Source organism: Erythrolamprus reginae, chromosome 2, assembly GCF_031021105.1.
Source record: "Erythrolamprus reginae isolate rEryReg1 chromosome 2, rEryReg1.hap1, whole genome shotgun sequence".
In the NCBI taxonomy this organism is placed as follows: domain Eukaryota; kingdom Metazoa; phylum Chordata; class Lepidosauria; order Squamata; family Dipsadidae; genus Erythrolamprus; species Erythrolamprus reginae.
In genome coordinates this window covers 144,640,657-144,701,604 of record NC_091951.1, presented here as the reverse complement: position 1 = coordinate 144,701,604, position 60,948 = coordinate 144,640,657, and the positions used below count along the sequence as shown (strand labels likewise).

The following is a 60,948-nucleotide window of genomic DNA, read 5'->3' as shown; positions in this document are numbered from 1 at the left end:
CCCCTGGCTCCAGGGAAGCCTTTGGAGCCTGGGGAGGGCAAAACATGAGCCTATTGGGCCCACCAAAAGTTGGGAAACAAGCCATTTCTGGCCTCCAGGGGGTGGGGGAAGCTGTTTTTGCCCTCCCCAGGCATTGAATTATGGGTGTGGCACCAATGCATGATGAGATAGCGTGCATGCATGCTGTTTCAGCACCCGAAGGAAAAAAGGGTCACCATCACTGATCTAAGGCCTCCCAGGAATTCAATATTCACAACAAACTTTGCAGCATCACAGAACTGTGGAAGCAACCCTCCACTGGGATTTGATCACAGTGTTTGCAAGAGGGATCAGTTTAATTAATACAGGTAGTCCTCAACTTAAGACCACAACTGAGCCCAACATTTCTGTTGCTAAGCAAGATAGCTGCTAAGTGAATTTTGTCTCATTTTAAAACTTTTTTTTGCCATAGTTCTCAAGTGAATCGCTGCAGTTAATTAAGTGAATCTGGCTTCATTTCAGTTATACCTGTGGTAACTTTTCTGACAACACTTGCTCAACACCCAAAAAGTCAGAAGGATTGTGAGGCCCTGCTTTCACGGTCTGTATTCATACTGAAAATCAAGATCAAGTGAGCTTTTGCCCTTCTGCTCTGCAGGAGGTTTCTATCTTCCCCGAGCTTGCCTTAGGACACCTATGTTACAGTTGACAGTTGTCCCGCCCCAGTCAAACTCCCTACCTTGTTAAGGAATGAGTTATCAAGGGCATGCACAGAAGAAACATGAGATTTCAGCAGGCATCCAAGAGATATGAGTAATTATTCAGTCATAGAAGACAGATACATCGAAGTGTATAAAATAGTGTTTACTTTAGAAATAGCACAGTCAAGTTAAATAGTCTGGTCATACACATTCAAATCAGTCAATATGTCAATACAATAATAATATTACAAGCCTGTCTTTGTCTTACATATAAGACATACATTACAGCTTACAAATACATTAAACTATCATTGAACACACAGAGCTTACTATCACAGTCACAGTGAATCAGCAGAAAGAATAGAGAGAGAAGAGAGAATCAGGCTTTCTGGCTCCCTCTTATGGCAATTTGCAATACTACCTCTTAAAGCTATAGTACTTCAATACATGCAGACATTCATTGTTAGCTTGTTTATATATTACAAACCCAACTGTCTTGTACATCGTACTAACAAACCTGGTATTGTCCCTGGAGCCAGGAGCGAGAGCCCCTCGGGGCTTGCCCTCCTGCCTTACCCGGTAAGTGAAAAAATGATCAGAAGAAAAGATGATCACATGATCCCAGGACACTAAATCTGAGTCAGTTGCCAAACATCTCAATTTTTAACACATGCTCAGGGATGCTGCAATACCAATTGCACTTATATTTATATACTACTCCATAGTGCTTTTCGGCATTCTCTGAGGTTTATAGAGTCATCATTAATACTGCCAACAATCTGGGTCCTCATTTTACCAAACTGGGAAGAATGGGAGGCTGAATCAACCTTCAGCCTCTTAGTTCGTAATGGTCGTAAGGGTAAAAAACAGGCATAAGTCACTTTTTTCAGTGCCGTTGTAACTTCAAATAGCTACTAAATGAACTGCAGTAAGTCAAGGGTTACCTGTAATTGGATCTGGACCCCTGACTGGGAGTTTCCTCAGCATTTCAACTGCTTCTATATATGGTATTTTTCAGTGTATAAAATGCACTTCCCTCCCCTAAAAGTGGGTGGAAATGTCTGTCCATTTTATACAGGGAATGTGGCCGAAGCCCTGCCCAACTGCTGGCCCCTACCCTTAGGGCTCTGCCTCCCAGCAATTTGCCTCCTTGCAGCAAACAACCTGGTCAGCTTCAGCACACCTGATTTAGCAGGAGCAGTTGATTGGCAGTTGGATTTGTTTTCAGGAATACCACCTATCAGGTGTTCCAGGCTGCAGGGATCATCACCGCACATCTCCACCATAGCCACAAATCGCTGCTGCTGCCTATTGCTACCTCTGCATACCCTCTTTTTGGCCTCCATGCATCCTGTTTTTGACCTCTGCGTGCTCCATTTTTAGCCCCAGGTGTCCCATTTTTGGCCCATTCCAGCTGATGGAAATAGGCAGTGGCCTGGAATGAGCTGAAAATGGGGCAAGTGGAGGCCAAAATGGGATGCGCGGAGGCCAAAACTGGGGCACCAGGAGGTGGAGATAGGTAGCAGCAGTGATCAATGGCGATGGGCAGCTACGGCCAAATATATTTCTTGTTTTCCTCCCAAAAAACTAGATGTGTCTTATAATCTGCAGAATCTTACAGTCTGAAAAATATGGTACCTTTTAAAAAAATTGAAAGGCATTGAGCAGGTGCAATTTCTTATTTTATACTTATTTAACTTGGTGCCATCAGGTCTTCAGGGATATAAGGGAATTTACTCTGCAGTGGTCTTGATGCTTAAAACATTTGCCTGGGTACAATAAATCATTTTTTTTTCTAAAAATGGAGGATATAAGGGATATATCAAATCATCTGTCCCCATATGCTAATCGTATATTTATTAACTGTATCACTGTACTTAAAAATATTCAAAGGCCTCATGGTAGCAAGTAAGGAAATGTTTGGAAGAAAGTAGCAACACATTCAAATACTTAATGTCAGTTTTATAACAAGCAGTCTATGGGGCCTAACTTTTGGTACACTCTATATCCATGATGACGAACCTATGGCATCATACCACAGGTGGTAGGTGGACCCTCTCTGTGGGCACTCCAGCCATTGCCTTATCTCAACTCCACTGCGCATGCGTGCATGCCTCCCACCAGCAAGCTGGTTTTCATGTGTCTGCTACGCATGCGTAGGGGGTGATCGCATTGGATTTTGGGGGGTTCGCGTGCATGTGTACCTCTTGTACCCTGTTTTGGGCCTTTAAGGCCTCCTGCATTAACCTGGTAGCCAGAACAGGCCGAGGGGGTGATGCACATGCAAGGGGGCGGGGCTTATGCACAGGGGGCACTGACATTGCATTTTGGAGTTTTGGGTACGCACACTTTGGACACTCAGCATCAGGGTGGGCTGCTGCCAGGATGGGGGAGGGGGAACCCAGTGGGGTAGCAAAAATGGAGCTCCACCCCAGAGCACCCAATTTACAATGAAAGATGTTGAAAGAAAATGCAGGGTGTCCTGCGTAAGCCACGCTCACAGTGTGGTAGTAAAAATTTTGGTAGCCCTTCACTGCTCAGCATCAAAAAAGGTTAACCATCATAGCCCTATCCTGCATAGTTAATGTAGAAGTACTAAAAGTGAGGAATATCTTTGAAGCTTTGATCACTAGTGTCACCTTACTAGGCTTGTGTACCTCTGGGATGGATTTATTTACTCCTGATCTTTATCTGCTGTCTGCAGTGAACATTTGTGATGTGCAGGCCTGGAGTTTGGCCTCAGCCTTGCCCTACTTGTACCAAGGGAAGGTAGTACAGGGTCCGACTCACGAGGGAGGGCACGCACCTGACATGGTATTCCTTTCCGAGCAACTGAGTAATGGTCTGAGACTAAGGGGTTTAGAAGCATTGCCTTTGTCATGGTCAGACCATTTCCTACTATGGCTTGACTTCCTGGCTAAAATCCTTCCCCGCAGGGAGGCGGAACCAATTAAGATGTTCCGCCCCAGATGTCTGATGGACCCAGAGGGCTTTCAGACGGCGCTTGGGGTTATTCCAGAGGCACTCATCCACAGTTCGGCGGAGTCTCTTGCAGAGGCCCGGAACAAGGCTGCAGCGAAGGCTCTTGACCGGATTGCGTCTTTGCGACCTCTCCGTGGCGCTAGACCCCGTAGAGCTCCATGGTTCAACGAGGAGCTCCGGGAGTTGAAACGCCAGAAGAGACGTCTAGAGAAGCGATGGAGGAAGAGTTGGTCTGAATCTGATCGAACACTTGTAAGAGCTTTTATTAAGACTTACAAAGTGGCGCTCAAGGCGGCAAGATGCGCGTACCATGCCGCCTTGATTGCATCAGCAGAATCCCGCCCGGCCGCTCTGTTTAGGGTGACCCGCTCCCTTCTCAACCAGGGGGGAGTTGGGGAGCCCTTGCAGAGCAGTGCCGAGGATTTTAACACGTTTTTTGCTGATACAATCGCCCAGATCCGGGCCGACCTCGACTCCCATTGGAAAACAGAGTTGACTGACAACGAGTCAGTCGAGGTGACTGGGGCACGTACTTGTCCACCTGTCTGGGAAGAGTTTGATCTGGTGACACCTGATGAAGTGGACAAGGCCATTGGAGCTGTGAGTTCCGCCACCTGTTTACTGGATCCGTGTCCCTCCTGGCTGGTCTTGGCCAGCAGGGAGGTGACACGGAGCTGGGTCCAGGAGATTACCAACGCTTCCTTGGGGAGGGGAGTTTTTCCAACACTCTATAAAGAAGCGCTCGTGCGCCCCCTCCTCAAGAAGCCTTCCCTGGACCCAGCCGTACTTAACAACTATCGTCCAGTCTCCAACCTTCCCTTTATGGGGAAGGTTGTTGAGAAGGTGGTGGCACTCCAGCTCCAACGGTCCTTGGAAGAAGCCGATTATCTAGGTCCCCAGCAGTCGCGTTTCAGGCCCGGTTACAGCACGGAAACTGCTTTGGTCGCGTTGATGGATAATCTCTGGCGGGCCCGGGACAGGGGTTTATCCTCTGTCCTGGTGCTTCTTGACCGCTCAGCAGCTTTCGATACCATCGACCATGGTATCCTTCTGCACCGGCTGGAGGGGTTGGGGGTGGGAGGCACTGTTCTCCAGTGGTTCTCCTCCTACCTCTCCGGTCGGTTGCAGTCGGTGTTAGTGGGGGGTCAGAGGTCGACTCCGAGGTCTCTCCCTTGTGGGGTGCCTCAGGGGTCGGTCCTCTCCCCCCTGCTATTCAATATCTACATGAAACCGCTGGGTGAGATCATCCAAGGGCATGGGGTGAGGTATCATCAGTACGCTGATGATACCCAGCTTTACATCTCCACCCCATGTCCAGTCAACGAAGCAGTGGAAGTGATGTGCCGGTGTCTGGAGGCTGTTGGGGCCTGGATGGGTGTCAACAGACTCAAACTCAACCCGGATAAGACGGAGTGGCTGTGGGTTTTGCCTCCCAAGGACAATCCCATCTGTCCGTCCATTACCCTGGGGGGGGAATCATTGCCCCCCTCGGAGAGGGTCCGCAACTTGGGCGTCCTCCTCGATCCACAGCTCACATTAGAGAACCATCTTTCAGCTGTGGCGAGGGGGGCGTTTGCCCAGGTTCGCCTGGTGCACCAGTTGCGGCCCTATCTGGACCGGGACTCATTGCTCACAGTCACTCATGCCCTCATCACCTCGAGGTTCAACTACTGTAATGCTCTCTACATGGGGCTACCTTTGAAAAGTGTTCGGAAACTTCAGATCATGCAGAATGCAGCTGCGAGAGCGGTCATGGGCTTACCTAGGTATGCCCATGTTTCACCATCACTCCGCAGCTTGCATTGGCTGCCGATCAATTTCCGGTGACAATTCAAAGTGTTGGTTATGACCTTTAAAGCCCTTCATGGCACTGGACCAGAATATCTCCGAGACCGCCTTCTGCCGCACGAATCCCAGCGACCGATTAGGTCCCACAGAGTGGGCCTTCTCCGGCTCCCGTCAACTAAACAATGTCGGTTGGCGGGCCCCAGGGGAAGAGCCTTCTCTGTGGTGGCCCCGACCCTCTGGAACCAACTCCCCCCCAGAGATTAGAACTGCCCCTACTCTCCCTGCCTTCCGTAAACTCCTTAAAACCCACCTTTGTCATCAGGCATGGGGGAACTGAAACACCTCCCCCGGGCATGTACAATTTATGCATGGTATGTTTGAGTGTGTGTTTGTTAGAAAAATGGGGTTCTTTTAAATGTTTTAAAGTATATTTGGATTTGTTACAAATTGTTGTGTTGTGCTGTGAGCCGCCCCGAGTCTGCGGAGAGGGGCGGCATAAAAATCTAAATAATAAATAAATAAATAAATAAATTGGCATGCATTTCCCCCTCTTTACAGTTGCTCCTTGATTTTTTTTAAATGTCAAAGCTTTTCCCTTCTGTATCACCGCCTCGAATTTTATTATAGTGTTCCCTCGATTTTCGCAGGGGATGCGTTCCGAGATCACCCGTGAAAGTCGAATTTCCACGAAGTAGAGATGCGGAAGTAAATACACCATTTTAAGCCATCCCTAAACACTTTAAACCCTTAAATTACCATTTCCCATTCCCTTAACAACCATTTACTCACCATTATTACTGGTACTCACCATTGAAGAAGACACTTAGTGATCCTGATATTTATAAACATAATTATTTATTAACAATAATTATTTTTTTGTTATTTATTTGCAAAAATTATTAGTTTGGCGATGACATATGACATCATCGGGTGGGAAAAACCGTGGTATAGGGGAAAAAACCGCTAAGTATTTTTTAATTAATATTTTTTTAAAACCGTGGTATAGGCTATTCGTGAAGTTCGAACCCGCGAAAATAGAGGGAACACTGTACTGCTCAAAATAAATAAATAAATGGAACACTCAAATAACACATCCTAGATCTGAATGAATGAAATATTCTCATTGAATACTTTGTTCTGTACAAAGTTGAATGTGCACAACAGCAGGTGAAATTGATTGTCAATCAGTGTTGTTTGATTTACTTGGAGTTATATAGTGTTGTTAACTGTTCCCTTTATTTTTTTTTGAGCAGTGTATTTTAAACAACGTGCAATTTTAAAAAACGCGACAACCCCCCCTAGCAGAAGTTCTAATGTTCTTAGCTTCCTCTTTCTTAAAACTACCCCAAACAGGATGTGAACTTTTAAAATCCGCTACAGAGACCCGCTAGGTTCCCCCATAAGGAAAGCCGTCTATGGTAGTATTCAAGCCTCACTCTGAAAACGGAGAGAACTTTTTCGGCTTTTGGTTAGAAAAAGCAAAGCGAACAAGGCCAGGAGGGCATGGGATCCGCTCCGTACAATGAAAAACTCCACTGCCGGGTTTTAGCCGCGGTCTCTGGAGTGGGTGGTTTCCGAGGCGCGAGCGGCTCCCCGCCCTCCACTAAGCTTGGGACGCTCAGCGAGCGCCGGCGAAGAGAGCGAGGGCACTGTTGAGCCGAGCGGCCGGACGGCGGGGATGGGCTCTTGCTAAGCGCTTGGCTCCGGTTTAGCTCCTCGCCATGTAAAGCGCTCTCCCTCTCTCTTTTCCCCCCCTCCTCTGCTGGATCCGTTCTAGGGCAGCCCCGGCGGGGATCATGCGGAGAGCCCCGGCGCCCGGGCTGCTGCTCCCGCCGCCGTCGTCTTCACCGCTTTTGCTGCTGCTGGGCTTTTTGGTCCTGGACAGGGGCTGCACGGCGCAATACTCGAGCGACTTGTGCAGTTGGAGAGGAAGGTAAGAAGGAGCTCGCCGGGGCGAGAGTGGTGGTGCCGCGTGAGGTACCGCCGCTGTGTAAAAGGTGTGTTTGCAAAGGTTGGGTCTTTGTCCGGGCATATCCCCGTACCTGGGATCTAGTTTCCCCAAAGGTGCGATCCTATGGAAACTTGACTTTCGGGACACCCCTCCTCCCACCCATCTCCAGTTCTTGCTCGATCCCCATTTTCTCTGAGTTGGCGTTTGCTAAGTGGGGGGTGGTCGTGATAAAGGCTGCATTTTAAATATATTTAAAATAAATATAAATGTATTCATTTATTTTGGGGAGCTTTCCATCCTCTTATGGAGGGGGGGGCTGGAGGGAGAGAGGATCGCCTTCTTTGTAGACGATCGCTTATCTTTTTTTTCTTAAAGGCTTTAAGGAAAAGCGTGTCGTGTTCCCCCCCCCCCCCATCACCTCAGTTGCGATTGGCGAGTTTGAGTGGGGTTCGCAGCGAAACCAATGCCAGGCTTGGAAAGCTGGGATCCAGGGAGGACTGGTTTTCTTCCTCCCTCTTCCCGCTCCCCCCACTTCATCCCAAAGCTGTCGGGTGTGCGTGTTTGGGAGTAACGTGTGTATGTGTGTGCGCGTGCGTGTGCGTGTGCCTCTAAACTCAGCCGTCCTGGAAACCGCGCTCTTCGGAGAAGTTGAGTTCGGAAAGGGAAAGGAGGAAGGGGGCGCATAGTTCCTTGTGGGTTTTGCTAGCTCCAGGACACATGGATTTGATTGTTTGCGAGGGGGATAAAAGAAATGTTTCCCCCCACCCACCCCACCCCCCTTCTTCACCCCCACGGCTGTTTGCTCTGATTTATTGGAAGGAAGAAAGAGAGGGACAGTTCGATTAACATTCCGGGAGTGTTCAGGGATGAGTATATTGCCAAAGCAACGAGAGAAGGAGAGGCGGGTGAGTTGGGGAGGGAAACGCTCAAGCAGACAAAGGTAGAGTTTTCCCTTCTCCTGACCACTGCAGCAACCCCCCACATCTGTCCAACACAATGCCAGAAAAACATACTTTATAAACTTGGTGGCCTCCTACCTTTTTGTGTGTGTGTGCTAACTTCAAGCGTAACTTGGGTAGGCTTTCTCAAGAGAGGGGAGGAAAAATGGATAAGGGTTTTTATAATGGCCTGCTTACGAAGGTGTAAAGATTGTTTCTCGTGTAAAGATTGTTTCTCGCCCTTATCAAACTTGTGAAGCTGGGCTCGGTGCCTGTTGGCAGCCTATAGCTTTTTTCTTTTTCTTATTTTCTTTTTTTATTTTTGGGTGGAAGGAAATGAACCCCAATAGACCTGCCTTTTCATTAATACATGAATTAGTGCCGAGGTTTGTTTATTTCCTCAAAACGCCTTGGATTATTGAAGCTGGGGTTTGGGGTTTTTGTGTGTGTGGGTTTTGTTGTTGTTTTACTGGGGGTGGGGAGATTGTTTATTAAGATTTGAAGCTGTTCTCTGAAAACTCTAAAAACTGGCATGCCTACGTGGTGGGCAAGGAGGTTTCCAGAGAAAAGAAGGTGGTTAACGTTCTCCTGAGTTCCTTTGGAGTTCACCTGTTATATTGTATAACACCATCTCATAAAATGGTCTGAGCTGAGCCTCTGTCTCCCTTTACACCTGTGGCATAACGTCACCCGCTGCTACTTTAGATTTTAATCAGGATTGCTAAGAGAAAGCTCTTGGCCACAATTCCTTAGTTGCCACAGCTATGTTAATCATCATGCTTGTGAAATCTTTAAAACTCCTTGGCCTCTAAACTTTTCTCTCTTGCGTCTGACTCCCCACCTCACCGTTTCAGTAGTATGTATAGGTAGTCCTCAACTTACAACAAACAGTTCATGTAGTGAATGTGCAATGTTACAACACGACTTATGGACGTTTTTCACACTTAAACTGTTGCAGCATCCCTACAGACAGGTGATCAAAATCCAGATGCTTGCAACTGACTCACATTTATGACAGTTGAAGTATCCTGCACAATGTGACCTTCCGACAAGCAAAGTCAATGGAGAAGCCAGATTCACACAACAACTCTAACAACTGCAATGATTCAATTAACAAATGCGGCAAGAAAAATCGTAAAATGGGGCAAACTCAAATGTCTCGCTTGGCAACGTACAGGTTGGGCTCAATTGCAGTCATAACTTAAGGTCTACCTGTACTTTAAATCTGTCCTATGGTTTTCAGAAATCTTTAAAATGCTTTAAAAAGGCTTTCATTTAGTTATTAATCCATGGCTAAGTGATGTGCATCTGCAGCCCTGTATTTGAAGTTTACAAAGCAATTTATTTTTAAACAAGTAGAATGGCCGTGAATGATTTCTTTGGATTTATGCAAACTGGGAAGTATAAATGAATGGAAACTAGAGGCAATATCAAGGCAGTAGCCCCAGGCTTAAATGGTAGGGAACATATTTTTCAGAGTTGTGTGTGTGTGTGTTTTGCTTTGTTTCATGAAAGACAGAACCCTTTTTGGAAATCCTTTGGAGAAAGGTTGAACTCTAGCTATCACAGATTATCTCACCTGTTAAGAATTGTCACATGCCCTGTAGCAATGATTCCATTATCTAGAAAGATAAGTTCCTGAAAATAGTGGAATAGAAAACTTTGTTGAATGCCATCAGATAATTTTGCAAGACCTGTACTTAAAACAAAGTTCAGCTGATATAGGGAACTATCTAAAGTTTTGCTGCCACATTCCTGTTGGTATGATTTGCTACAAATGCTTTGTGTCACAAAGAAAACAATTCTTAGTCAACAATTGTAATCATCATAGAAACAGCTTCTCTCAACATCAGTATGATTTATTGCTCAAAATTAGTTGTGGACTCCTAACAGAAATTGCTGTGGCCAGTGAATCAAGAATCTGAACTTCATATGATTCACAATTTTACTTGAAATTATTTTGTATATCTATAATTATAGATGTTGAAAGAATGTTAAAGACATTGTGTTTCAGTGTCCTTATTAGACCAAAGATATTCCAGACTAAAAATTCTTGGAACCATCTTCTGTTAATTCATGCATTAAATGAACAATGTCTTTCATGCCTGATTTTCCTTTTAACTGAAGTTCATATATGTGTATGCATGAATTTGATCACATATATGTCCCCCCTTTTTTGAAAATGGGCATTGGCGTGTAGATTTCTCCCAATATTTCTTTTTTAAAAAATATTACATTTGATTCAAGTGTTAAAGAGACTGTGTGGGGGTAAGGTCATATCCTTGTCTGGATTATCTCTTCCTAAAATCAATGGCAGCAATAACATAATATGGAAATATGGCAGCAATAACATAATATGGAATAATAACATAAAATGGAAATATTTGAGGGAGGAGCAACCTAAAAGGCAGGGCTTGCTTTAACTTACTTCATATAATAAAAGACAGAGGCAGTATTCCCGATTTATATCTGTCTCTCAGCTGCAACACTAAACCATTAATATATTACTCTACTGATGAATGAAGTCTCTCTTCTGGGCTTGTCAGTGTTCTGAATGCCAGCCACAAGGGATGTGTGTGAGCAGCATGACTCACTTCCCTGTTACGGGGCTTACCCAACACTCCTCCCCCCTCCCCAATCCGTCATTAAATATTTTAGTTTCGGGGATTGACGCATGCTTGCTGACACTTGCAATTGCACAAGAAAACATCAGATGTCTGAAAAAATAGATGGAATTGGTCAAACAGGTGGCTTGTTGTATAAGTCAGACTGCTCTGGCCAGCAGAGTATATTATAAGAGAAAGCCAAAGCTTCATGGTTTTAAGTCTCATTTCAGGTAGGACTAGGACAGTCCTATCTGGAACTTTGCTTGGAATTCCTGCCTATCAATACATTTGGCTGTATGGAAGTTTTTCCTTAGGGTTACCTCCATCTTCCTAAATGGATTAAGTTGCATAAGGTCCAGCAACAGGCATATGAGTCTGTATCCTAGTCAGTAAGGAGTGATAGTAGGAGATGACTGTTGCCTTCATATCTTACTCATGGGCTTTGAGCAAGCTTTTTCTTGGCCACCAGTGGGAGGGAGAATAGGATATTGGATAAATAATAGTGCCTTGTGATAATTTAGTATTGAAGACTCAAAGGGGCTTCAGTGTTCATGGAGGGGTTCATCCAGTACCTCTCAGCAGTTCCTTAAAGCAGTGATTTTCAACCTTTTTAAAGCCGCCGCACATTTTTTACATTTACAAAATGCTGGGGCACACCACCAGCCAAAATGACACAAAATGACACTCCAACACAATACATATTATACATATAGTTAATAATATACACCATCAGGATAGACATAACCAGCTGAGGCTGAGGCTTCATCTAGTGGTGGCAACATTTACCTCTAGTCCTGACCAGGATTAGAAATCAGGACCATGGGAAGGAGTAGCAGGTTCAACTACTCGCCGCGGCCACACAATAACAAGTGCACAGCAGCCCCAGCTGGGACCTTCCTGGGTGTGGATGAGAGGAGGCCTGCTATTGGTTCCTCGCTAGTGGTCGGGATGAATCCCAGAAGGTGATTGGTCAGTGAGTGTTCCTTGTGCCTCCACTCTTCCTGTCGCTGATAGCTGGAGGGATTGCGAGGGGAATGTTTATGTTTGGATGGAGGCGGGCTGGATAAATGGTCTCTGCGGACCGTATCCAACACGCAGGCCGTAGTTTGGGGACCCATGTTTAATTTCCCCATGACACACCTGACCATGTCTCATGGCACACTAGTGTGCCCCCGCACACTGGTTGAAAAACACTGCCTTAAAGTAATGTGGTTTTTTTTCTTAATATCACACAACTTCCTTTTGCAGCAGCTCTATGATCCTGGGGAATGGGGGATGTTTAGTTTTGTTCCAGCAAGTGCTGCGTGTGTACTCTCCCCTTTCTTTAAACCCCCCCCCCCAGTACTGCTGATACGTCCTTAATCCAGTGTTACTTGGTGTCTTGAAGATGCCTGGCCTTCAAATCCACACAACTTCAGATTATCAAGATTGCCTTCATTAAAATCCAGTAGGCTGCTATTATAAATTAAATACAAAGAATGAACTAATGAATGTGAAGGTATATGTAGGTCACAGATTCAGCTTGGCCTTCTGGAAAGGCAAGTTCAGCAGGGCCAGTGGGGAGAGAAGGACTCGCCATTTTACTTCAAGAGGAGCATAAGTTTCTGACAATGTTACTGATGCTGCAAAATTTATTATTTGTTTATTTATTGGATTTGTATGCCGCCCCTTTCCGCAGACTTGCAAAAATAGATTTTCTAACATGGTCTAAGATAATCTCTGCTTAGAATCCATTGACACTGGTGATGAATAAATAGGTAGTAATGTGTACATGAAAATTAAAAAGTTTGGCACAGTTGAGCTTCTCATATCCTAGGATAGCTGTGTGCCCTGAAGATGCATTGGGCTACAGCAGTGTTTCCCAACCTTGGCCACTTGAAGGTATCTGGACTTCAACTCCCATTCGCTGGCTGGGGAATTCTGGGAGTTGAAGTCCAGATATCTTCAAATGGCCAAGGTTGGGAAACACTGGGCTACAGTTCTCAGTATCCCCTGGCTAGCATAAACAACTCTGAATTCTAAAGCCTTTTTGTCCAGCCTAATTGCCCATCTTCAAAACTCTGGCACTTTTTTTCTCAAGGTTTTTATACAATGATTATCCCATTGTTGTATGAAGGATTACAGCCTATTCTTTTTGGCTGTGTAACCTTAGAAGTTATATTTGTTACTGTGGCAGCAGATGAGGTCTAAAGTACAAGCTGCCACTGATCTGTGGTATCCTGCCTTCGGAAGTTAAAGATTTCAATGATAACAGAGGTGTAAAATGCCAGGCCTTCCACTTAAAGTAAATTCTTCTTTAAACCCCCCGCCCCCCAAACCTTGTTTTTTCTATGTTGTCAAGCCGTTCCCGTAGCAGGTTGGGCTTAGAAATGCCTGAAGTTCCCATTAAGTAGTTATAAATAACATTGTTCTGAACAAAAAGGAGAACCACAGTTTTATATATATATATATTCATAACTACTCTAGCTGTCAATGCATGTTTCACTTTGTAAAAATGAATACAGTACAGTATACTGTTGGGTTGGGTTGGATTGGAAGTAAACAAGGCAATTTCTTGTCTGTGGGTGGGATTAGGTAATTCTGAAGTTTTTCCATTAAGGCTAACTGCCTTGAATTGAATTATATGGCCTTATGGTCATGCATAGATAAAACTAAAATACTGCATGGATGTAATAGTCTTCTACCAGCAAATGGGAGGGAAGTAAGTTATGAATTTTAGTTGTCTTGTTTGTGCAAAAACTTTGGGCTTTTATCCTTGCCTCCACATCAACCCAGCATCATTTTATATTTATAATGAAAGTGAATTCGCTTGGTTTAATACATTGAATAATCATTTATATACAGTAGGTAACAGGAACATAAGATGATTTGGCAATTGGTCCTGGAACTGGCTATATATAAATGTGGATTAGAGAAGTGGCTTTGTTCTTAGCATAGACATTTGATATCATCATATTTATCCAGAAAGGAAAGATTTGTTAGTCCATCAGACCTCTTAACACCTTCTGATAATGAATCATCTAACCTCTTTCTAGGCAGATGTTTTCTGTCTCCACCAAATCTTTCAAGTCACAGAGAGCTCTCCATCTCCACCAACTCTTGACAGCTTTAACTAGGTCATGAGCTTTTAGCCAAGTCAACTCAAGTTGTTTTCAAATGCATTCAGTATTGTGAATCATCTATTCAGTAGGAACTTGGTGGATTTGTATCCTGACTTGCTTGTCTTTTTTTAAATGCTGCTTTATTCCTTCATGGTTTCTTTGATATCATTAACTTCAATGCAAACAATGTACCCTCTTTCCTTTTAGTCACAAGAAAAGCTTGCAGACCTTTGTTTGTGCTTAGTTCCAGAGTCACTTATTGCTAAAAACTTCAAAGCATGAATACTCTCTTGCTTTTCTTCTTTCAAACTGAAAGGTCACATTTTGGCATTGGAGAAATTTCAAACAATCCATGATATTTTGAAGTAGGAACTTCTTCCACTCAGGAAATTACATTAAGGCCATTGATTATGTATAGGTTGATATGGGGATTAATGAGTTTCAGGATTCAGGGTTTTTTGCACTGGAAAGCTTTTTGTATTTTGAAAGAGTGCACTTCTGAGCCAATTGAACTGACTTTATTGTGAAGAAATAGCAAATTCACACTTTCAAGTAGGACTTTATATAAATACTGTAGCTCTTGTACTATGCCGGTTCTATTCTGGCTGCATTCAGCCATGCTTGGTTGAATTATAATTCTCATTTGATAAATGGAAGTGATCAGGAACCCAGAATTGGTAGGATCAACAGTTGATGCTTTAAGAAGTGATCTTGATTCAGTTCTGCGTTGAATTTGCTGCCACAACAATGCACCGACATTTTGAGAAGAATATTTTTGTAACCTGCAATCATACACACCAACAGATCACTACTTTTTTAACACTTAAAACTGGCAATATTTCAATTGTTCTACTGAAAGTTACATTTCTGAAATCAGTGAGAAGCATGAAGATAAAGAACTATCTTCTTCTCCCATAAACCTTCATCCCCAAATAATTCTTATTATAATAATTATTCATAATTATTGTAATCCATAATTCTTCATTCCCAAACCCCGGCCTATAACTTTAACCTTAGACTGTCTACTGTTGACCTCACTCCATTCCTAAGAGGTCTATAGGGGGTGTACATAAGCGCACCAATGTGCCACCATCCCTGCTCTACTGTCCCCATTTATTTGTATCTCCATTTCCTGTATTCATAATCATGTTTATACTTATATCTGTTAACAAATAATAAATAATAAATAAATAAATAAAAATAAGTAAATAATCTGTCAGCAATTAATATGACTGACAAGTTTACTTTGCAGCCAATAAATGTTATAATAATGCTAATAATGAAAATTTAAGTTTCTTGGCGTTTTCTCATGAAACCTTGTTGTATCTCCAGTATGGCAAGCATTTTATTTTACATAAGAATTATATGTTGTCCCTTGTTTTCTCTATGCTCTCCAAATCATATCTCCCACAGCTAATTTTTGCAGAAGATTAATGTTAACATTTATATTATTAAAATTGCTTTGATCACTTTTTTATGTAAGGTATTGGATATCTAATGTCTGGTTATGGTATGTAAATGCATTTATCATTGTGGTTGGTAGGATTGTCACATAAGGTTGGACTTGAGGCTGAAAGTTGTGTCTAATCTTTTTTTTTCATAAACAGTTTAGTCTAGTTGCTTAATATATTTTATGGAAGGACTTAATTTGAACCTTACTCCATGGTTTGGAATGGGCTTGATGCTAGCAGACTTGATTAATTTGACTGTTTGAGGCAAGTGCCAATACAACTTAAAAGAATTGGAAGCTTTTCTAAAAAAGCCTTTAGCCATTATTTCATTGTAGTTTTCCACAATCGTCTTTCAAGTCTTTCACAGTGGCGTTTGTGGATATAATATTCTTGTAGAATAAATCAAGGCACTTTAATTATAATGTCTCTATCTTTCTTTTTTTCCTAGTGGATTAACTCATGAGTCCCATAGAAAAGATGTCGAACAAGTCTACCTCCGTTGTTCTGAAGGAAATATAGAATGGATGTATCCCACTGGAGCATTGATCGTCAATCTGCGACCCAATATTATCTCTTCCTCTTACAAACATTGGACTGTTTGCATAAAACCTTATAAGAACTCTGCAGGAGCAAATATTTATTTGGAAAAAACTGGAGAACTGAAACTACTGGTCCAAGAGGGAGATCACAGACCTACCAGAGTGTATTGCTTCAACTTTGACCAAGGTGGGCTTTTTGTTGAGGCTACCCCTCAGCAGGACATTAGTAGGAAGATTACAGGCTTCCAGTATGAACTGATAAGCAAGGGGATGGCATCTGATTTGCACATGATTTCCGGTGAGTTGTGATACGTTACTTCTCTTTGGCCTTGCGTATGATTTACAGTTTCATTGATTTTTCTGCTTGAATTTGAAAGATAGCAATATTGTTCAATCCCAGGGTTGTTCAGTCTTCCAAACTAACTCTTTTTACAAAAGGAAAGTGTTGAAAATTTTAAACATAAACAGCATATATAAATAACTTCTTAATGGACCTCCTCCCAAGTCTTGTCTATCCAACTTTTTGCTTGTTCAACTCCAAATGTTGAACTTGTTTGCTTTGCAATTGTTACCTTGAGGTGCGAGTCACATACCGGTTTATCCAAGTTGTGAGGTTGCTTCCCTTTCCTGCTTCGCTTATGAATATGTTTAGATGGAGAGATAGGCTTCAGCCCAGTTTAATAACTTAAAAGAGGTAAATTTATTTATAGGCTTAAGGCTTCTTTATACGTGAGTTGGTTCTCTATATAGGTCTTCTATATAGAGGGGTCTGTAATATGGTAAATGATTTAGCTTTACTAGATAAATGGTCAAAGCAATGGAAACTTCAGTTTAATGTTTCCAAATGTAAAATAATGCACTTGGGGAAAAGGAATCCTCAATCTGAGTATTGCATTGGCAGTTCTGTGTTAGCAAAAACTTCAGAAGAGAAGGATTTAGGGGTAGTGATTTCTGACAGCCTCAAAATGGGTGAGCAGTGTGGTCGGGCAGTAGGAAAAGCAAGTAGGATGCTTGGCTGCATAGCTAGAGGTATAACAAGCAGGAAGAGGGAGATTGTGATCCCCTTATATAGAGCGCTGGTGAGACCACATTTGGAATACTGTGTTCAGTTCTGGAGACCTCACCTACAAAAAGATATTGACAAAATTGAACGGGTCCAAAGACGGGCTACAAGAATGGTGGAAGGTCTTAAGCATAAACCGTATCAGGAAAGACTTAATGAACTCAATCTGTATAGTCTGGAGGACAGAAGGAAAAGGGGGGACATGATCGAAACATTTAAATATGTTAAAGGGTTAAATAAGGTCCAGGAGGGAAGTGTTTTTAATAGGAAAATGAACACAAGAACAAGGGGACACAATCTGAAGTTAGTTGGGGGAGAGATCAAAGGCAACATGAGAAAATATTATTTTACTGAAAGAGTAGTAGATCCTTGGAACAAACCTCCAGCAGACGTGGTTGGTAAATCCACAGTAACTGAATTTAAACATGCCTGGGATAAACATATATCCATCCTAAGATAAAACACAGGAAATAGTATAAGGGCAGACTAGATGGACCATGAGGTCTTTTTCTGCCCTCAGTCTTCTATGTTTCTATGTCTTGCTTCCAAAAAAGAAGTTGTCATCCAAATATTAAAAGCTCTTGGCCATCATGTTCCATGCATCCTCTTCCGGCAATTCACCCAGGCTGTCAGTTGCTCATCCTTTCCCCTCTCCATTTGTTTGTTTTTGTTGTTACATTAGACTATTTAATATTTGTAGTTGAAGAGTGATGGTTCCTTCCACCTCTCTAATCACCCTACAGAGGTCACAATATGTATATATGTACACACACACACACACACACACACAAAACCCTAGTGTGGTGTGGTAACTTGTAGTTTTGCTGTTTCTGCTCCTATATATGTAGAGGGAAACAACTGTTTATTTAAACACATTATAGCTGCCTTGCAGTTGAAAATCATTTGGAGTCATTTACTAACAATTCATCCACTGTTCATGTGTCTGAAAGCAAACTTGGGAAATAAGGGCATTTATAAGTGCTACTTCCTTCCTAGAGATAATCACTGATAGGTGAAATAACCGATGACTTCAACTGTCTTTCAGAGCTAACAATTTATATTTTCAACAGTTATCTCTTGCTTCTGGTAGGATGACTAGAGATATTAATAATGATTGCAATACAACTTGTATTTAGTTTTTGGCATGTTTTTCCTTATTTTTTAAACAGGGTCTGTTTTTCATCTATGCAGCCAAAAATGTCATCTTGTATAGAATTTTGCTCCCTAGTTTTTTTCCCTTGTAAAGTTCAATTGATTCAACTCAAAGTATTCGAAATGTCTGCTTTGTATTGCCCTTGATGTGGAGTGTCTTGACCTCTAGCTGCTATGTAACTGCAATGTCCCTTAGCAGCTGATAGGTGGCGCATTTGCCATTATATCTAACTTAACACATCTTTCTTTCAAAAACATTTGTAGCATTGATGATCATGCTTTTAAAGTTGAATATTTTAAATATGTGTCCCTCTGCTGTAAAACCACAATTTTAAAATGTGTTTTGGAAATTAAACTCACCCCCTCACACACCCTGGTTTTCCATGTCACATGCAATATAAATGCTGTCCTTCAATGATTATTTCTCATTGTTATTTGCCTCAGCTGGCTAAACCTCTTAGAACATGTTTCTATTTCTTTAGCTGGCAGTCATTTTTTGATAGTTGGATATTATTTGGAGCATCTGAACCAAACATTAGCTCAGCAGATTATTTTATTGTTGACAAAATAGGACATTTTTTTATCTCTTAGGACAGTGTTTCCCAGTCTTGGCAACTTGAAGATATTTGGACTTCAACTCCCAGAATTCCCCAGCCAGCATTCGCTGGCTGGGGAATTCTGGGAGTTGAAGTCCAAATATCTTCAAGTTGCCAAGGTTGGGAAACACTGTCTTAGGATATGGCTCTTTAGACATGAAGTTTGGTTTTTAGTCCAAATTCTAGTTTAGTTTTCCAGGTTTGCATGCATCTCCTGGAATGCAGATGGTATCCACGGTATCTCCCCTGATATTGGAAGTCCCATTTTGCATTTGTATAGTGCAATCATAGTAATATTTGTTAAATAATATTTTCTTCTCGGATAAATGCAGATAGGACTGTGGTCTTAATCTGCTCTTTTGAGCAACTGAAAGTAGATTGCAGGTTTCCCTTCCCCCAAAAGTCGGGCTTGCATACAGCGGATCACTTTGTCCCTTTTTTTGTCCCTTAGATAGATTCATGGATGCCAAGTGTATCGGTGGGTTATTGAAACAGATGTCCATGAGCCACCTCTATGTTGGATGAGGCAGGCAGGATTCCCTTGGGTACCATTTGTTGGTGGTCAGGGGAAAGGGAGGGTTTTGCCTTTTTGCTTAATATCCCTATGTAAAATTGGCGGCCCCCTGTATGACACAGAATGCTGGCTCAATGGGCTTTCGACTGATTCAGCATGGCTCTTCTTATGTTCTTATGGATATGTTCACATGCTGGATCTCATCATCAGTCCTATTGATCACACCTGAAGATCTTATAAACAGAAGAATACTGACTCTGACATCCCCTTAATTCTGCTGAACAGAGATGACAATTACTTACTTTCCCTACTGGTTCAAAAATGTGTGCGGTTTGCATGCATGCGCACAGCTTCAAACATGCCTAAATAGGATGGCATAGTGCCGGGGCTGGTTGGCGGGTCCACCCGCAGATCGCCACCATCCGTTTGCCCAACTGGTCCAAACTGGCTGAATATCACCTCTGCTGCTGAAGATGTTACCAAGCCAGATTCCAGAAAGGAACTGGCTCGAAAGCTTTCAGAAGTCTTATTGCTAAGGGTAGAGGGTTAATTGTTAATCTACCCTTTTCCTAAATGTTTTATTTTTTTTAGTACACTGACTGCTTTTTAAAAGAACTTACAGATAATATTATTGGAATCTGCCTTTATTTTTGTTCTGCTTTCGTCCTGATCCAGCTGTGATCAAAGTTCATGTGTCATCTTAGCTTACATTAAGGCCCTGCTGTGCCCCTAGTCATAACACTGTTGCAAGAATCAATACGTAAGCAAACTGTAGTTGATGGAGGACCAGGGGTTTGACTGATACATTCAGCATTTTATTATTTGACTCCATCTGCAAATAACTGCGGTGAAAACCACTGCCTATGAATTAGCAGCACAGGAACATTGTGTTGCAAATGAATGGATCATGAGCTGCTATGCTATGTAGCCGTGATTGCGAACCTCTGGCACTTGAGACGTTGCCCTAGCTTAGGTCCATCGCACATGTGTGTGCCGGTCAGCTGATTTTCAGATCACACAGAGGCTCTGTTAGGATATTTCACCCTCCACAGCCTCCAAGAAAGCCCCTGGAACCAGGGGAGGGCAAAAACAGGCCCACTGGAAGTCAAGAAATGGCCCTTTTTCGGCTTCTGGAGGACCTCAGGGGGCAGGGGAGACCATTTTCACCCTCCTCCCAAGAAAGTGCCAGTGCACACACTTTCGGCACCTGAAGGAAAAACAGTTGGTCATTGCTGCTATATAGCATTATCTATCTAAATTGTCCAGATTTTGGAAAGTGTTGAGAACAGAATTAGAGCAAGATACACTACTCTGAATGAAGAAGCTATGGTGGATTTATTCCGACACTTTTTGAAGGCCATGTTTGTTGTCATGACGACAAGTCCTTATGCTTATGATGGACCAAAGCAATGGTACATTTCTTCAATTTATCACACTTTATCCCAGGATGAATTTGAGGCAATATTGTTATGGTAATGTCGTAAGTTTCTCTATGGTAGATACCAACATTCTGATGAGTTCAAGAGGTGGGAATTGAACTGCTAGTTTGCTGAAGTTTGCTATCTTATGTTTAGAATTACATCATTAGGAAGAACTAATGCAAGAGTTGCTCGGAAATTCTGCAAGGGAGAAGAGCACGTCACCCTTTTGCTGCTTCTGTCAGTCTTTCCTTTGAACATGACATTAGGAAAAACATCATGCTGGAAGTGTTTTTCTGCATTTTCATCAATAGTTTCTTATTACTATTGTAGTAATAGTCTTGTAAGCAGTTGGGCAGGAAAAGCAGGTGATCAGGGCTCTAAATTGTTTGAAGATATTTATACAATAGGGAAAAAAGGTTTTGCATCTGGAAGTTGAACACATGAAATGCAAGAGTTGTTTCTTCTACTAAAGTCTTTCTCAATCTAATCCATCATAAACAGACTGTATTTCCAGTTTACCTATTTAAATACAGGTAGAGACAAGTACTTTATTAGCAGCATTCCTGATCACTGTGAAGAAAATTAAGAAAATCTATAATTTCCTTTCTGCCTCCCTCCTCCAATCTCACTGTGCACTTTCATCAGTTATTTTAGAATTTAGAACTCTTCATTTGGTGAAGAGTTTGTCAAAAGGAACAACTGTGCATACACGCACTCTAAGAGTGTTTGTTTTTTAATGAAAGGAAGAAAAAATGGGGGTTCCCTTACTGAGAAGGAATAATCTTCTTTTGCAGCTGTTCATCAAGGATTCCAATTCTTTTATTCATTTAAAAAAGCACATTAGTTTCTGACAGGTTTTTTCCGTGTATTTTAAGTACTTAAAAATGTTCAAGCTCTTGGTTTCCCCCAAAAACTTATTCCTGTTTCAGAGCCAACGTCTGCAAATTTAATTTACTGGAATTCAGAAACATAAAGCCCTGTTACCTTCAGGGTTTTTAACCTATTTTTTTACACAGGCAAGTTAAACTTTAACAAACATTTCTTCTATCTTGATGAGATCTGTTTCTTATAAGGCAGCTGGTTCTGCTGGTTAATGGGCTTCCTATATTTTAATGTCCAATATGTAGATGTAGGAATTTATAAATGCCAACATTCAACTATAATCAAGTTAAGGGATAATAACCAAGCATTTCCCATACATTTTTTGCCAAATTGAAGGAATATGCCCCTTGGGTATAGTACTTCTTCAGGTGTGGTGTAAGGATTTATGGGATGGTCATGAGATGGTCTCTCTCCAAACATCTGCATGTGATAAATTATAGATGGTTCTGTGTAACAGCATTCCCCTACCAGCTGTATAGGATCTCTTTTGATCCTATGATTCAGTTCTGCTTCCTAACAGGAAAGTTTTTTTCCAGCTGTACTGTACATTGTTGAAAAAAAACCATACCAGTCTAACCATAAATGTCATAATATTATTCTCCTTACTCAGTGATGGCAAACCTATGATACATGTATCATATGCCATAATTTACCAACACCCAACAACTATTCTTGCAAACATGACCAAGAATGAGTCCTTCTCTGGCCTCCAGAATAGATTTGATTTAAACCTAGTCAATTTAAATCACAATTTAAATCACTAGTAGAAAGGCTTGATCATTTTAAGTCATAATTGATCAACAAAACGACCAACTTGTTTTAAATCATAATATTTAACGAGCAACTGTCATATTTGTCCCTCAGTGGCTCCTCCTCTGACTTGCTGTTTTCTTAGCAATAGTCCCAATATTGCAGAATGCTACATAACGAAGTTTCATTTCATGCTGAATAAACTATTAATGTAACTTGAATAGAAAACTATCTTTAGATAGATTTTTTTCTCTGAAGGCATTTTATTAAAATAAATTTTAATTTTAAAAACTCAGATTTAAATTAAAAAGATCCAATTTAAATTTTTTAAAAGTCAATATTCTAAAAAAAAAAAATCATTGATTTTTATCTACCCTGGTGGCCTCCAGAGAATCTGTACATGAACAGGGCTTGCTTTCATGGGCTTTTTAGATGCTGCAAAGACTGTACAAGTCTCCAGACACTTGGACAATTTCATGAGAGTGGGACCTGCTTTTGTGTACACAGTTAGTTGCATACCGTTGTTTAGGGTAGCTTAGATGGGTGAAGAAGTAGAAAATTGTTTCTCTTTTGCTCAGAAGCAGTCAAGTTAGGCACTTTATGAATGTTTGACAGGCCAAATCAGGTTTGCCATCAATCTTTTAAGACATGCCAAAAGGGTAGTCATAAGTAGTAGTTTATCAGCTACAGAAACTGGGACGATTTGGGTTTAGCACACCCTGCTATATAAACAAGCTTGTTCAAACAAAACTACAAATATCATTATGAAATTTAACCAGAATTTCTTATCTTCCTTATTTAGGAAAGAATGCACTCCATAAGAGGGCTACATGGTAGTTTTATTACCCAGTAATTTTGACTACAGGTGATCAAATTTTATAGATAGCATGGCATGTTTAATGTTTACATAGAAGATTTAGATAAAGGAAGGCTTTTTACGGCTGACTCATTGTTTCTCCTTGCTTTTGCACTGTTCTTTGCAATTCCTCTGAAGTGCTGACCTCTGGATTTGGGTTACTTTGGGTATTTTTTTAATTAAGACCTGTACCATTTTTTAATCAGTTGTATGGGAACACCCCTTTAACAGCATTGTTAAGGAGGCTCCAGTTAAAATATTGACTCTTTCATTCTAATTATGGGATTATCTACTGTCAAACAAAATAATTTTTCCAATCAGTATCTAGCTTCCCAGATTGATGCCCTGTCAATTGATAATCTTAGAAATCCCTGATAATTTCATTGTGATTATTTAGCAAGGAAAGGAAGGTGTCTTTGATTACATGCTATAATAAAAACAATCATAAATTCCTTTCAGCTTTTCACAGGTTTCACATTAAAAATATTGTGGGCTCAGGTGCATAGGAAAATGTTAAGAGCCTTTTTGGATATGAATCAAGGTATTTAATCCTTTCAGGACTGAACTGCCAGCATTTAGTACTGCTTACAGTGAAATCCTCAACCCTGGTAATGTCCATAACAGAGAGTACAATATTTTCAGGATGACAAATAACTATTTGGCCTAACACCAACATTTTAATTAGGCTTAAAAGGGAGCTGATATGCCTGGGCCAGATTCTCTTGTTTTTCACATTTTACTTTAAATGTAATCCTCTTTTCAATAGCAAAAATCCAGAAGGGCAGGATTTTTGAAGTGAAGAAATGCCATTTGAACAGTTCTTATGTGACCTTAAAGAGTCACAATTCACCTTGGTTTTGAAGAAAGACTTGATTTTTCCTCCTTATTTTTCCATGTTTGTTTCTATCTTTAATGTCTTTGCAGTTGTTGTAATACTGTTTATTGCCTCTTCAGACAGCTCTCTGAAATTCCTTCCTGAGATCCCTGTCTTTCTCAAGTTTGCATTTGGCTTGGACTTCTCTTCTTGGCAAACTCCACTGTTCTGACATCCAGTTTGTTTTCTTCTATTTCTTGATCTCTTTCACATTCATGCTGAACAACCCTGATTCTTTATGAATGAGATTCAGGACTTCAAAGCAACTCCTAGTGTTCGTCTTGACAATGACGTACACATGCTAAAGATCATACTGTGGAAACCTGTTGGCTTTGTTCTTCCACTTTAGCTTGATTTGAAACTTGCATGTGAGCAGTTCCACAGTCACCACCAGGACACATTTTCGCTGTAATAATAGACTTCAGTTTTCTTATACCAATAATTAGTCAATTTGATTTTAGCATACTCCCGCTGATGGATAGAAGTGTTGTTTTGATTGTTTGAAAACAATGCGGGGGAGAGCGTTGCCAAAAACCATTAATTTGTTCAGGCCATATAATACAATCCCATTTTCCTCCTTCTCTTTCCAACTTTTTCCACCATCGAATTAAAAGCAGCACAACTTGTTTGCTTGTTCCATCAATTTCAGGTTGAACTTTACCATAAAGTTCATTGTTGTTAGCCGCCCCGAGTCTATGGAGAGGGGCGGCATACAAATCCAATAAATAGATAGATAGATAGATAGATAGATAGATAGATAGATAGATAGATAGATAAAAAATAAATAAATAAATCTCGTTCATCTCTCTCTCTCTCTCTCTCTGCATCAACATAAACTGGATAGCTGTCATGTTCAGGAATTGTTCATGAAGTCTAATTGATAATGATTCAGTCACTGATCATGTTGTATTCAAGCACAGCTTGTCCTTGACTTAGTGACCATTCAAAGTTACAATGGCATTGGAAAAGGTGTGTTATGGCAAGTTTTATGACCTTTGTAGTATCCTCCTGGTCATGTGATTCAAAATTGAGGCGCTTGGCAACAGGCTAGTATTAATGACAGTTGCATCTTCCTGGGATCATGTGATCACCATTGGTAATCTTCCCAGGCTGGCTTCCAACAAGCAAAATCAATGGGGGAAGCCAAGTTCGCTTAATAGTTGCATGGCAACTGCAGCGATTGACTTAAAATCTGTGGCAAAAAAGGTCACAAAATGGGGAAGAATGCATTTAACAACTGTCTTGCTTAGCAACAGAAATGCTGGGCTCACTTGTGGTCATAAGTCGGGGACTACCTGTACTGCCTTTACTATATCCTTCCTGACTCTGAAAGCAACTGCTCAAAAAAATAAAGGGGAACACTCAAATAACACATCCTAGATCTGAAAGAATAAAATATTATCATTGAATACTTTGTTCTGTACAACGTTGAATGCACGACAGCATGTGAAATTGATTGTCAATCAGTGTTGCTTCCTTAGTGGACAGTTTGATTTCACAGAAGTTTGATTTACTTGGAGTTATATTGTGTTGTTTAAGTGTTCCCTTTATTTTTTTGAGTAGTGTATTTTCTTTTTGTGTCCTGAACAGAAAACAGTGTAATTTTCTGAATGAATGTATTCTTTCTTTCTCAAATACTAATGTAGAAATTCTATGTCTTATCCAAATGCATCAACTACTTGGCTGCATAGTTCTATAAGATTACATCTTCTTAAAAATTTATTTCCTGGACAGTGGTATTGAGAGCAAATAATCTTATCCGCTTCAATCCAATCAAAAAAGAGCAAGAATTATACAAGAGGCTAGTGCAAGTTTAGAACTGACTGGGCTTCTTTCTTAAATAAGGGGCTATGGGGCCACATTTCCAATAATCTGTATCACATTTTTTCCAAATACTGGTAGAACCAGTCAGTATATGTGGAAGATTAGCACAAGAAAGAAAGGCCTCTTTTATGGATTATAATATTTGATTTTATAGGAGGATCCATTACTGAGAAGGGAGACTTTCCCTTCTGCCACTGCTTTTGGGTATAACATACTTTGAAGTTGAAATGCAGCTTTTTGTGAAAAGATCATTATGTTTGAGCTCACAAAACACTGCAAGGCTGGTTCTAGGTGGCCTGGATTGCTTTAAAATAAGCTAGAGGAAGTGACTGTATCCTCTCATCTTCTTTCACCATTTTTCTTTATTTAAATCCCCTAGAACAATTGAATGTCTACTTGATACTTTAAAAAAGAATCTATTTCCTCTTCAAATGATCCACCTGAAGTTAGATCAGCATTCTAGTCATTAGCAAGTTAGAAGGCCAGAGTAATCAGTGGCAGATTAACAATGGATAAACAATAAGCAACAGTTCTAACTGAACATTGCCAACAAATTTAAAGCATGACACAGTAGTACATAGGTTAAAAAAGTTCAATGTGTATATCAATATCAGTGAATATTTAGGCAGTAAATACTATCTGCTTTTTAAGATCATTATGGTGAGGAAGCATCCACAAACTCAACTAGAGATAAGGTAGATGGATTCAATTACTGTTGCAGTGGATACAGTCATTGATACAGCTGAATAATTGCCATGGTGAAGGCTTATATTTGTGGTCACTAAAAGTCATGGAACATAATGACTTGAGAAAGGAAACTGTCACATTGTGTTATCTGAAGATGATGGGGTTATTTATGAAATGGGATGGACATATAGTCTTCAAGTTGAGCCTCAAGTCCCATTTATTGCTTCCAGAAGTTGTAAATGTTCCAACACTGGAAGTTTTAAATTAGAGATTGGATAACCATTTGTCTGAAATGGTATAGGGCAATGATGGCAAATCTTTTTTTCCTTGTGTGCTGAAAGAGTGTGGGCATATTCTATTGTGCATGCCCACATCATAATTCAATGTCTAGGAAGGGTGAAAACAGCTTCCCCCCCCTCTGAGCCCTCTGGAGGTCGGAAATGGCCTGTTTCTCAACTTCTGGTGGGCTCCGTAGGCTGGTGTTTCACTGTCCCCAGACTCCAAAAGCTTCCTTGGAGGCAGGGGTCTTCCCCATCCCCTGGAGGCTTTCTGGAAGCCAAAAATGCCCTCCCAGAGTCTCTGTGTGAGCCAAAAACCAGTTGGCGAGCACACACATGCACATTGGAGCTGAGCAATGGCAACGGCTTGTGTGCCAACAGATAGGGTTCTGCGTGCCATCTGCAGCACCCGTGCCATAGGTTCGCCATCACCTGGTATAGAGTTTTCTGGGTAAGCAGGGGGTTGGACTAGAAGATCTCCAAAGTCCCTTCCAACTATGTTCTGTTCTGTTGGCTTGATGTATAACATTTACTTATAAGATTATTAAATTTAATATCTTAGTGCTTATCTCAGTGGGACTTAAAACTGAGTAAACAGGCCCAGAATACCTCTGGAACCGTCTTCTGATGCACGAATCCCAGCGGCCGATAAGGTCCCACAGAGTTGGCCTTCTCCGGGTCCCGTCAACTAAACAATGTCATCTGGCGGGCCCCAGGGGAAGAGCCTTCTCTGTGGCGGCCCCGGCCTTCTGGAATCATCTCCCCCCAGAAATCAGAACTGCCCCCACCCTCCTTGTCTTTCGCAAATTACTTAAGACCCACCTATATTGCCAGGCATGAGTAAATTGAGACATCTCCCCCAGACTTTTATAGTTTTATGTATGGTATGCGTGTGCTGCATGGTTTTTAAATGATGGGGTTTTTAGATGTTTTTTAATATTAGATTTGTTTACATTGTCACACTGTTTTATTATTGTTTGAGCCGCCACAAGTTTTTGGAGAGGGGCGGCATACAAATCTAATAAATAATAATAATAATAATAATAATAATAATAATAATAATAATAATTATTATTATTATTATTATTATTATTATTATTATTATTATTATTATTATTATATTACAATAAAGACTGAAGACATTTATCTGCCCTTGACTAGAGCTGAATGCAGAGGAAGAAGGCAGAGTCAAGCCCTGTCCCCAGAATTGGTATATACTTGGATGGTAATAGAGATCTTTGTGCACTTCATTCAGATGTCCGAAAGGAATATAACCCCTCGAAAAGCTCTTTGCAAGCTTATCCAGGAATCCAGATAAGATGGTGATTAAACACACAGTAGTTTCTGTTATTAGGAAAGTACTAAACAGAATTGCCAGAGGCAGACACTTCAGTATTTACTGCAGCTCTTTCTATAAGCTTACATGGATATGGTGTAAGCTCAATCAATCTTAGTTCTAGAATTTACATTACCAGATCTTGAGTTACCCAACAGCTAGAAAGTACCCAACCACACTAGAACAGCCACCAAATAACACTGAGATAAGTTCAAGAGTGACAGAGTTTTCTGAATTTCTGTTGTCGAAAGAATATTTTGTTGATTGAGAGGAGCAAATTCTCTAAGGTCTCTTTGACATACAGTTTTCATTCCATTTTGGAAGAAATTACTCCGGGAGCTTCTTCTCTCTGATTGTGGTGTTTTAGTCAGCTGTGGCCCTGGACTATTTTGAATGTTGACTATGGCTTTAAATGTTACGGTAAATTGCACAGTTCAGTGACACAAATCTGAAATGAGTCCAAATGCATGCCTTCTCACAGCTATTCCTTCTTTTTGAAACAACGTATAAAATATTGCTTAGGTTCCTTTTAAAAGTTTCCTTTAAGGCTTACTTACACTTTGATCTTTTTTTCACCAACTTGCTCTCCCAAGTTTAAGTTTAACCAGCTTCTAGTCATTTAATTCAATTCCACTCCAATCTGGATTCCATATGAGGTTGAGACATTTTACTGGCAAGGTTCCAACCTGGGTTAATATATACAGTGCTTGCTGTTATTGTCCTGATACCAGAGGCCAATGGAAAGTTATTTTTGTGCTGGAGCGGAATATCAGATAAGAACTTTTATGTACTAAAGGAAAGGAATCTTGTGGTGAGCTACTTTCTTGTACCTTTCTCCCTCTCTCCTCCTTGCATTTTAAGACTTTCCCTCTCTGCTCTTATCAATAATAATATTTAGTATAGATGGAATTCCTAGCTTATGAAATGAAGGTTGTTTGAGTCAGGAAGCAGTAAGATATGCCTCCAAGCTCTGGAGGGTTCATAGTAGCCTAAGGAAAATGTTACCTGAAGTAGTCTCAAAACTTTTAGAGCCACTAATTCATGTGATTGCTCCACAATACCACATGTGCACAGAACATATTTATTGCTACATCACTGATAGATGGTATGATGTCATAATAAAGGATTATTAATGGGGCTGGGGAAAGATTAGAAAACTAAGATTATTATATTATCTTTGAACTTCATAAATGAATTGGTTGCAAATCAACATTGCACTGGTTGCAATATTTATTTATTTATTTATTCATTCATTCATTCGTTTGTTTGTTTGTTTGTTTGTTTGATTGATTGATTGATTTTTATGCCGCCCTTCTCCTTAGACTCAGGGCAGCTTACAACATGTTAGCAATAGCACTTTTTAACAGAGCCAGCATATTGCCCCCACAATCCAGAAGGATAGAAGGCTGAGTCAACCTTGAGCCGGTGATGAGATTTCAATCGCTGACCTACAGATCTACAGTCAGCTTCAGTGGCCTGCAGTATAGCACTCTACCTGCTGCGCCACCCCAGCTCTCTGGTATGAGCTATTTTACATTGGGAAGGCTCCTTTGCAACTTTTGTTTGTTTGTTATGGACACAGTTTTAATCCCGATGACAGAGGGTTAAAGCCCCAGGCACTACCAATGCCAAATATGATTATTGTTGGGTTGTTGTTTTTGGTTTTAGCCACAGAAATATTTGAACAAGATGAAAAACATTATATGTGCTTTGATATTTTTTTTTCCAGAGCAGAGTAGATAGTGGACTATATATAAAACCTAAGCAGTGGGCCGCCGGATAGTCAGATGATGATTTCTACCATGTCTTTTGGAGGAATCTGCGCAAAGCAGTCTACTAGAATAACATTGCTACAATCCTTGTGGGAAAAGCAAAACATTTGAAGGATCACATATTCAGGCTCGCTTCATAAAAGCCTATTTCTTTTCACTGTTCAGATGTCAAGGGTATGCCAATTAAAAATAATTGGTGAGCCAAGGAGATTGTGGTAATCTCTCCAAACTGTGTCAAACTATGATTAGAAGAAAGACTGAAGTTATAAGAAACAGGCAATAAGTTCTTCAGGTCTGTAGAATGTCTGTGATTCACTAACTCTGCACTGGAGCCTTTTAATGTGTAACACCCCCCCATCCCCACTGTATTTTTACAGTATCAAATAGGAAGCAGAAGCAGGAAGCTTATTGAGTCATAGTGGGCAAACGTGAACAGTTGTGTTTGGGTCACAGATGGATCCAGGCTTGGAGTATCTTTTGATGCCATAAAAATAAACACATAAATTGTGGTGGATGACAAAGGAGGATAAGATCAGACCATTTAAATAGCTGGGGCTTATTTACCTGATTTTGGTGAAAGCTTTTGCTTTCAAAAGTGTACCCCATTGAAACTGTGGGTCTAATCCTTTTGCAGAAACAGTTTGATGGAAATTACTGAAACCAAATTAGATATCACACTATTAAGAGTTTACATTCATTTTTGGTCCTCTAAGAAGCTGTATGTGCAGGGTTTATCCCGCTTGGTTTGAACAGGGATATGCACTTCTTTGTGGTTGGGGGTTACAGTTGAAAGGATAGCTTTTAGGAGGTCAGGGATTTTAATGGATGTGGCAGTGATGTTTACTAGTGATGGGCGAACCTTACCCGCACAATTCGGGTCCGTACCGAATTTTGCGGTGTTTGGTATGCCGAGCACGAACCCGAAATTTTTTGAAACTTCGGGCAAAGTTCGGTGTCGCGTTCGGCATTCGGAGCTTTGACGTCACTGGCAGGTTGCTAAGGACGCCAAGGTGATCATTTCCTGGATTCCATGGAATCCAGGAAGTGATCACCTTGGCATTCTTAGCAACCTGCCGGTATACGTGACGTCAAAGCTCTGCCCCCGGAATCTCTTGGTGGGATTCCCGGTTCGGTTCGGGTTTGACCGAATTTTGCGTAAAGTTCATCCGAACTTGCCGAACCCGAACATCGCTAACATTTACCTGTAATCCTTGACTTATAACAGTCCATTTAGTGACCGTTCAAAGTTACACAGCAGTGAATAAAGTGACATGAATAAAGTGACTTATGAACATTTTTCACAGTTACAACCTTTGTAGCATCCCCATGGGATGGGATGGTCATGGGATAAAAATTCAAAAGCTTGGCATCTAGTTCATATTTATGATGGTTGCAATGTCCCACGGTCATGTGATCACTTTTTGCAACCTTCTGACAAGCAAAGCCAAGGGGGAAGCCAGATTCACTTAACAACACGGTTACTAATTCAACAACTGCAGCGATTCACTTAACAAAATGGGCAGTAAAAGTAGTAAAATGGGACAAAACTCACTTAATAAATTTCTCACTTCACAGCTTAAATTTTGGCCTCAATTATGGTCGTAGGTTGAGGACTTCCTGTATTTGGTAAAATTGTATGATAGACAGGAGTAGGATTTCTGTTTTCCCCACTTATTGTTTTGGGAGGGAATGATTCTGAGAATTTTTTCCCCATGTTAATCACATTAAACATATTTTGGAATTTAATCTCTAGGGCAGGTGTCAAACTCAAGGTCCGCAGGCTGGATTCAGACCACAGGTGTTTAAATCTGATCCACAGGACCACTTAGGAAACAGCAAAGGACTGGCCTGAAGTGTGGCCCTCCCATGCTCCATTTTCCCTGGCAGAAAGTTGCAGTAGCCCGCAAGCCTGTTTTCACTGGCAGAGAACTCCAGCCACCATAGCTGCCCATGACATAGTGACTTCAAGTGGCCACGCTCACCCCAGCCCATCACAACATTGATGCAGCCCTCAATAAAATAGAGTTTCACACCCTTTCTCTAGATACTTACAAGATACTAAGCAGTGAGCCATCGTACTTGTCAAATATATGCCTGGCATGGTAATACATCTTAGTTTTCCAAATTCTCCAGGAATTTGCTTCCAGTAGAAGCTCATAGATACACTTAATTTTAAGGAGTTGCTTAGTGCTAGAAGCTATTTCTGTGTATAAAATACACCTGCTGTATAATACAGAAATGAAAACTATATACACTTATTCATAAACTCTAGGAATTAAGCCCGTTTTAGGTAAGTGGAAATATGGCCATTCTCTTCCTCAACTGGCAATTGAGAGCCTCCTCTCTGGTGTTTACATAAAACTGTTTCATCTAGTTTGAGAAGGGTTGGATTCCACTGCCAGCTTAACTTTTATGCTACCAACTGTTTCATGACTGTGGTTGAAGGGGCTTTAGAGGAGCACATCAGAATGGAGGGAAGAGGGTTCAGGTTACACACCCCAAACTAGAGCAACACTTTTAAGAGACATGCATAAGTAGCACACACTATGAATCATGCTTGGGTTTCCTATATTCTCCAGTGTTTCCCCTGCATGTGGTGGTTTCTGGGTTTCTAATATCAAGGCAAATATGAGTTAGCTTGGATTTCCGAAGAAGCTAGATTATTTTTCTATAAAGTTGGAAGTGGGGGAAGCTGGCTCACATAAGGCTTGGTTGTTATTTTTTCTTGTTAGACAACAAGCTACTACCCCATGGGAACTCTAAAATACAGTTTAACCCATAAACGCTTTTAATAAAACATTGTAAGCCCATTGTAAAGGATACTTCTGTCTTTGAAACAGTTTTATATCTTGAGCATTCAGAAAGTGGATTTTTCTCTTAATATTTTCTTTTTCTTGCAATAAACTGTAATTCCTATAAAAAAATCAAAGGGAATTTCAGGTTAATAAATTATTCATGTTGCTACTACTCTTTTTTTTAAAAAGGATTCCAACTCTGAGAACATTTATGTTTTGTTAATATATTTTATAGGAGGAAAGCCATGCTAGGCTAACCAGAAGGAATCTGATAGCTCCTTTATTTCATTTTATTAAAAGCATAAGATTTTGAAAGCTTGTGTATTTGTTACTATCAGAGGCCTTCCAATAGTATATTTTTTCCCCTTTCAGCTGTAGATCCAAATTACTAGCATCCTATAGTGAAAACATTTCCCCGGAAATGTGCAGAGCTTGGATTTTCAGTTACTTGTGATGGTCATTGTCATTCCTTTAACTTTTTATTTTATTCTTACCTTTTCATGCAGAACTTCTATTTGACCCAGTTTTGAACTGATTAATTTGCTAAAATATGAATATGTTGGTGAAGAGCCTTTCCTGATTTTGATTTATGAGTCACATCCAAAAGGGGGAATACAATTCACTTCTCCAGAACAATTAGTATTTTTATATGCTACTAAATTCTTCAGGAGTTCCCTTCTCTGTAGGGAGAACCTCTTCCTAATTTGAATGTTCTGGAACTTTGGAAGAAGTTTGAAGTATTTGAAATAATGTATTATTTTTCTGGTATTGGGTTGGGGTTTTTTTGGGAAAAAAATCTAAAATAGCATCATAACTCCAGAAGTTAAAGCTACATCTAATCAGTGAAGCAGATGTGTAGGGGATTCAGTATAAACAAAAGAGTGCTCACACACACATACAGTTTACACCTAAACTACAGAATCTTCCCTTGCAAATTGTCTGATGCTTGAATCTGAATTCAGTAATTAAGCTGAACCTCTGTTTACACACATAGTAAGAAAACCAAAACACTACACAAATAGGAATTCTTCCTCCATCAAAAAAGAGGAGTAGGCAACTTGTTTGATCTTCAGCAATTATCTATTTATTTATTTAATCTAATTTATATACCACCCAACTGGTGAAGGACTCTGGGTGGCTTACAACAAGAACAATTAAAAAACAGTTTAAACATTCATATCCTTTGTGGCCGGATGTAAAAGGTGTCTCATTTGCTCAATGACCTCAGGCCTGCCGGCAGAGCCAGGTCTTTAAGGCTTTCCGGAAGGCCAGTAGGGTGGAGGCAGTACAGATCCCAGGAGGTAGCTGGTTGCAGAGAGCTGGCGCCACCACAGAGAAGGCCCTCCACCATCTCCTTGCTTTTTTCTAAAGTAAATATTTCAGAGGGTATAAGGAGAGGGTTAGTATTAGTAACCTTTTGCTGCTATTGTCACTTTGCCTAGCTTACTGGTATCTCATATATTATACTAATCTGAGCAATTCAATGGTGCTTATTTACAGGGAAGCAACAGGGAAGCAACAGCTGCAAAAGCTATAACATCTAATTAGTGGGCAGCTTCTATTTCCTTGTTTATCATGTTTAATTGGCTTGAAAAGCAGGTATTTCATGGAACCTGTTTAGGAAATACTTGAATTACCAACAATGTATTAATACAATACTCGCATTGTTTTCTATTGATGATAAATAGTAATAACCAAAAGAAAAGGATTTAGGGGTAGTGATTTCTGACAGTCTCAAAATGGGTGAACAGTGCAGTCAGGCGGTAGGGAAAGCAAGTAGGATGCTTGGCTGCATAGCTAGAGGTATAACAAGCAGGAAGAGGGAGATTGTGATCCCACTATATAGAATGCTGGTGAGACCACATTTGGAATACTGTGTTCAGTTCTGTAGACCTCACCTACAAAAAGATATTGACAAAATTGAACGGGTCCAAAGACGGGCTACAAGAATGGTGGAAGGTCTTAAGCATAAAACGTATCAGGAAAGACTTAATGAACTCAATCTGTATAGTCTGGAGGACAGAAGGAAAAGGGGGGACATGATCGAAACATTTAAATATATTAAAGGGTTAAATAAGGTCCAGGAGGGAAGTGTTTTTAATAGGAAAGTGAACACAAGAACAAGGGGACACAATCTGAAGTTAGTTGGGGGAAAGATCAAAAGCAACATGAGAAAATATTATTTTACTGAAAGAGTAGTAGATCCTTGGAACAAACTTCCAGCAGATGTGGTAGATAAATCCACAGTAACTGAATTTAAACATGCCTGGGATAAACATATATCCATCCTAAGATAAAATACAGAAAATAGTATAAGGGCAGACTAGATGGACCATGAGGTCTTTTTCTGCCGTCAGACTTCTATGTTTCTATGTTTCTAACTCTGCACTCCCTTTTTACACTTTAAATGCAGTTCTGCCTCTTCTTTTTAAAGACAAATATAAAGGGATTAGTATGATACTTATTAGAATAGCAGCAACAGCAGCATTTCTTTCTCCTCCTGCTGTTGTGGTGGTTTGGCCCTTGAAGACCTCTTAGTTGAAAACAATTCCCAGCTGTTCCTAGTTCCCTATTTAAAGTTTTCAGTCCAGTCAGATTTCATCATAATTGTTGTCAGCCTTGTGGAAAATTTGACTTTCAGAACCCATATATAATTATGGAAGAACTACTAGTACTGGAACAGATTTCCTTCTACAATGAATATAATCAAGGCCTGACCACTACTGTCAAAATAGCTACCAATAGTTCAGCAAGTAGTTTATTTTTGTCTAAATTATGGATTAAAATGTTGCTGTAAAACCCAATAGATTAGGCTGTCCCATACAGTAATAGAAATATAAAATAATGTGATTTTAATGAAACTTGTAAACTACAATCTGCTCTATATTCTTCTTCGGAATCATTCTCAAGATGAATGTTAGAAAGACAGAATTGCATCTCATTTTATAATTTCAAATTTGAAATTAGATATAATTTATATTACGTTCTCACATAAGCCTATCGAGAACACTCCCGCATGAATTGAATGCTTTAATTTTGTGCCTCTGATACAGCTCTCCACAGTAAAACCAAAATAAGAATGTTCTAGGAGTAAAAACAATACAGTTCTAAAGAGGTTTGGAGACTCCACCATGCAGCCTCATTGATAATATTAAGTGGCTAAGGGTGGAGAGAAGAAGATGGGTGTTGTCAAGTTTAGTTGGCACACTGGTTAGAATGCAGTACTACAGGCTACTTCTGCTGACTGCCGCCTTCCAGCAGTTTGATTCTCACCAGATCAACGTTGACTCAATCTTCCAATCTTCCGAGGTTGTTAAAATGAGGACCCAGATTGTTGGGAGAAATATGCTGACCCTGTAAACTGCTTAGAGAGGGCTATACAACACTGGTATATGTCTATATGGCTATACAACACAAAATGGTATATGTTTACATGGTGCTGCTATTTTCTGTGCAAACTGGTCATGATGCAAGGCAAATTAAAATTGGTAGGTTATATAAAATGAACCCTTGCTATGGTTTGACAGGCACTTCTTTTACAAATAATATCTTTATGGTATTCCAAAATATTTCTAACAAAAATAAAACAAAAATTGCTTTGTTGCTAAACACCTATGTGTATAGGGCATCTATAATAACATTCTGCTTTTTTTCTTGCTTGTTTTACAAGACTATAAAGTGCTTCCAAGTAGTAATAGCAATAGCACTTAGACTTATATGCCTCTTCACAGTGCTTTTACAGCCTTCTCTAAGCGGTTTACAGAATCAGCATATTTCCCCCAACATTTTCCTTTTAGCTACCTTGGAAGGATGGAAGGCTGAGTCAACCTTGAGCTGGTGAGAATCAAACTGCCAAACTGATGGCAGCCATCAGTCAGCACAAGTAGCCTGCAAATGCTGTGTTCTAACCACTGCGCACCCCAACACAGTAATGAGGAGTGAATTGTTATTGGCAGCTATAACATTGTTAGAAGTAACTGAGCAATCATAATTCTGATTAAAAACAAAGAAACAAAAACAACTCTCAGAAGACAAAGTATTTTAATGCCCAGTAGAAATTTAGTTGTGATTATTTCATATTCAGATTCCCTTGGAAATTGCAGAGAAGAATTTGAAAGAAAATTGGTCTAGTAACCATTGCAGGGGAGATTATTTGCATAACTTTCTTTGAGTATAAATGGATAAGGCAGGAACTCAGGCACCTGGACCTTTACTCCACCTTATAATGTGGCAATATAAAAAAATCACCTTTCTGCATTCCTTTCTTACCACTCCATAAAGGTCTTTGGATGCACTAGGCAGTAAATGTGAAGAACTGGCAAGGCATATCTTCACTTAGTTCGGGTCATGATACTCCCATCAGAGGAACTCCTACCTGACTTAACAGTGAGTCACTACAATGACAGCAATATGCCATAACCTCCTTAACATCCAGTCATTGAAAGTGCACTGAAACTACTCTTCTTTTCTTGTACTTTCGGGTATTATTGTTGAACATCTATGAGGTTGTTTGTTTTGGCTTAGAGTCCTCAGCACCGAAGTTGTCTTTCCTCTTGTAAATGTCTTGATAGAAGCATATGACTGTATAAACCTTGGCAGCTGCTTAATAACCAACTAGATAAAGGCCTTTGGACTTTAGTTTCTTTGGGAATACTGTATCTCTAGTGGTATTTCTTCTAATTTCTCATGCAATAGCACCTGCATGCTCAAGCTTTCATAAAAGGTAAAGAATTTTAGCTCTACTGTTACTTTTTAAATTCAGCATTGGTACTGAACAAGGCCACCTATTCCCAAAGTACACTTAGCCAGCAGCATGCCTGTTAAAATGACCACACTAACTATTATTGCTGTGTTCTATTTGAAAGTCTCAACATAAAAAAACACATCTAAATATAGATATAATTATTCATGTTTTAAATAATTACTACATAAATCTGAATGCAACCACAAAGATTTAAATTCATTAAAGCGAGAATCTTCCAGTTTTCTTTTCCCTAAATGCCATCTTGTCATGTTTGATGGTGACACTGAGCATAGATGCTTAGTTAAATTGATGATTTCTCATTTTTATGATTGATGTAAATGCCTGCTGGGATAACAAAGGAAGTTGTAGTTCTCCACCCATTCCATTTTTGGGTCTGCAGTGGGTAGATTTAATTAGCCTGCTCCTAGAGAGGGCAGAGTTCTGAGTGAAAAGGAATTCCATAGCTGAATGGGGCATTATGGAAACATCTGCACCACCTTCTCTGTAGAAGTAGCTGGCTGAGTATAAAAAGCAGCTACATTCTTTCCTTGATTAGATTAATGTGGGGTGTCTCTGCTATTTCCAGGCTACACAATTCTTAAAGTTGTAACAGATCTGGTCTTTGAGTTTACACTTCATCTTCCTGTCTTCCAATGTGTGTGTCAGCTATTTCTCCTCTAAAATACTTTATAATTGGTTTTATATGAAAAAAAACAAGTTAGCTATCCAAGGTTTCATCTTGTGAATGTTTATGCATATTTATATCTTAATTTTCACATAATCCTATAATACATTTGTCTTCCATAACTGCAGTATTATCACTACAATAACTAACATGTTCTACACACAGGTTTTCAACTAGTTTTTTTCATGGGAATCATTACCCAAGTACTGTATAGCAAAATCTGTATAGGGGAAAATCCTGTCTACACTACAAAAGATGCACCAAATCCAATCCCATGTTTGGTATAGAAATACAAATTAAGAATTCATGATTGATGGCTGCTCCTCCACTCTTGAGTCCAAGATAATATCTGATTACATTCAGCTTTCATTTTAATTGCAAACAAGAGTTCTAACTTCACATAGCCATTTTCCATTATGTTTCTTGTTACTTCCATCTCCTTAACTAGGTGAACTCTGGTAATTTTGTGGCTATGAATAGTTCCCCCTCCCCCCCCTCCTCTTGAGAATAACACCAGTCTAATATATAGCCCTAGCATTTCCTGGTGGACTTCGGTCCAAACATTAACCAGGTCTGATCCTGTTTGGCTTCCAAGCAAGATTAGGTTTAGCTAACCGCTCTGACAATTTCATTGTCTGTACCATAACTATTGGCTACTGAATCAAAGATAACAATCCTCCCGTGCCTTCTGTGACCCTCTGAAAGAGAAAATTTGTCATCAAGACAGTCAGATACCCAGAACACTTGGCAAAATTTGTCTCCCAAATGATGTCATGGTAATTTAAACCCCTATCACTGCTACTCATGCCTCTGAAAGAATTGCACTTTGCTTCTGGAAAGCATCATCCATATGTCTAGTTGGATAAGCCATAGTAGAGCCTAATAGTATTGCCCACATTCATCCCTCTATTTATTTAAACTCAGATATCTTCTGCAGTATCACCATGTTTATTCATTTGAATTCCTTAGCACAGTGTTTCCCAACCAGTGTGCCGCGAGACATGGTCAGGTGTGCCGCGAAGAAAGCAGCTCAGCTTCTGGTCTCGAAACTTTTTGCGAAGAGCAAAAAGTTGTGAGAACGGAAGCTGAGCTTCCTTCTTAGCGCCTTCCAAGTTTTCCGGCAACTGCAGTGCCCCGCCCGGCTGGAGCTTCCTTGGCGGCTGCAGCAGGTGAGCTTTGGTGCCTGGTGGGAGGGTAGCGGCAGCGGAAGGGCGGCGCGCAGCGGGAGGGTGATGGCGGTGGCAGCGGCAGCCGCAGCGGGTAGTAGCCATGGGGCAGCGGCAGAGTGGTCAGCTGTGAGGCGGAGCTCCAGAACAGAGGGACAGACGGCGGCGGCTGGACATGCTAGAATTGCAAGTGCCTCTGTTCCGAAGCTCCGCCTCACAGCCTGACGACCTTGCCGCTGCCCCACGGCTACTACCCGCTGTGGCTGCTGAGAGAAAGAGAGAGGGAGAGAGGGGGGAGAGAAAGAGATAGCAAGAGAGGGAGAAAGAGAGAGGGAAAGAGGGGGGAGAGAAAGAGATAGCAAGAGAGTGAGAGAGAGAGGGAGGGGGGGAGAGAAAGAGAGAGAAAGAGATAGCAAGAGAGGGAGACAGAGAAAGAGAGAGGGAGAGAGGGGGGAAGAGAAAGAGAGAGAAAGATAGCAAGAGAGGGAGAGAGAGGGAGAGGGGGAGAGTGAAAGAGAGAGAAAGAGATAGCAAGAGAGGGAGACAGAGAAAGAGAGAGGGAGAGAGGGGGGAAGAGGGAGAGAGAAAGAGAGAGGAAGAGGGGGAGAGAGAAAGAGAGAGAAAGAGATAGCAAGAGAGGGAGACAGAGAAAGAGAGAGGGAGAGAGGGGGGAAGAGAAAGAGAGAAAGAGATAGCAAGAGAGGGAGAGAGAGAAAGAGAGAGGAAGAGGGGGAGAGAGAAAGAGAAAGCAAGAGATAGCAAGAGAGGGAGAGAAGGGGAGAGAAAGAGATAGCAAAAGAGAGAAAGAGGGAGAGAGGAAAGAGAAAGAGATAGCAGGAGAGGGAGAGAGAAAGAGAGAGGGAGAAAGAGGGGGAAGGAGGGTGAGGGAAAGACATAGAGGGAGGGAAGGAGGGAGAGAGAAGGAGGGCAAAAAAGAGAGGAAGGAAGGGAGAAACAAAGAGATGGAGAGAGAGGGGGAAAGAAAGAGGAAGGAAGGGAGAGAGAGAAAGAGGGAGAGAGAGAGAAATAGAGCGAAAGGGAGGAAGAGAGAGATTTTTTTGTCCAAACTTTTTTTTAGCGCCCCCCCCCCCCCCCCTCGGCTCAATGTTTCCCAGGATTTTCTATATGTGAATATTGTGCCGCGGCTCAAAAAAGGTTGGGAAACACTGCCTTAGCAGATATGATCCTTTTAATACATAGTGCAACTTTTCTTCCTTAACCTTACTGCTGTTTAGAAATGGTCAGTTACTTTGAACCTGAAATTTTCCAAGCTTGAAAATGTCTCATATCAGATTGGAAGCTTACAACAGCTATTAAGTTAGGTTTTTCCCCCCAAGGTCAAAAAGTTTTTGAGCTCGAAACAGGACTATTTACATGTTGTCCTCAGCTTACCACCACAATTGGGATAGAAAATTCATTGATAAATTGTTTGGTCATTTAGTGAAATGTTAGGGGACTAACTTTTAATCTTCCTGCTGGCTTCCCCATTGACTTTGCTTGTCGGAAGCCAGCTGGAAAGATCCCAGATGGCAATCATGTGATCCTGGGATACCACAATTGTGCCCACATCATTATCACATGATAACGGGGATGCTGCAATGATCATAAATGTGGGAACTGGTCACTTACTTCCAGTGCTTTGTGAGGCATAAATGTGAGGACTGGTGACTTTTTCCCCAGTGCTGTGTAATTTGAAATAGTTGCTAAACAAATGGTCCTAATTCAGAGACTACCTATAGAACCTGGAACAGTTGACAGAATGTGATTCAGGTTCCAAATATTCTGAATATAAAACATTCTGAACATCCTTGAAATGTCTTCTTTTGAATAAAATATATATTTGTTTGCTATATTTCAATTACTTCATCAGTTCTTTACCATGTCTATTAAATCACATTTGTTTTTCTGAAATAAAAAATTCAAACTCATCTTTATTTCTAACATTTGAGGATTAGTGTTAGGTAACCAATCTGATAGATTTACGTGCCAGTTCTCAACTCTTGATTTCCATTAAACATTTTAATAGGCCCCACCAGACCAACTGTCTTCGACATGATACAAGTCCTTACATGATCCTTTATTTCAGGTTTTGGCTTTGAATTCCCACCAGAGACAGTTAAAACCTCTCTGATGAAGGACATGTTTACCAATCTTTATGCAACTCAATTCATGCAGTCTGGTAACACAAACTATGTGATAAAATATTCCCATAATAGTGGCTGCTGAGTGCCATAAAATATAAGGTGGATAAATTTATGAACTAAGCAAATGTCTTTATGATAAAACCAAGATAGTCTTCCCGATGTATGTATTTCTGTGGTTTCTAGTCTGATTAAAAACAACAACAACTCTACAGCTGTTATTTCATTACATTCCTGTAAACTCTTTGACCATTTCCAATATTTCTGTAATTCAATGTTTTTCCACCTTAGCAACTTTTATGTGAGTAGACTTCAACTCCCAGAATTCCACAGCCCTCCCAAATTCTGGGAGTTGAAGTCCACAAATATTCAGGCCTCTGCAGGTGAGGAACTCTGTAGTTATTAATAGTAATGAATTCCTTTGGAAATGATTGATAGAATCAAGTTCACTGTTGGAGATAAACCATCCTGAATGGTTTGAAGCTTGAGGGAGGCTGGAAAACCCAAGAAAGCTCCCTTTGAATGTCTTATAGCCTTATCTTTCCCATGTGAAAAGTACCAGTTTGGAGAGATTCCTATATTTTAGGCAAAAAACAATAAAGAAACTAATTTGAACTCTACACATGTGGGTCTGGTTATTTATGTCCAATGGTTCCATTCCATTATGTCTGATGGTTCCATTGTTTGGGATGCATGACTGTTTTTTATAATAAGGGTTTTAAACTGTTTATTTAACCATTAGATTTGTACTATGTATTGTTGTTGTAAGCCGCTCCAAGTCTCCGGAGAGGGGTGGCATACAAATCTAATAAATAATAATAATAATAATAATAATAATAATAATAATAATAATAATAATAATGAATTACAAATGGGATTGCCAGAAGGAAAAAATATTAAACTCTCACAAAATATACTGTATTTCTACCCCACCCCAAATCTCCTAAAAGAAAATAGAGGAAGTGGCCACAAGATCATTTAATAGAGTAAGCTAAATTGAGAGCCAAAGTTTGTTTGTTATTTGTTTGCTTGGGTGGTTGGTTGGATTTCTAGGCCGCCCTTCTCTGCAGACTCAGGGCGGCTTGAGTTGATTTCTCAAAGAAGAAAAATGAGAAGAAATTAGTAGCAACTCAGAGTTTATTTACTTATTTTTATCCCATCATATGAATGCTTTTAAATTATATTGGAGTTTTTAAAGTCTTTTAAAAGTTTTTTTAACCATATTAATTGAATTCTAGATGTATTGCTATGCTTTTTGATATGTTGTGAGCCACCCCGAGTCCTCGGAGAGGGGCGGCATACAAATCCAATAAATAAATAATAAATAAATATGGCATATGCTCAATAAATAAACAAAAATAAAACAAATCGATAAAATAAATAATTAAATATCCCACCTTTTATTTTTTTATACATATATAAATAAATCAAGGTAGCAAACATACGTCATATTCCTTCTCTCTCCTATTTCTTCCACAATAACAAGCAAGCCAGCCAGCTTCCATGCCTAAAACAGTACTAGAACTCACAATCTCTTGTGAGTTTCTAGGCCAGCAGTCTTTAAGCTGTACAACAAGGGAAGAGTTAAGAGGATTCAGAGGCTTGAAATGCATAAAATGTATGCTGACTGGTCTTTTTTAAGCCAGAAAGTAAGCATGAATGGGTTCTTTAGTTTCAGTCACTAATTACTATGCTGAGGGAAGAGGCAGCTTTCACAGAGAAACTATGGCTCAAGCAAGAGAGGTTAACCCCCCTGTCCCAATATGATGTGGTACTGAACTGTATCAGGTCTACAGCCTTTACTTTGTAGTTTAAAACAAAGTCCAAGGGAAAAACATGAAGCTACACATGGTATCTTTAATGTATAGTGTGACCTTCAGACCTCTGCCTAGCTTCACAAACCAGGGATGCAGGTGTAGACTGCCTCTGGCTTTGTCCCACAGCCTTGTGGTGCAACTGCTGATGAATAAAGGCTACTGTGTAAGGGCACAAAACATCTGCTGTCTCTTTCCTAGATGATTCTCTTATTTTTTTAAAAAAACTTCCTCTCCGTAGACTCCTCGAGGCTCAACTACATCTTATGTTTAAGGCATGGCTACCAGCTGCATCTTTATTTATGTTCTTATTTTAAATGGACTAACCATTTTGTTGGGATAATCAGGAATAATTTTTCCAGTGGCACGTTCTGATACTTGGAGGAATCAAAGTTCTTGAATTCTGAATGCATATAATCTGCAGGGATTTTTGCTTGCCGAATCTTGAGGAATTACATTTGAAGTATATCCTGACAAAGTTAACACCTGCCAATTTAAGGGAACTATTCTGTCAGGGGATACCATTCAATGTAGAATACAAGTAGACATTAAAGGGTATTAATGTAAGAGAAAATGTCATATTCTGGATATGACATTAAATATAATGTCCGGAACATGGACATTTTCAAATATAAAATATTGCTCTGAAGAAGTAGACTACACATTTGCTAACTGAATTGAATGGTGCATTAAGGTTGACCTTTAAGATGTTCCTGGGTAGAACGTTTACCTTCTTGAGATGCTAAAATGCCCTTCTTTGTTTCATTATTCTCAGCTCCCTGCCGACCTTGCAGTGACACGGAAGTTCTCTTGGCTGTCTGCTCCAGTGACTTTGGTAAGTTTCCTTGATTTTTGGATGACTGCTGAGGTTCACCATTGCTCTGTAAAATCCCATTCTTCCCTTGTGATAATCTGCTAGATTTGGCCTACAGAAACTTCACCAAAGAATGAACAAACTGAAAGCCCCAGATTGTAACCAACAAGGGAGCCCTTTTCTGCTCGTTTTGGAGTAAACAAAGTGTATCCAAGAAGCACAAAGGGGACAAGAGAGGAAAAGCCTTTATGGGGTTTTAGCTCTGAAGAGCTTCAATTAAATCATTGTGTTTGGCTAGTTCTTTTCTACCATGCACAAAGAAAGAGAAGGGCTGTGGTAATAGTGGTAGAAGTTCAAAGGTTTTTAGGAGCGAGTAATAGGAATTATCCTCTTGATGTTTCTAAATAGACCCTTGATAAAAACTAAATCCCTGTTTCTGTTGAAGTTGTTGCTTTTTAAAGATGAAGCTTATACTTAATTCTGCAGGGAATAACTGCAACAGGGTCTTTTATTTTACTGGGCTCCTAAGAAAGAAGGACTTTCTCAAAAGGTACAGAAGGAAATAAAATATCGGTGAATGAAACTTTTTTTTACAGAATAGAAAATACTCTCTTTTACACTGGTCCAAAAATCTGACTAATTTTTTTAAATTAAGGGTTACTTTTTAAAAAATATCATTTGGTGAGGGGTTTTATAAAACCTGAAAGCAAAACAGACTCAATAACCTTCTCTGAGTCATTAAAAAAAATTGATTGATGCATAGATATCCAATAGAAATCATCTGTAGACTCTCTGGATAGAAGGTGCTATAATACAGTTAGATTTTATCGTGATTAAAGTCTATTATTAGACTTATTAGAAGAGATCCAGCAGAATTATGTTTTATTTTTCTCCAACTACATTTTGCCTGAAAAGATTGCCTGCCTGAAATGCTTAGATCTCAAATAGACATAAACACATTGATCTGTGCCAGCAAAAGGTATCCCCTTTTCGGTCTTGTCTTCTCCCCCCGCCCCGAAAGAGACAAGTGGTTTTCCTTAGTATGAGTAGTGGGGTAACTGTTTTCCTCTTTATGGTAGTGAAATAGCATTAAAGCAATTTTCCCACGCTTGGAATCCAAAGTAAATGTTGTAATGAAACAGCTGGGCATGTCTGGTCTTGGACATGTGCTACAGATATAAATACAGTCTATTAGTATTGTGGATATAATAGGGGCATATTCTGAACAGGGAGGAGGATGCAACACTCAGACATTGTGGTGGGATTGCTCTTGCTCCGTCTTGATGGAAAATGTTGCCTAGACAGGTGGTGGCTTTCTGTGTGTATTTCTTCAGGGCAGAATGCCAAAGAATTCAATGTAAATGTTACCGGCCATTAATAGAATGCGATTTAAATTTCTAGGGTGAGTTTGGTGTAGTCATGTTTTTATTTTAATAGTGAGGCTTATCCTGTTTAACTAATAGGCAAACTGGTCTCCTCCAGATGTTTTGACCCCTCCAGGTGTTTTGTTTTTTTGTTTTTTTTAGGTTCTTTGACACATGGTTATTTGCAACTGTATTCTGAAACTCCCACAAGTTAAACATTGCTCCTTTCTCCATGCTAGCTTTATAGATGAACTCTTAACTTTATGCAAATGAAGAACATATTCTTTTCCCTATTTTGTTAACTTTTGCAAGGGATAGATTGATTGTTGTTTTTAGACACATCTAAAATCAAGAACTGCCGTGGTTCTAAATCCCAAGATTATTGCAGTAGGCTTTAGTAGATTAAACATGGATCATAGCCTTTCTCAATTGTGAGCCTTTCAAATTGTTGGAATAAAACTTCCCAGTTGTCAGAATTGTAGTCCAACATACCTGGTTTGCAAAACATTGGAGAAGGGTAGCTTATGATATATTTCTTTTCTGATGATTTAATAATTGACAATTCCTTAAAAAGACAATTTTCCCAATATTTTTCCAATTTTTGCACTGGGGAGATAATTTGACTTACATTGGAGGATTGATGCATACCGTACATCAATATTAAGTCTTATTGGATAGCCATATCGGATATTTCCCAAACTGCTAAAAGTAAAAGTTTCCCTGTCCAGTTGTTTCTGACTCTAGGGAATGATGTTCCTCTCTGTTCTTAGCCAAGGTAGCCACTGCTGTCTGAAGTTGCTTCTGTTGTCATGTGGTCAGCATGACTATATACGCCGAGGCACATGGAACACTGTTACCTTCTCAAAATGATACCTATCTAAAAGGATACTCACATTTGTATGGTTTTGAACTTCTAAATGAGCAGGAGCTGGGGCAAGTAACAGGAGCTCACCCTGTCACACACCACTCTGGTGTTGAACCTGGCCTGCCAGTCTTCCAGCTGAAAAGCTCAGTGTCTTTAACTCCTGAGCCATTTCCCAAACTGATGTTTCTCACATTTGTCTTCAATCTGGTTGATTTGGAGAAGCAGTAACCAAGGAATCTAGAGTTAAATATTGTACGTTGAGGGAAGGCTGCTATAGGAATATTACATTTCAAAAATTGTGATCTGGACATCAGGTTACAAATCAGTACTAATTATTTTCTTTTTAACTTTCTCTGAAATATCTAACAATATTTACATATGAAGCTACTTAAACTGTGGTTTGGTGCAATACTGTAAAATAGATCTTCCCCAAGCTGGGGATTATGAGAGTTAGGACCTAATATGTTCAGAATGTAATGTTTTTGGCAACATTGTTTAGTTTTGAAAAATGGATTTTAACAGCCCATTCTTAATCCAACTGTGTAGCATGTTTGTTTTTAATTTTAAAAAGTTGCAGTTTGGGAAGTCATTAATAACAATGAGGTGAAGCTGGAAAGATACTCATCTACAACTATAAAATTGCTTTTCCTGGATGTGTTTTAGGTACCTGAAACAGGGAACAAAACCATTTCAATAATATTACTTTATATGTATAAACTCAGATACGTTTCAATGCAGCAATGTACAATTAATTCACAAATGGTGTAAGGATTCAATTTTAGGAACACAACAGAATTTGCCTCATTGGGCGGGAAGGATCTTAACAACTGGTCCTGCCATTCGTTCTTTCCCAGGATGCCATTGAGTAAATATTTTCTTTACCAAAATCCCATATATATTAAAGACAAAGATAAATGCTCAGGATAGGGTAGCTCTGTATCTAATTGGCCTTTTTTTTTTCTTGTGTTCCTTTCTAGTTGTCAGAGGTACCATCCAAAGTGTAATCAATGAAGAGGATCAGCAAGATTCCATTATCAGTGTGAACATCAATAGAATCTACAGGCAGAAAACAAGGATCTTCAACTCTGCTGAGGAAAGTGGTCGGTGGCAAGGACAGATCAAGACTCTGCTTCAGTGTGGGGTAAAACCAGGACAGGGAGACTTCCTCTTCACAGGCAGCATGCACTTTGGGGAGGTCAGGTTAGGCTGTGCCCCACGTTTCAAAGACTTCCAAAGGATGTACAAAGAAGCCAAGGACAAAGGACTAAATCCATGCGAAATTGGCCCAGACTGAAACGATGTTCTTCAGCTGTAGGTTACTCTTAGAGCTCAGCCAGAACTAATTCTTAGTTGCTGCAGATCTGCTGATTTAAATGGAACTAATAACAGAGAGGAACCATCTGATGTCAGGAACAAAATATTCTCCTTTAAAGAGGTCTGTAAGAGGAGACTGGATGAGCATTGAGTATGGAGGATCATTAAAGTCTAGAGACTCCTTATTGTTGCTTGGAGGCTGGACTTCTTACAAATCCCGAGGTACCTTCTAACCCTGTGACCTTATGACTATAAGAACCACACAAGCTGGTCCTTGCAGCCAATGGCTTGCTTATGGAATTGACTGAAGTACAAAGCTAGAACGCAATCCTGTATTTTGTCCATTTGAACTAAATTATTTTTATATGTTCCCCGGGGTGGGGAGAAATGAAACGCATCACAATCCATGCCTTAAAAATATCAATCAACCAATGAACCTTTGAATTTTGTATGCTGTAATGTGTAAAATGTATTAAGCAGATGTAGCATTTTGCATGGTACACACAGACGACAATGTGGTAGAAGCTGGTGAACCCATTTTAACATTGATGCTTTGTTGAAAAAGAAAAAGAAAGGAAAGGAAAAAAAAGGCTTGTACATTTTTTTTAAAAAATGGTTTCTCATGACAGGAATTTATGGAATTAAACACTTGCTTTTCTTTTTTAAAGAGAGAGAATGTACAATTACCACCTGCAGTTTATGTTCAGAGTGGATGAGTTTTTTCCATTCCAGAGAAATAAAATGTTCCTGGATTTGAGCCAATGTTGTTGTGATTCCCATGCTGCTTCTGCCTTCTGCACTTTTAAATTTAACTGATTGCTATCTGCACCAAGGTGGCAAAAAAGCTATTTTAAGTACAGATTTTGTTTATGTAAAATACTTGCACCACCTTCCAGAGACTGGAAACTTCACTTCTATCTGAAGGCATTTGAAAAGCTGATAGCATCTTGAATGGTAACACTCTAGTCAGCTTTGCTCAAATATGGGCAATATGGGCAATTAAAGAATGTTCCTCGGTCATCGCTTTTCATTTGAAGAATTTACATTATTGTTTATAATTGAAATTTAGTGTTTCATAAAAAAAGTACAAATACAAATTTAAATACATTTATATTTGTATTGAATAGATTTGAAATACAAATTTAATATAATGGAGATGTCTTAGTACAATCCACTCATGCCTGATGTATAGTTATCACTACTTTTTCATTGGGAAAATTTATTTTCAATTCTATTATCTAAATTATTATTCTTCCATGCTAGTCTTTCACATTTTAGGTTTTGGTGTTTCTTGTAAGGACTAAAAAAAATTGCAGCGATCATATAAAACAGTAGTAAAGAAATTGACTGTTTAGCATTTCACAAGAACTTTAAAGGCATGGGATAGCCTCTGCACATTATAAAGCCAATAATTGATGTAAATTGGTGTTGCTCTAATAGAAGAACAACTCAAAAGGCTTTTCTGCATACTTTTTTCATTTTTACTTATACAGTAATATATATTGGGTCCAAATATTCAGCTGCTTCCATTTGACCCTTTTATAAATGTATATACTCCACTTTTGATTAAATGGATCTCCAGATTTACTTTGTGCGCATTCAAATTTAGCGTTGACTCCTGACAACTGCCTAGACAAGTCCCTGAAGTTTCTTTGGCAAGATGTCAGAAGTTGTTTGCCTTTGTCTCCTTCCAAGAGCTGAGAGAGTGTGACAGGCCCAAGGTCACCCAGCTGCTTTGTGCCTAAGGTGAACTAGAACTCATTCTTCCATTGTCCAGCCTGTTGCTTTAATCATTACACCAAACTATATCTTCCCAAATTCACTTGCAACAGATATAAAATATGCCTATTACAATAGTTGCAAATTGAAAATGGCAATAAAATCAACAATAAACGCTCAATAATAGCACACTGAATTGTTGTTGTTATTCTTCTATGCCCTGCCTAGGCAAATAAAAACTTTTATGAAAGCAATCACAAGGTTGCATCCCTCTCCCTCCTGGGCCCTTATTTAAGTCAATTTCCTGAAACAAGTCTTCAGGCCTTTCAGGTTTCTTCTGGAGGAAAAGTTCTTCTGATTATATCCCATATTCTAAAAGTTAATTTATGCCTTCCTAGCATGTCCATGAAGCATCTATATTTGTCTTATAAATATTGGCTGGAGCCTGGCTTTTCTCTTGAAGTTTTGAGCCACGCCGATCACTCCCTTTCCAGCTCTATTCTAAGTTCTTTGTCCTCCTTGCATCTTAGGCTTTGCCATATGGCAAGTTCTCTTTTGTGTGGGAAGTTTTCAAAATTGCTGACATGCATTGCTACATGCTTATTATGTCAATACTGGCAGGTGCACTCATAAAAATTAAAGACTCTATAAGGGAGGAGTCGACAAAAGTAATTTAATACACAGCCCATTTTTTTAACAACAAAGTCTTTAAGTGTAATATCATGGTCATGATCTTGATGATGGGCCACACCGGATGGCCAGTGATGCTACTCTCTGCCTTTATGTTATGTTGTCAAACTTAACCTGTGGCTAAGGCTGTTTCTATGAAAGGCTGTCAGATCAGTTGAAAAGAAAGGATGGTGAGTTGTAAATTGAAGTGGAGAGCCAACTTTCTTGCTATGAAAGGAAACTTTAAGTATATCTCATGAATTGCTATTTTCCTTCACACTAAAGCTAATATAGAAGATTATATGGCTTTTAGGATTTGGCAACATTTTAAGACCCAAAGGTTCCCCCCCCCCTAAAAATATTTTAAAGATTCCTTTGAAAGTTGAAGCTGATTGATTTCAAAAACAGCAATGTGCATTTTAATGGCACAATTGCAATGAATTAATTTAAAGTAATAATGTTAGTATGTCTGAGCTTTCTAAGTCTGAAAATCTATAGTATTGATAATGGGAAATGTTGGGAAAATAAAAGCTACACATTTTCAGTTATAGCCTATAGCAGCTTGACTTGTTGGCTGACCTGAGAGGCTCCTAAGGGCAATGGAAGAAAATGCCTCTTTGAAAGAGAAGAACTGGAAACAGCAATTCATGATATGAAGAATGATAAAGCCATGGGATTAAATGATATTCATGTTGAAGAAATAAACATTTTGGAGATTTTGCCAAGCTTTTTAATGTACGTGTGACCCCAAATTGTATTCTGAAGATTTGGAGGAAAACCCTTTAGAAGTTATTACATTTCTAAAAACCAGAAAAGACCTGAACAACCCAAACAATTTTTGTCCAATTTCCCTCCTTTGCCATCCTTTCAAACTCTATGAGAGTGTTCTATTAAGTAGAATGTTTCCTGCCATTGAACCAACTCTTATTCCTTAATAATCTGGTTTGCTCACAGGTCAGATAATTAAACTCATTCAGCACGTTTTCAATTGGATCTAATCATGAGAGCTGCTTTTGTGGATTTATCAGGCCTACAATACAATCACAGAAAGCTACTCTTGGGAATTTTATAATATCATACATGATTTTGCTCTGATTAAATGTATTGATAAATTTTCATTGCCTTCCAAGGGAAAAAAGAACTGATGGAAAGCCCAGCAACATGGCCTTCCACAGGGAAAAGTTTCTTGTCCCCCTATTATTCAGTATACACACCAATCCATTAGTCAATAGTCAGTCCATTGGTCCTGATACATTGTCTTAATCCCTGGATAGTTCAGTGAATTTGCAGCTGGTTGAAGCGTAGACATCAGAGAGTTATTGTTAATGGCTAGTATTCTGAGCAGAGACAGGTTACAAGCGGTGTGCCACAAGGGTCTGTTCTGGGTCCTATTCTTTTTAATATGTTTGTGAGTGACATAGGGGAAGGTTTGGTAGGGAAAGTTTGCCTATTTGCCGATGACTAAAGTGTGCAATAGGGTTGATATTCCTGGAGGGGTCTGTAATATGGTAAATGATTTAGCCTTACTAGATAAATGGTCAAAGCAATGGAAACTGCAGTTTAATGTTTCCAAATGTAAAATAATGCACTTGGGGAAAAAGGAATCCTCAATCTGAGTATTGTATTGGCAGTTCTGAGTTAGCAAAAACTTCAGAAGAGAAGGATTTAGGGGTAGTGATTTCTGACAGTCTCAAAATGGGTGAGCAGTGTGGTCGGGTGGTAGGAAAAGCAAGTAGGACTGCATAGCTAGCGGTGTAACAAGCAGGAAGAGGGAGATTGTAATCCCGCTATATAGAGTGCTGGTGAGACCACATTTGGAATACTGTGTTCAGTTCTGGAGACCTCACCTACAAAAAGATATTGACAAAACTGAACAGATCCAAAGATGGGCTACAAGAATGGTGGAAGGTCTTAAGCATAAAACGTATCAGGAAAGACTTAATGAACTCAATCTGTATAGTCTGGAGGACAGAAGGAAAAGGGGGGACATGATCGAAACATTTAAATATGTTAAAGGGTTAAATAAGGTTCAGGAGGGAAGTGTTTTTAATAGGAAAATGAACACAAGAACAAGGGGACACAATCTGAAGTTAGTTGGGGGAAAGATCAAAGGCAACATGAGAAAATATTATTTTACTGAAAGAGTAAGTAGATCCTTGGAACAAACCTCCAGCAGACGTGGTTGATAAATCCACAGTAACTGAATTTAAACATGCCTGGGATAAACATATATCCATCCTAAGATAAAACACAGGAAATAGTATAAGGGCAGACTAGATGGACCATGAGGTCTTTTTCTGCCTTCAGTCTTCTATGTTTCTATGTCTTGCTTCCAAAAAAGAAGTTGGCATCCAAATATTAAAAGCTCTTGGCCATCATGTTCCATGCATCCTGTCCGGCAATTCACCCAGGCTGTCGTTGCTCATCCTTTCCCCTCTCCATTTGTTTGTTTTTGTTCTTACATTAGACTATTTAATATTTGTAGTTGAAGAGTGATGGTTCCTTCCACCTCTCTAATCACCCTACAGAGGTCACAATATGTATATATATGTACACACACACACACACAAAACCCTAGTGTGGTGTGGTAACTTGTAGTTTTGCTGTTTCTGCTCCTATATATGTAGAGGGAAACAACTGTTTATTTAAACACATTATAGCTGCCTTGCAGTTGAAAATCATTTGGAGTCATTTACTAACAATTCATCCACTGTTCATGTGTCTGAAAGCAAACTTGGGAAATAAGGGCATTTGTAAGTGCTACTTCCTTCCTAGAGATAATCACTGATATGTAGATAGGTGAAAGAACCGATGACTTCAACTGTCTTTCAGAGCTAACAATTTATATTTTCAACAGTTATCTCTTGCTTCTGGTAGGATGACTAGAGATATTAATAATGATTGCAATACAACTTTTATTTAGTTTTTGGCATGTTTTTCCTTATTTTTTAAACAGGGTCTATTTTTCATCTATGCAGCCAAAAATGTCATCTTGTATAGAATTTTGCTCCCTAGTTTTTTTCCCTTGTAAAGTTCAATTGATTCAACTCAAAGTATTCGAAATGTCTGCTTTGTATTGCCCTTGATGTGGAGTGTCTTGACCTCTAACATTTAAATATGTCAAAGGGTTAAATAAGGTTCAGGAGGGAAGTGTTTAATAGGAAAGTGAACACAAGAACAAGGGGACACAATCTGAAGTTAGTTGGGGGAAAGATCAAAAGCAACATGAGAAAATATTATTTTACTGAAAGAGTCGTAGATCCTTGGAACAAACTTCCAGCAGACGTGGTTGGTATATCCACAGTAACTGAATTTAAACATGCCTGGGATAAACATAGATCCATCCTAAGATAAAATACAAAAAATAGTATAAGGGCAGACTAGATGGATCATGAGGTCTTTTTCTGCCATAAGTCTTCTATGTTTCTATAATGAGAATGGGTTAAAATCTGATAAAAAAAAAATGTCTGTGCATTTCATCCCCCAAAACAGGTAGGCCAGACATAGGCTCGATATTATATGGAATGAAGTGGCACATTGCGAAAAGCCACATTACCTTGGTGTTAAACTGGACCGAACATTAACCTTTGAAGTTCATTGTTGCAATTTAAAACAAAAAATATCTACCTGTAATAATTTCCTCAGAAAGCTGGTAACTATTGAAGGGTCCACACCATTACTCTTTGAATGGCCACTCTTGTATTGTGTTACTCGGTAGGAGAGTACACCTGCTTTATTTGGGGTCAGTTTTCACACCCTCCACAGATGGATAGGAGATTTAGTGATACACGTTGCATCATTAATGGATGATGAAGCCTGCACTTTTCTCTAGTTGACAAACTATATTTTGGTGAAATAGCCCTGCCAGGCATTATTGTCCAACAAGCTGGCTTCCTATATACCGGTAAGTCACAAAACATAGAATATGGAAACATATTACATGATCCAGCAAACCAATTATTGAAATCAAGAAGGAGCTTTTTAGATTGTGCCAAGGAAATTGGTACTACACCTCAAAAAGAACAATTAAAAAGATAGTCACTTCTAGTTAAATATATTCATAATTGGATAGAACTGATTGAGGAGTTGCCTGAAGTTCAGAGGAGGAGTGGACAATTTGGAGATGTTTAAATATATTACACACTGTTTTGCCTAGAACTAAAAACTACAGAGGACAAGGATATGTACTGCAAATGTAGTACTATTCAAACAATTATCCATCTTTTACAGTGCCCCCTGGGACTGACATGTATATAGAATGACTTATTGGTTTGAAATATTCATGCCATCAATGTGGCTCAGCATTGGGATACAACTACATAAATTTATGTTGTTTGAAAGTTTTTAATTTATTTAAATTTAAATTAATAATTTCCCCCTTTCTAGTTCCTGCATTTCTGACACAAGGCGAGATGAGGTTGACTTGTCCATACATTACCTGGGGTGGTTGGGGACTTTTCTACAGAGGGAGAGAAGATGTTATTACCCATAAATCCAGAAGAATATGCTCCATATTAAATGTAGGACTACTCTTTACCAGTTTTAATTTCGATGGAAGACAAGATAATATCTTCACTGGAAATCCTAGGATGAAAGAAGAATTATCCTTGCAAATAATAACTCATTCAATATGGCTTCCCCATAAATTACATTTTAAAGGAATAAGCTTCTTAATTTCTAACCTCTTTGATTAGAAGTTTCAAGAGTGGGTTGTTTGTATTGGCAGACGTGAGTACACCCTGAACTGGAATAATAAGGGTGTGGCAAACAACATCTTCTGTGGTAACTTTGGAGGACACCATTTTATTATTATTATTTTGGTATTGTACCTGCTTGTTAAGGTAGGTTTTTCCCCCCTTTGTAATAGGATCAGTTTTTATGTAAACAACTTGTGCAAACTGGCCTTTATCCAAGAATAGCTCATCTATTCATTGTAACAAAATGTTCAATACAATGTCCTAGAAAGGCATGAGGCAATCAGATTTCCAATCCATTCAAGAGCATCAGCTTGAGAGAAAAGTGCCTGCTCCTTCTGATAGTTGGTGGGCAAATTTTTCTCTTCCAGCAAGTAATGGAATGACCTATCACACTGATAATTGGTTGGGAAATAATAAGGCACTGTTAAACGATAGTGGATAGGCATCCATAGGACATTTATTTATTTATTTATTTATTTATTGGATTTGTATGCCGCCCCTCTCCGCAGAAGGAAGGAAGACGTTTCTTCCTTTGAAATGTAATTTATGGGGATGCCATATTGAATGAGTTATTATTTGCAAGGATAATTCTTCTTTCATCCTAGGATTTCCAGTGAAGATATTATCTTGTCTTCTCTCTCTCTCTCTCTTTCTCTGTCTGTCTGTCTGTCTGTCTGTCTGTCTGTCTGTCTGTCTGTCTGTCTGTCTGTCTGTCTATCTATCTATCTATCTATCTATCTATCTATCTATCTATCATCTATCTATCTAAATATGGCATGGCATGGGACCAGCTTACTTACGGGACCATCTTCTGCCTCATACATCCCAGTGGCCAGGCAGGTCCCACGGAGCTGGCCTTCTCCAGGTCCTGTCAACCAGATAATGTCTCCTGGTGGGGCCTAGGGAAAGAGCCTTCTCTGTGGCCGCTCCAGCCCTTTGGAATGATCTTTCCCCAGAGATCATACTGCCCCCATTCTCCCTGCAAAGCTCTGAATATCCACTTCTGCCGACAGGCTTGGGGCCATTGAAACTTTGATATCTTGCCCCGCCCAATGAATAAATGTTATGTAGATTTCTAATAGGTTGAAAGCTGCCCTGAGTCTCAGAAGAAGGGCAGCATAGAAATCCAATCAGATCCAATCAATCAATCAATCAATCAATCAATAATATTATTGAAAAAATAAATTGGGCAATTTAGCAAATGGATTTTAGAAATAAAATCTATGCATGCTATTTTAATAGAAGCATTTAGATGAGGTTTTCTGAACCTGGGTGTCACTGTTCCAGGCAATGTACCCAATTAATCAGAACTCTTACACGCCAGGTAGATTCCAAAGACCCTTTATTGAATACATAGCCTTGGCACTTAGTGAAGTGAAGCTAGCTGTACAGGATTTCTGTCCTTCAGTGACATAAGTAGGCTTGCAACTCCCCGCCCCCTCCAAGTGTTCTTGATCATGTAGATTAATCAGTAATAATGTCTCCCTCAATTTCAGGAGCTGTTCAGTATTATGATCTTGCTTTCCAACCTGGATCCAGTTGCTATTACGTTCAGCTACGCAAAACACCCTGCTCCTCAAACCCCTCCATGTTTCATTCTTCATCCCTCTCTTTGCTGCCCCACTTTCTCCTCCCCACAGCTGGCAACTAGCATAGATTAGAATGGTTTTGACCAATGCTGTTTATAGGAAGTTGACACTAGGATATTCCAGATAGAATAGAATTCTTTGTTGGCCAAGTGCGATTGGACACACAAGGCATTTGTCTTTGGTGCATAAGCTCTTAGTGTACATAAAAGAAAAGATACATTTGTCAAGAATCATAAGATGCACTACTTAATTATAGTATTAATGATGTATATGTTTGTAAAATGAATTGGGAAGAGCAGGCATGGTTTGCACTATTAAGCTAGGGAAAGCCAAGTTGCTTATTTGAGAACAATTACTAAGACTGAGAGTCCCCCCACTTTTAATGTCCTCAACCTAAGACACACCTGAATTGTTTGTTTGTTTATTTATTTATTTATCAGATATCTATGCCGCCCTTCCCCTGGGACTGAGGGTGACTCACAACAAAGAATGCAATACGTGAAGAAATCTAATATTAAATATTTAAAAGTACTAAAAACTCACTACTAAAAACATAAAAATCTAATTTTAATTAATTAATTACACATTTAAAAAACAGACATTCATCTTCATTATTCTTTATTCATGGGCCCAAAAACCCATCCATAAAATAATTTATAATGCATTTACAATATATTTCAAAACCATTTTTTCAAGGGCAGTTTGCAATACAATAATGTGCTATGTGGATTCTATCACCCACTTATGGAAATAAATTTCCCTATAGAGTTTTTTTCAAAGGTAAGTGCACCGATGATTACACATTTTTACACCTAAAAATGATCATTAACAGTTAAGCAAAAGTGCCGAGACAATGATTTTTGGAGATTCTGACTTGAAAGTGTAGGGGTTGTTTTTTAATTCTAAGATAAAATTTTCTCTTTAACTGACGACAGCTCACATTCTCTTGATACATTTTTAGAGTTTCTATAGAAATCACTGTATGGAACATTGATGTGATTTCATCTTTGAAGTTGCAAAAGTTTTTTCTTCGTCAGAAGGTGGATTAAAGTCTTACAAGGAAGCATATATAACGCCTTTTCAAAATTTGAGTATTTACCAATATAATCAATTTTTTTTTCTTTTGGGTCCTTCTCACTATTATGGGTTGGTTATAATGAGATTAATAGTATGTGGGCTCTTTTTTCCCAAGTGTGATGGGATACACAAGGAATTTGTCTTTTAAAAAAAAAAATCTTTATTAGTTATTTACATTTAAAACAACAAAAAGAAAACAAACACATAGAGAAAGAAAAAAAAACCTGAAGACATACAAGCAAACAATAGAATAGAATAGAATAGAATTTTATTGGCCAAGTGTGATTGGACACACAAGGAATTTGTCTTGGTGCATATGCTCTCAGCGTACATAAAAGAAAAAGATACATTTGTCAAGAATCATGTGGTACAACACTTAATGATTGTCATAGGGGTCAAATAAGCAATTAAGAAACAATATTAATAAAAATCTTAGGATACAAGCAACAAGTTACAGTCATACAGTCCTAAGTGGGAGGAAGAGGATGATAGGAATGATGAGAAAAACTAGTAGAATAGAAGTGCAGATTTAGTAAAAAGTCTGACAGTGTTGAGGATTGATGGCATTCGGGAAAAAAACTGTTCTTGTGTCTAGTTGTCTTGGTGTGCAGTGCTCTGTAGTGATGTTTTGAGGGTAGGAGTTGAAACAGTTTATGTCCAGGATGCGAGGGGTCAGTAAATATTTTCCCCACCCTCTTTTTGATTCGTGCAGTATACAAGTCCTCAATGGAAGGCAGGTTGGCAGCAACATGACATAATAAAGCATACTGCTTTATAATATAATTTACATTGGTATCAGAACTTCTAATGAATAACATAAATGCCAGCTGTTTTGCTGGACCTTATTATTTACAGCCTATCCATGTTTTCTTCCATTTCATTTCCTGATTTTGTTATATACTAATCTTCTTAAATTACCTTGTTTCTGTCTCTTTGTACTTCTTTCCTTGGGTTGTATTTAATTGTGGGTTGATGGTTCTGTAGAGATCAGTTTGTCTGTCCCCCCCCCCCCCCCATTTTCTTTTGAATGTGTATACAGAATTAAAGTTTTAGGTATTTTTATTTATTTATCCAATCATATCACCTGTCCCAGGTATTAAGGAATTCCCTTTTAACATAAATCTATATAAGGGAACTTGCTTGAGGAAAAAGAATATTTTAATTCATAGAAAATAAGAAATTAATTACTATTCATTCAGTTCCTAGTGTGTGAAATTCAAAATCTCATGGGCATTATCACACACTACTTTCACCACTATTGCAAACACACCAATTTATATGATGGTGGCAGATTGCTCCAGCATGTGAGTTCGTTCATTCATTCATTCATTCATTCATTCATTCATTCATTCATTCATTCATTCATTCATTCATTCCATTTGTATGACTAGCCTCATGATATTTGTCTTTGGATGAAAAATACCAATAAAGACAAGAGAAACTGAGCACATTAAACTTCACACATATCCAAATTAACATCCCTTCCCACCACCCCTTTCACGGGGTCCAGAGAAAAGCCAAGTTTAGTGTCTGTAGTAATGTCAATCATCAAGGCCATAGTTGTCTCAAAGGTGATTTTTTTTCTTCAGAAGGTAAGGGTTTTTTTCCTTGAAGAAGAAGAAAATATTTAGCTTCTCATCCAAGAAGCTTCATCAAGAAGCCCTGCCATCAGAACTGATGAAGCTCTTAGATGAGAACCAAAATGTGTTTTTTTTCTTTTTCCTCAAGGAAAAAACAGTCCAGTTGCCTTCTAAAAAAACAAAAAGCACCTTCGAGACCACGTTTTTAATGTCATTTGAAAGACAACCAAAGTCAGGGTCAACTAACTTTCTTAGGATATGCTGATCCACAGGGGGATTAAATTTGGAACTCGAGAATGCACAAGAGAAGGACATTATAATGAAAGTGACATTTTGGCATAAAATTCTAAACAGGATTTTATAAGCATATGCACTGTATATGTGGATACCTCCATGTGTACGAGTTACAGGAAGAGTACAGAGGGGCTGATTAGGAGGGCAATATTAAATATTGAAAACAACCTAGTTCTCTTAAGTCTCTTAAATCTAATTTCAGGGATTAGATTTCCTTGCAAGAGGCTAGATTATTGGATAAGGCCAGCGTAGCATAGTGGTTCAAAGTACTGAACCTCGCTTGGAAAACCCCATGTTCGAGTCTTCACTTGATTTCAAAGCACGCTGTAGCTCATCCATTCTCTTTCATGTCAGATCACATATTTCCTGTTGAGTAGAGTTTCTTGTTGTTCTCCAGAGAAAAAGTGGGACAAAAAAGCATTTGTAGAGCTAGGCTGGAGGAGTCATATTGCTTGTGTAAGAACATCATATTCTATAGAAGAAACAAATGTCAACTAAATGAATGGAGCTGCACTACATATTGAATTTTTAACTTTTTATTGCTTTCAGAGAGACAGGAATGATCCTGGTGTATGCTCCCTACAAGATCACTGCACTTTTCAAGACACTGTTTATCCTCTGTTTTAAAGAACTGCAAAAGAAAAATGATGTAAAGATTTAAAACTCAAAGTGACAGAAAAAAAATCACAGGAAGATATGATTAAATGGGCTATAATTCCTGAATATTTTGCTATAAGTAACAGTATAAGTAACATGTTGCCTTTTTAAGATAATGTATTGACTTGCAGATAGAACAAGTATATATAGTACAGCCACCTATCTTAGAACAGGGATGGGTTCCACTTATCCTCACCACCTGTTTGCATTGCGATGTTTCGCATGCACGCATTCCCCTGATGCAATTTTACTTCCGTGCATGTTTAGTAGCAAGATTCAGCCCAAACACAGCTGAGGAGCAGATCAGCTGTGCTTTGGGCGAAGAAATAAGGGTCAGTGGTAACCTGGGGGTGGGCAAGAAGGCTCTTTTTCAAACGGCTGAAGAAGAGAAGCCATTCAAACATGGAAAAATTCCCCAAAATTTTCCCCCAAAAGATGGTGGCGCCCATGGACCGGCACCAACCAAACCGGATGTGTGACACCATCATCATGTCACCAGTGGATCACTAACATATCAAGCGATCTAATCTGAACCAGGAGGAACCCACCCCTGTCTTAGAGTAACTTGTGAGCCACTCCGAGTCCTCAGAGAGGGGTGGCATACAAATCTAATTAATAATAATAATAATTATAACAATAACAATAACAACAACAATAATAACAATAATTGTTGTTATTATTATTATTATTATTATTATTATTATTATTATTATTATTAATGATTGGGCAAGTCATGATTGGAGCAGTAAATTGAATGAGATAATACACCCTAAAACAAAGGTGAATCAGAGTACTAAATTCTTTTTTTGATTTTGAAGACTTGCAGGAGCCGCCCTGTTTCATTTTGAAAAATTAAAAATGTTACATATGAATCACAATAGAATGAAGGTAACGAAGATACTGACCTGGCTAGTGATGTAGAC

General features: G+C 39.4%; 1 protein-coding gene across 1 annotated transcript; it reads left to right on the top strand.

Moving 5' to 3' along the window:
* Window positions 1-7,050: 7,050 nt before the first annotated feature.
* On the top strand, window positions 7,051-49,651 carry METRNL (meteorin like, glial cell differentiation regulator). Its single transcript, XM_070739746.1, has 4 exons — window positions 7,051-7,383; window positions 15,946-16,334; window positions 44,162-44,221; window positions 47,407-49,651. Exons 1-4 carry the CDS (start codon window positions 7,247-7,249, stop codon window positions 47,721-47,723), a joined length of 903 nt encoding a protein of 300 aa, XP_070595847.1. The 5' UTR covers window positions 7,051-7,246; the 3' UTR covers window positions 47,724-49,651.
* Window positions 49,652-60,948: the final 11,297 nt, after the last annotated feature.

Coding starts and splice junctions, on each gene's coding strand:
- METRNL (XM_070739746.1), top strand. CDS start 7,247: ATGCGGAGAGCCCCGGCGCCCGGGCTGCTGCTCCCGCCGCCGTCGTCT. Junction 7,384..15,945: donor TTGTGCAGTTGGAGAGGAAG/GTAAGAAGGAGC, acceptor TTTTTTTCCTAG/TGGATTAACTCATGAGTCCC. Junction 44,222..47,406: donor TGTCTGCTCCAGTGACTTTG/GTAAGTTTCCTT, acceptor GTTCCTTTCTAG/TTGTCAGAGGTACCATCCAA.